The sequence below is a fragment of the Callorhinus ursinus genome, unplaced genomic scaffold (genome assembly GCF_003265705.2).
Source record: "Callorhinus ursinus isolate GAN/ISIS: 27379988/994484 unplaced genomic scaffold, GSC_fseal_2.0 scaffold76, whole genome shotgun sequence".
Lineage (NCBI taxonomy): Eukaryota > Metazoa > Chordata > Mammalia > Carnivora > Otariidae > Callorhinus > Callorhinus ursinus.
This window is the reverse complement of record NW_027397138.1, coordinates 2,284,310-2,345,257: the sequence shown is the minus strand read 5'-3', so window position 1 is coordinate 2,345,257 and position 60,948 is coordinate 2,284,310. Positions and strand designations below refer to the sequence as shown.

Genomic DNA, 60,948 nt, shown 5'->3' with positions numbered 1-60,948 from the left:
GAGTTTAGGAATAGGTAGAGACATGAAATAATGCCCAAGAAACATGAAGTGAAAACACGCAAATTGTAGGACATGTATAACAGCATCCCATTTGCCTAAAAGGAAAATGGATGGACCATTGTGATGTGTGACTATTGTGTATGCAGAGACCGAGGAGGACAGGTTCATATATGCCTAGGTCTAGAAGGATACTATTGAAGGGAGGAAGAACTTTACTTTTGACTTTATATACAGACTCCAGTGTCATTTTGATTTTAATGTTTTTTAAAATGAATTATTCATTTGAGATAGAGAAAGAGCAAGCAGGGGGACAAAGAGGGACAAGCAGACTGCACTGAGCACAGAGCCCGCGGTGGGGCTCCATCACACAACCCTGAGATCATGACCTGAGCCAAAATCAAGAGTGATGCTTAACCGACCGGGCCACCCAGGCGTCCCAGTATCATTTTAATTTTAAAGAAGGATTTCTAGGGGGCGCTGGGTGGTTCTGGCAGTTAAGTGTCTGACTTTGGCTCAGGTCATGATCTCAGGGTCCTGGGATTGAGTCCCACGTGGGGCTCCCTGCTCAGTGGGGAGTCTGCACCCCCACACCCCTTTGTGCTCGCACATGCATGCTCTCTCAAATAAAATCTTTAAAAAATAATAAAGGACGATTTCTCACCTTTGCAATTAAACCAAGCTAAAACGCCCACCCAATTTTTAAAGGGCCATGGAAGTCGAGCATGGAACAGCATGTCGCAGGGTCTGGAAAGGCACCAGGGCCAAGGGAAGTTGTGTTCGTGGACAGATGCATCGACAGTAGCCACAGGGCTGGCTCCGCTCCCTAAACCAGAGGTGTCTCCTGCTTCCTGGCCAGTGGCCACCTGGGCTGGGATAGGAAACCGATGAGAGAGAGGAGGTTCCCCTGCCCCCAGGCCCTGGGGTTTCACAGCAGCCTCCCGCCCTAGCCACACACCCGATCGCCTGGTTCTCCCACGCTGCCTCGCTCCCGAGTGAGCCCAGCGAGCTGTGAGGGCCACCCTCCCCGGGGCCTTCCACCCTCCTTCCATGGCCAAGACACCAGGAAATGAGAAAGTACAGTATATACCTTTTTAATTTCTTAGATCGCAATCTGACAGGATGTTCTGTTGACAGAGCATGAACGTTCTGTCCTGCATCTTACCTGCTGTTGAACGAGATGGTAACACGGGCCACATCTTTATTTCAGCCCTTTCCAGAAGCAGAAAGGACTCTACTGAATTACAATTAATATTCTGGAAGTATGAAACTTCAAATTAGTCTTCTGGGAAGATGCAGGGCTGAACAATGGGCTGATTAAGGGTTGTTTTTCAGGACTGCTAAAGAATGTTTACAGTTAGAATCAATGTCATTATTCCCTGAACATTTAAAAAATGTGCCAGCCCCGTGGCCAAGGCCAAGGGGTTTGCTTATGCCCACATCCCCCAGGGCCTCTGAGTGCTCGGCAGGAGTGGGCTCACACACAAAGGACCCGGCCTTTATTTCCAGGCTTTATTTCATTCTTTAAAATAATATTTTTCCACAGCTTAAAACATAATGTATAGCTTAACATTTCCAGTGGCTACCCTCTAGAACGTAATATTTTCTTTTTTGGAAAACAGACCAAAAAAAAAAAAAGAAACAACTTCAGACTCTGGAATGAACACTTGAACAAGAATGTTCAGGATGGAGGGAGCTTTAAAAGTGCAAAATAAAGAAATGGAAAGCCAGAGGGGCTAACTTTTCATGAGTTTTTGGGGGGCAGTTTATTTTACATTTGGATTTGTCCATATAGGTCTCTCCCGGGTATGCTTTGCCATTCCCTTTTCAAGATTTTATTTTTAAGTAATCTCTACACCCAACATGGGGCTCGAACTTACAACCGCGAGATCAAGAGTCACGTGCTCTACCTCCTGAACCAGCCAGCTGCCCCTCCATTTCACCTTTAATTCTGAAGATGACCACCCCTGACTTCTGACAAGCTGAGAAGTTCAGTTCTGCAAAGTAGGGAGTATAAAGGAAGACACACAGACTCCAGCAGCCGTCCAGATCCAATCGGTTTCCTGCCAATGGGTCTTCTGTGTGAAAGAAAGAACTGATCAGATGGCCCTCGACCCTCTGCTTGTTCTGGTACTGCCACCCCGCTTCCTCGTGGCCCTGGGGCCTGGCTCCTCGGACTGCTGCCTGCGGAAAGGACCCGTGTGTGTACAGGAAATGGCCCGAGGCTGAGGATCTTCTCTGTGGCAGGCGCTCCAGCTACAAATCAGTTGTGTGGACCAACTGCTCTCTTGCCTTTTGAATCAAGCAGTGCCTTTAGAGTCCTTCTGGAAGGTCACAGAGCTCCTGTCTGACTGCTCCAGATCTCTTCTTGTAACCTTGGATTATTTAGAGAAATGCCTCTTACCAACTTCTCCAGGCAACTTCTCGTTTGCCACATGGCAAGTAGAACAGATGCAGACATTGAGGACTTAAGGAAAAGAGGGAATGTTCTAGCTCTCCTTCATGTCTGCAGGGGTGACTTTGCAGGTGGAGGCTGGGGACTTAGCTCCTGACCTCGGCCTCCACCGTAACTGGGGTGGTGCCTTTGGTCTGTAGCTAAGAATGCTGGAGAGAGAAAGGAGAATGGAAAATAAATTCATGCCTACTTTAGAGCTTACCAAACGGAAGGTGGGATGGAGACACTTTCAGGTAAAAATGGTGACTCACAAGCTGAGAGAATGAGAGCCGAGGCCAGCTGTGATCCAGTCAGTCCCTCATTTCACCTGAAGCCCCAAGACCCCAGAGCGTTTTCTTACTTGGTAGCGCTCTGTAGAGGGCTTATTGCTTTCCAGATCCTTGAAGAATCCTCACGCTTGGGGAGCTCTATGCATTCGTGGGCTTCACGTGATACCCTGACTGTGAGGTAGGTGAGGGCCAAGCGTTCCTAAGCCCACTTGAGAGAGCACGAGGGCCTGACTTGAGACAAACCCTTGACGGGGGGAGGGAGTGCAGAGATCCGAAGCCCCAGCTAACGTCCTGGTCATACCACCCCCCATGCAGGCTCACTTTCACACAGGTACCATTACCCACCCTGTCCGGGAGCCATCTGGACACCAGCTGCTGCCCCCAGTGGCGATGAACATGTGGGTTCCTCACACTGGCCTAAGTTGGGGCCATGGAGGGAAAATCCGGTTAATGTTGGAATAAGAGAGGAGGAGAAAGGTAATCTTCTGCCTATTCCTGTTTCCAGTGCTGGTCCCACAGGCACGAGTGAAGCTCCCCTCCCTAAAGCTTCCGACCCAGGCCCTGGGCCTGCTCCGAGCACTTCACTAGGGCCCCGCAGCAGGCTCACAGCCTCCTCCTCTGCTCGGCAGGCGGCCTGTCGAACGTCTCACAGCAGCTCCCACAGCAGAGGGAAAGAACACGGAGAGCCTGTCCAGTGCTGGCTGCATGCTCAGTCTGGACATGCTCTGGCCTCGGCCCCGGGGACTCTTCTAGCAGCCGCCCCAGAGCGTAGGGAGCAAGAGTCCTCAGCTCCAGTCGATTTTGTTCACATCCACATTGCCTTCAGGAATGGCTGGCCGAGGCCGGGCAACAGGAGGCTGTGAGGGTGGATCGGCCAGGTTTGCTCCTTTTGTTGGAAAAATAACATTTTCCTCTTGAGGTAGGAATGTAACTGGGTGCAGCCTTGGCTAACACTCAACACCTTGCAGTTCCATCTCCTCAGTGGTGCTCTCTGCAAAGCAAAAGACAAGCCCGTCAGGTGCTGATCAGCCACGGGTGGTTTCTTGGGGATACCAGGCTAACAGGCACCACCTCCAGCCATGAGAGCGTGATGGATGATCACAGGGCCCAGAGAATTACCTTTGAGTTTGTGTCTCCTCCTCTGGAATTTATATGCACACTTATTACACACCCACATGAGGCTGATTAACAGTGCGGCCACCGCAGCGAGAAAAGCAAGGAAGACAGCAACAAAGTGGAGGTCTTCATAGAGGATCTCTACGGGGCAGGTAGGGGAAGGGGAAGACAAGGTCTCTTTTAGTATCATGAAGACACGCCCCCACATGCTGGCAGTTCAGCGGGGTGCCCGGGCCCCCGTCTTACCTGACACATGCAGCACGATGGTGCCAAACTGGCTTCTCCCCAGGCGCTCCGTCACTGTGATGACATAGTAGCCAGAATCCCTCACGCTCACACTGAAGAGCTGGATGGAGCCATTGTCGAAGGTGCAGAGTCTGTCCTTGTGGCTTTGGGAGATGTTGGCCTGGGTCCCTGGCTGCCACTCCACGATCTTCTGCGCTCCCCAGTTGGACGTATACTTCCACTCGATGGTGGGGATGCCGTGGCAGGAGTACTCAACCGAGAGCAGGATGTCTTCTTCCACCGTGGCATTGATGGTGGGCTGGGGGATGTACAGTGACACACCCTGACCTGCAGGACGGAGTGCCAGATGGGGGGCAACTTACATATGAACTTACAGGCCAGTGAGCTGCCATGATTCGTTAATTTATTTAGCAGATACTTACTGAGGACCCGTTACATGCCAGGCTGTCTTCCAGATTCTGGTACTGGCACCACAGTGGTGAAGGTTATAGACTGAATATTTGTGCCCCCCCAACCCTGAAATTCCTATGTTGAAGGCCCAACCTCCAGCATCACTATATTTGAAGATGCAGCCTCCAAGGAGGTAATGGAGGTTAAATGAAGTCATAAGGATGGGGCCCTGATCCAAAAGGATTAGTGTCTTTATAAGAGACACCAGAGAGCCCTCACTCTCTCTCTCATCTCTCCACAGGGATGCAAGGGGGAAATGAGAGAAAATACTCAGAGGTTGCAGAGAGAAGGTGGCTGTCTACAAGCCAGGAAGAAAGCACTCACCAGAAACTGAACTGTGCTAGGACTTTGATATAGGACTTTCCAGCCTCTGGAACTCGAGAAAATAAATTTCTGGTGCTTAAGCCCCTTGGTGTGTGGTATTTTGTTATGGTCTAAGACCGTGAATAAGACACAAGGTTCTTGTATCCTGGATGAACAGTGCACCTCCCTGGAGGCTCCATTCTATAAGGGAGACATACCATGGTGAAATAAAGGAGATCAATTTAGACAACGACGAGTGCTTTAAAGACCATACAACAGGGCACTAGTGAGCGGTGGGGGCGGAGATGGCACGTGGCATTAGAGAGAATGGTCAGGGAAGACTCCATGGAGGAAAGGACATTTGAATGGAGACCTGAAGGACAGGCAGGCAGCATGTGGAGACTCGTGGGAGGAGCATCTCGGGCAGAGGGAGCAGCACAAAGACTGAGGTGAGGGCAAGTGCGGGTGTGTCTGGGGGACAGAAAGAAGGCCAGCATGCTCGAGTGCAGTGAGCGATGGGGGGCGGGGGTGAGGCCGCAGAGCTGGCAGGAGGTGGGCCGTGAGGGTTAGGGATGCGGTTTCACTCGAGGCTGATGGGAGCCATTGGAGGGCTTAGGCAGGAGGTGACATTCTCCGTTAAGCTTGAGAATGTGTGCTGTGGAGAACATTCTGGGGGTGAGGGGACAAGAGCCGAAGCAGGACGAGCAGTCAGGTGGCTGCTACAGGGCACAGATAAGAGATGGACGCCTTGCAGAGCGTGAATGGTGGTCTGATTTAGGCTATGTCTTCGGCAGCAGGGAGGACAAAACACGCTGACGGACTAGATGCGGGTGTGGGTGAGGCAGAGGCACGGAGCAGAGGTTTCTGCACGTGTGCAGATGTGTAGCAGCACCGTCGACTGAGGTTATGTGTATATGCCCTTGTACAGGTATTACGTAGGTACCACGCCCAGGCCCCGCGCCAACCACTTTACACACATCGTCTCATTAAGGAAGGTCTCACATACAACCTCCTGCAATTCTATCAAGCACAGAGCAAGCCTCATTGTCGACAGGACTGACTAGCTTGTCAAAGTTCATTCTGCAAGGCAGAGAGTCACACAGGGCTGCCGGCTCCACAGCTCACATAATCAACCTCTAAGCTTGAATCAATAGTCAATGGTTCGCGGTGGAGAGCACAGAATGTGACAAATGCCCCCACACCCTGAGAGGACTGGTCAGACTTGGCTGGAGACTGGATAATGAACAGGGCAGGACTGAAGCTTGGAGCCCAGCCCTTGGTTTCCACCTCCACTTCCTGTTTGGTCCCCCTCAATCTTTGAGGGCCCAGTTGCCCCAAGCCCCTGCCATGTGGCTCCAGGTAACCACACCTGCTACTTTTCCAGGCATTTCTCACTGTCCTCTCTCATCCCCAGCACGTTCCATTAGTGTTCCTCTCCCAAGGCTCTTGGCTAGGTGACTAGAAATCATCTGATAAACCTCATGCTGAAAAATTGGAATGTGGTAATGGTTTTCAAGAGTTACAATTGCCAAGTAACAGAAATACATTTTCTCCCAACTCTATTTTGAAACATGTTAAATTCAGAGAAAAGTTTTGAAAGGCAAGTACAATTAATATGTAACCTCTCCTTAAAAAAAAAAAAGTACCCTCTCCTTAATTTACTAGTTATGAACATTTTGCCACATTTACTCTTTTTCTCAGGAAGAAAACAGAGGTCAAATTCCAGGTCAGCCCTTAGAGGCAGGAGTTATGTATTTTCTTCAACTCCGTGTCCCCTAACACAATCCCTGACACATAGTGATTGGTCAATAGGTGTTTGTTGAGTGAATGAATAACTGAATGACAAAATATTTATAACAAGAAGGGTGAGATTTCCTGATAGAAAGGTTGCTGCTGAAGTGGTCTGAAAAATTAGCACATCTAAAAGGTAACACACATATAAGAAAGAACTATAATTTAGTCAAGACTTTATGTGCCAGTTATTAAAATATATACTTATTGTACTTACCAATCATTCCCTAATGTTTTACATAAGTCAGCAACATGCCCATGTAACTAGGAAATGGAAAAGATGGGACTTGAGTGCAGTTCTGATTCAAAGCCGTGTTTTTCCCTAAAGACACCACCAAAATATTAGGAATAATAAATGAATTCAGTAAAGTTTCAGGATACATAATATATAGAAATCGGTTGTATTTCTATGTACTATAACGAAGCAGCACAAACAGAAATCAAGAACACATTTCATTTACAATTGCACTAAAAAGAATACCTAGGAATAAATTTAATCAGGGAGATGAAAGACCCCAGTGAAGAAATCAAAGAGGAAATAAAAAAAGAGAGACCAATAAAAATGAAAACACAACAATCCAAAATTTGGGACACAGCCAAAGCAGTTCTAAGTGGGAAGTTTATAGCAATATAGGCCCACCTCAAAGAAACAAGAAAAATCTCAAATAAACAATCTAACCATATATATAAAAGGAATTAGAAAAAGAACAAGGCCCAAAGCTAGTAGAAGGAAAAAAAATAAGGACTAGAGCAGAAATAGAGACTGAAAAAAACAGTAGAAAATATAAATGAAACCAAGAGCTGATACTTTGAAACAATAAACCAAATTAATAAACCTTTAGCCAGACTCAAGGAAAAAAAAGCAAAACAAAAAACCAAAACCAAAAACAAACAAAAAAAAAAAAAGAAAAAAAGAGAGGACTCTATCAAATCAGAAATGAAGTAGCAATAACAACCAACACCACAGAAATACAAAGAATTATAAGAGATTATGAAAATTTACATGCCAACCAATTGGACAACCTAGAAGAAATGGATAAATTTCTGGGAACCTATACTCTTCCACAAATAAATCAAGAAGAAATGGAAAATCTGAACTGACCAATTACTAGTAATAAAATTGAGTTGGCGATCAAAAAACTCCCAACAAACAAAAAGTCCAGAACCAGATGGCTTCACAGGTGAATTCTCCAACACATTTAAAGAAGATTTAATACCTATTCTTCTCAAACTATTCCAAAAATAAAAGAGGAAGGAAAACTTCTAAATTCATTCTATGAGGCCGGTATTACCCTGATACCAAAACCAAAGACACTACAAAAAAGAAATAAGAGAGAGAGAGAGGGAGAACTACAGGCCAGTATCTCTGATGAACATAGATGTAAAAATCCTCAACAAAATATTAGCAAACAGAATTCAACTATACAGCAAAAAAGTCATTCACCACAATCAAATTGGATTAATCCAAGGATGCAAGCCTGGTTTAATATCTGCAAATCATTCAAGGTGATACATCACATTAACAAGAGGAAGGATAAAAACCACATGATTATCTCAATAGCTGCAGGAAAAGCATTAGACAAAGTACAACATCTGTTCATGATGAAAACCTCAACAAAGTGGGGCTAGAGGGAACATATCTCAACATAATAAAGGCTACACATAAAATCCACAGCCTATATCATAATGGTGAAAAACCGAAAGTGTTTCCTCTAAGATCAGGAATAAGCTAAGAATGTCCACTCTCACCACTCTGATTCAACACAGTACTAGAAATCCTAGTTACAGCAAGCACACAAGACAAAATTAAAAGGATCCATAGCGGTAAGGAAGAAGTAAAATGGTCACTCTTTGCAGATGACATGATACTATATATAGAAAATCCTAAAGACTCCACCAAAAAACTATTTGAACTAACAAATGAATTCAGTAAACTTGCAGAATATGAAATTAATATACAAAAATCTGTTGCATTTCTATACACTAATAACAAAGTAGCAGAAAGAGAAATTATGAAAACAATTCCATTTACAGCAGCACCGACAAAAATAAAATACCTACGAATAAATTTAACCAAGGAGGTGAAAGGGCTATATTGTGAAAACTATCAGACATTGATGAAAGAAACCAAGGATGACAAATGGAAAGATATACCATGGATGGGAAGACTTAATAGCATTAAAATGTTCATATTACCCAAGCAACCTACAGATTCAATGCAATCCCTATCAAAATGCCAACAGCATTTTTCATAGAACTAGAACATAAATAATCCTAAGATTATATGGAACTACAAAAGACCCTGAATAGCCAAAGCACTCTAGAAAGAAGAACAAAGTGGAAGGTATCACAACCCCAGATTTCAAGATATACTACAAAACTACAGTAATTAGAACAGTATGATATTGGGGCACCTGGGTAATTCAGTTGGCTAAGCAACTGCATTCAGCTCGGGTCATGTTCCCAGGATCCTGAGATCAAGTCCCCTGACAGGCTCTTTGCTCAGTGGGGAGCCTGCTTCTCCCTCTGCTTGTGTGTGATCTTGCTCGCTCTCTGACAAATAAATAAATCTTAAAAAAACAAACAAAAACCACAGTATGACATGGACACAAAAGCAAACACAGATCAATGGAACAGAATATAAAGACCAGAAATAAACCCACAGTTATATGGTCAATTAACCTATGACAAAGGAGGTAACATTATACACTGGGGAAAAGACAGTCTCTTCAATAAATGGTGTTGGGAAAACTGGACAGCCTCATGCAAAAGAATGAAACTGGACCACTTTCTTACACCATACACAAAATTTAGCTGAAATGGATTAAAAACCTGTGAGACCTGAAACCATAATACTCCTAAAAGAAAACAGGCAGTAATCTCTTTGACATTAGCCTTAGCAACATTTTTCTAGATACGTCTCCTCAGGCAAGGGAAACAAAAGCAGAAATAAAGAATAGGGATTACACCAAAATACAAAGGAAACCATTAACAAGAGAAAAAGGCAACCTGTTGAAAATATTTTTAAATGACATATCCAATAAGATGTTAATATCCAAAATATATAAGGAACTTACAGAACTCACTACCAAAACCATTAAAAAAGATGGATAGCAGATATCTGAATCACCATTTTTCCAAAGAAGACATATAGATGGCCAACAGACACATGAGAAGATGCTCAACGTCACTAATCATCAGGGAAATGCATATCAAAACCATGAGGGATCACCTCACACCTGTCAGAGTGGTTAAAATAAAAAAGATAAGAAATAACAAGTGCTGGTGAGGATGTGGTGAAAAAGGAACCCTCATGCACTGTTGGTGGGAATGTAAATGGGTGTTACCACTGTGGAAAACAGTATGGAGGTGCTCAAAACAAAACAAAAACACGTGAAAATAGAAATACCATATGTTCCAGTAATTCCATTGCTGAGTAGTTACGTAAAGAAAACAAAAACACTAACTCGAAAAGATAGTTTCACTTCTATGTTTATTGCAGCAGTTTTTACAACAGCCAAGATATGGAAGCAACCCACGTGTTCTTCAATAAATGAATGGAAAAAGGAGTGGCAGAGTGTACACACACACTGGAATATATTAGTCATAAAAAAGAATGACATCTTGCCATTTGCAACAATATGGATGGATCTAGAGAGTATGATGCGAAGTGAAATAAGTCAGAGATATTCAAATACCATATGATTTCACCTATATGTCAAATTTGAAAAACAAAACAAATGAACAAACAAAAAGCAGAAACAAACCCATAAATACAGAGAAGAAACTGATGGCTGCCAGAGGGGTAGGAGTAGGGAGATGGGCCAAATGGGTGAAGGGGAGTGGGAGGTACAAGCTTGTAGTTATGGAAGAAGTCATGGGACGAAAGGGAAGGCACAGGGAATACAGTCAATGGTACTGCAGTAGTGTTGTATGGTGACAGATGGGAGCTACACTTGTGATGAGCACAGCATAACAAAGACCTGTCAAATCACTACATTGTATACCTGAAACTAATGTAACATTGTATGTCAGTTATACTCCCATAAAACAAACAAACATACAAAAAACTTTTTTCCACTTCACTTTGTGGCATCCATCTATTTATGTTTTCGGATTTCTCTGACCCCAAAGAGGAGCAGTTGGAATAGTGATTACGGTAAGATTCAGAGAACCACATTTAGAGCTCATGACAAATCTGTATCAGAACATATGTGTATTTCATATACACTGTGTTAAACATGTTGGTCAACGGTACTGGTAGACTAGTTTCCTAGGATACTATCAGCACTTTCAATACCCTTAGGGACCTTCATTTTAAGCCTTTTAAGTACCCTGGACCAACAAACACAACCGAAAAGCAAATAAACAAAAATAACAACCCCAAGTTTCTGAGGTGCTGATACACCTGGAAACTGGCCAACTAGACTGTTGGTTTCTTTATTTTCTCTTGACCCTAAAAACCTCCTCCTAATCAGGGGCGCCTGGGTGGCTCAGTCAGTTAAGCATCAGACTCTAGGTTTCAGCTCAGGTCATGATCTCAGAGTTCTGGGATTGAGCCCCACAGCGGGTATCCTGCTCAGCGGGGAGTCTGCTTGTCTCCCTCCCTTTCTGCCCCCCTCCCCTGCTCTCTCAAATAAATAAATAAATCTCAAAAAAAACAAAAACAAAAACAAAACAAAACCCTCCTACTAACCAGGCATTTAACTAGGTTTCTGGAGCGAAGAGTTCCTTCTATGTATCTACCACATATAATTAGTAATAAATTGTCTATAGCAAAGATGGAAAATTAATAGTTCCAAGAACTTAAAGGCAAACTACTTGTCACCTGCTTAAGAAGTTGAATTAATGAGTAACCACCTCTGCGCCTCATGCTAAAATCATTCAGAACAAGTTAGAGAAAGCTAGTACCTACACCAATACTCAGACCTGGCTCAAATGTTCTATTCAAGGAGGTTGGTTCAATAAATGAGATTTTACTTGTAAAATGGAGGCCAGGCAGCCGTTAAGCAGCATGAGTTTTGTATAGACAAGGAAGAATACCTACAACATGCTACTAAGTTAAAAAATAAATTTCTAAAGCAGCATACATTTATATTTGTATAAATATGTACATATGAACAACAGAAAAATCTAAGGGATTGCCCCTTAGAGACTGGATGGCAATGGAATTTTTTCTAAATTATACATTTATATAATTTTGAATTTCAGTTATTGAAATAAAAAATAAAATGTATTTTTTTTAAGATGTTATTCGACAGAGAGTGACACAGCAAGAGAGGGAACACAAGCAGGGGGAGTGGGGGTCATACCCTCCAGTTCCATCCACATCGATGTAAATGGTAAGTAGTAATCCTTTCTGATGGCTGAGTAATATTCCATTGTGTGTATATATATATATATATAACACATCTTCTTCTTGCTGTGTCTCTCTCTGTCGAATAAATAAATAAAATCTTTAAAAAAAAAAAAAGTTCTCCTGATCAGACCAAGCAAGCTGGTGGGCAAAGTTTAAAAAAAGTTTCAAAGTTGACCTTGCTTTACATCTTCACTTGCATTCTACGTGAAAAACAGAGAAGTACTAAATTCTACCCATTTCCCAAATAGATGCAGATGCCTCCTTTAAGGAAGGAGTCACAGAACTAAAGATTTTAGCGGGGAAGTCACTGGAACACGAACCCAGGGGCTTCCTGAAAGCCTGACTTACCTGGCCCTGGGGAGACCCACTTAGAACTAATTGGAGGGAAAGTACCAGCAGGTGAAGTCAGCTACAGAGCAATGGGCTGGAACAGAATACTCAGAACGAATGGTTCCTTATGCCTTTTCTGACACATAAATTACCAAGGTTGTATTTGGCGGCTTCAAAAAATTGATGATTTAAGATGGATAGATTTCTGAAATCGCAAGAAAGGTCAATACTATTCAGAGCACAATTTCGATGAACAAGGGTATCAAGTAATGGTGAGAAAGGTGGCTGACGCAGCCTCTGGGTTTCAGGGGTCATGGAGGGGACGCCTTAATTAGGACAACTGGCGTGAGCAGGATCCATGTGGTTCAACCCCAGCGCCTCCTTGCTGTGAGGCGTGGAGAAATACCCTCACCTTCCAGAACAGAGAATGGGAAGGCCTCCGGAGGAAGGCTGCGAGGCCCACGGGACAGGGCATGTGTGAGGCCCAGCAGGGCACAGCACGTAGGCCCCCATGCTTGCCTTCCTCAGCTCAGGTCTGTGCCACTGGCCTCGAGGGTGACCAACCCTCCCGGTGTGCCAAGCTCTGAGACTTTTCCCAGGATTGGGGAGTTTCAGGGCTAAAAGCAAACCAGGACAGCTGGTCACCCTGAGACTTAGAAATGTCAAAGAGGAAAGAGAAAACTCCAAGGGATACAAGAGCAGATTTCTGAGGCCCCCAGGGGTGGAGCGCAGGGGCAGAGCTGGGGGAGGACCAAACCTACCCTTCCCTGACCCCTCTGGCTTCCTAGCTCATCTCCACAGTCAGCAATCCCACCGCACCCGCTCCCCCAGTCACTGAATGCTGCCCCCACCCACCATCGCTTGCTCCACCCCAGGGCACTGGCTTGGGGTGCTGGCTTGGGGAACAGTATCATTATTATTATCCCCATTTTACAGAGGAGCAAATGCAAGTTCACTGAGGTTAGGGAATGTGCGCCACGTCACAGTAAGTGGATGAGCCAAGAATGAAATCCTGTGTACTCTTCACTGTCCGGGTAATGAGCCAGGAAGCTTGCGGGAGCTGGGTAAGGGAGAAGACACGCGTTGAAACGGAAGCTTGCAGAATACAATTTTATTAAAGCATGGGAAAGAGAGAAAGTGCAAGCTGGGCTGGGAGAACCGTAAGCCCACCCAGGGCGACAGGACTCAGGATCCTCAGCTCCCCAACCTGCTGAGTAAGAAGCACAGGTAATAGCCTGAGGGATCTGCGACAAGCTGGAGACTGTGTGTGGGAGTTAGCCCTCGGGCAGGGCGGACCCAGGCAGGGCTGGTATTCAAATAGAGGCTCAGCAGGATCTGAACTGGGCTTCTGGAAGGGCCATCTGGCAGCAGATTTATCCTTTACAGACATCACTTGCAAGGCCCGGAGCCCACCACCTGGGCCAGTCCTATGAACCTTCTGGAGAACCCACGTCTGGAGCCCAAACAGTGGGGGGCAGCCTGAGGCCCTGCACTGGGGTGGTGGTGGGAGCAGCAGGAAGGGCACGTGTGCTTGGTGGGTCTGCCCTGGAACTGTTTGCCGTCATCCAGCTCAGAAGCCCCAGAGCCCAGCACAGTGCCTGGCACTTTGTGGGCGCGCACAATATCCTGGTACCAACCAACAAATAAAGACATGCGTGCTCTGCCTGTCCAACCGCTGCCCCTTTGGAGAGATCAGGGACAGGGGAATCTGTTGTGGAACTGACGGAGGTGCTGGTGAGACCCCCTATCCAGCCCCAGATCTGTTTAGGGTCAAAAAGCTCAGAGGAGAAACAGCAGCTTCAAGCTACAACTGAAACATCCACGTCGCTAACTTCTGTCACTCTTGAAATGAGCAAGCCTGGAATTTTGGAAACAGAGTTCCATGTAGGAGGCCCTCGGAGCCAACTCCAAACATCGGGGCTTTTGGGTTTAGACGCCATGGACAGTGTTGAAGACCGACCTCTGTACACAGTTTACAGGCTATCTATCCTCCTGTTAAGTCAGGTAGTAATTCCCTCTCTCAGTGCCTGATTACTCAGAGACCAAAGCTCAGCTCGTCCCCGATGGAGCTCCCTGGTGATCCTGCTGGATAATGGCCTTGGGGAGTCCCAGATGTCAGCCAAACCCAAACAACACGGACAGAGGCGGGTTTAGGCGAGGCTCGCAGACTGCTCCCCTTCATCAGCTTCCTGTCGTTGTACCCCAACCAGAAAATAGATATATTTATTCCTGCAAAATAGCACTAGCCACCATTGCTGTCGGCAACCGCCCGTGCGGTACTAGCTGTCCTAGGCAATTACCACTGCCCAGCAAAACCCAGGCTGGGAAAGTTGAGTGACCGGGCCGCTATCAGCTGGGAAAGATGAAGAATTTTGATAACGTTATGTTGTCAGAAGTATGCAGAAGTCACACTCAAACATTACTGTGGGGATTGTAAATGGGTGTAATCTTCTTGGAGGGCAATACGGTAAAATCTATAAAAATTATTAGCCCAACCCTCGATCTAGAAACTCCACTTTTATGAACTGATCCTACAAGTGATAAAGGGCACATAGAGGTAGGTTTTGTCACTGACGCAGTTTGGGTGACTGTAGCAGCAAAAGACGGGAGACATCCTATGTGCTCACTGGTAAGGGACCAGTAAAGGAAAACGGGCCCTTACGCTACTCATGACATTTCTGACACCAGCTACCTGGAGTTAGTGCCCACGCCACAGGTTAAGTCTTACAAGACAGCCCTGCTCCAGACACCGACCACAAGTCCACACCCCCTGTACTCTGACCAACTGGCTATAAATCCGAGGTTTCCACCACCCCCTCCTCAGGTTCAGAATTTAAGAAGCACTTTACTCACTATTATCTGTTTACTATAAAGGACACACCTGGGGCGCCTGGGTGGCTCAGTCGGGTAAGCGTCTGCCTTGGGTTCAGGTCATGATCCTGGGGTCCTGGGATCCGAGTTCCACATTGGGCTCCCTGCTTCTCCTCCGCCCCACCCCCCCATACTTGAATACGTGCATGTATGCACGTGTTCCCTCTCTCTGAAATAAAAATCTTTTAAAGAATATATGAAGGACACAACTCAGGGACAGTGACATGGAAGAGATGCATAGGCAGGTATATGGGACTGGGTGTGGAGCCTCCATGCTCTTTCGGGGCGTACCACCCTCCTAGCACCTTGCTGTGTTCACCAATCCAGAAGCTCTCCAAACTTCCTCAGTTCAGGTTTGGGGGGAAGTTCCCTGACTTGGGAAGAACTGATGACATCATTGGCCATTGGTGACTGACTCAATCCGAGCCTCTCTCCTATCCCCAGAGGCTGAGGGTGGGGAGGGAGGTTAGGGCTGACAGTTAACCCTCTAATCACACAGTTAGTTCCTCTGCCAACCAGCCTTCCTCTTCAAGAGTCACCTTGTTGGCAAACAAAAAGATTTCGCACTCTGGAGATTCCAAGGGTCTTAGGAAGTTTTTGTATCAGGAACCAGGGAGTAAGACCAAATATTATAACAGGAGAGGCCCCCATCACTCCTATCACCCAGGAAATTACTAGGATTTTAGGGGCTTTGCTTCAGGAACCAGGCAGAGGAGACCAAATATGAATGTTCACATTCTAATACTACAAAGCCATTTAAAAAATGTGATACATCTATATGCACTGATATTGTTATGTCAAAAATCATGAAAAAGCACAAGGCAGAACAGTACATAGAGAATACTTCCATTTAAGTAATGATATGTACACACACACACACACACTGGCTCCTCCGTATATGCACAGAAAATCTCCTGGACAATTCTCTAAAGACCAGGGCTGTGGTGATCTTTGGGGAAGGAGTGGGTGTCTGGGTGGAAGAAAGTCTTACATCTCACCTTATACCCTTCTGAAAAGTTGGGACTATTTTAGCAAGTTTGTGAATTACCTAAAAAATAAAATATAGCGTGATCCTAAAAATAAATAAAATGCATGCCAAGATTGGGTCTGAGCCGCAGGTTTTTTGCATTTGAAATTGTAATTCACGTGTGCACAGTTAAAGCGCTTCACAGGAACTGTCCCCACCTGGGAGGCCGGCAGGAGGCTTGAGTAAAAGAACTATGTTTTTGCCTCACTTGCTTATTTGATAATTACTTTGGAATGAGGGCATGGAGGCCCGGAGGCATAACACAGAGGCCAAGATCTCGCCAAGTAGAAAATCAGAGCTCACTCTGGAACCCAAGGCGCTTTCAGTGTCCCCACAGCTGCCTCTGATAAAATAAAACGCTGAGCATAGAGGTGGAGATTTACACCTCTTTTATGTTTCCCAAAATAGCACAAGGCTCAGTGCTGGTAGAGACTTTAAGACCCATGTTACTAGAAGCAACAAACAGTCCCCCTTACCTGGGCTTGCCAGATCCGGAGCTGCTAGCCACATGTCATTTTTTAAGATTTTATTTGAGAGAGAGTGAGAGATCACAAAGGGAGAGGAAGCGGGAGAAGCACACTCCCTGCCGACTGATGTGGGGCTGAATCCCAGGGCCCTGAGGTGGTGACCTGAGCCCCAAAGGTAGCCACTTAACAGACTGAGCCACCCAGGGGCCCCCCACCCCAGCCTTTCTTCTTCATTCTTCAAACATGTTAGCAACTCTACTGGGGGGTATGGCACCTTTGGAAGTACTTCCAGGACCCCCCTGGACAACCCATCCAGCACCCTTGCCTACCAGAACATTCTCCCTCAGCTTCCAGTGAAGCAGCCTCTCTGACCACAGCCTTCTCATTCCTCTTTACTGTTCAACTGCTCCCACCGGCCTCGTCAGTCCTCCCCCTCCGACTCCCGCCACTTCTCTCCATCCACAATCCTCACCCTCCCCAGCCAGCCTGGCTTCCATGGCCCGTCCATGGTCCAATCACTCTTGCCAATTCTTTAAACTCCATTGGCCTCTGTGTTTTCATCATATCTGCCCAGACCTGGGTCAACAACGCTCTACTTCCTCTCTGCTCAAACCTGAGCAGTCAACACCGAGGGAGACCATCCCACAGCAGACACTCCCACAACAAAGCACAGGGCTTCCAGCGTACGTACATTCATGAACATCACATTCAAGAGGGCCCTCCGTACTGCCAGTCTCTCAATGGTTTTTTTCATGTAAATTATACTCCCTTTTCCACGATTACTCTGACCAGGTCCCTCCAGTCTCTTTAGACCTCCAAATTCCTCTTCATTCTCAGCTAATGAACGCCTCCTCCTGGACACTGCGGCCCACCCCTCCTACTTGAAACACACTTGCGCCTTCTGGGCCGTCACACTCACCAGGTATCCTGGTGTCCCTCCTGCTCCTTCTCGGACCACAGGATGGAAGCTCCACAGGCTTTCTAAGAGGGTAGCTCTGCCTTTTTCCTCAGATGCCGGGAGGCGCACCTGGCCGCTGGAGCTGAGGGTGGCAGGGTGCGGGCCAGGGTACGCTCTGTGTAACCAAGAGACCCCGGTGCTGTGTGGACAGCACCACACCCCGGCTGGGCCACTCTGCACCGCTCTTTACCTCTCTGACCTGCCATTTCCTCATTTGTAATTAGAGACCATTACCATTCAGCTGTCAATGATCCAATTTGAAATCTGAAATAAAAATCTTTTAAAGAATATATAAAGGACACAACTCAGGAACAGTGACATGGAAGAGATGCATAGGCAGGTATATGGGACTGGGTGTGGAGCCTCCATGCTCTTTCGGGGCGTACCACCCTCCTAGCACCTTGCTGTGTTCTCACACCACCATGTGGGTGTGAGAATTTGACAGCCAGGAACAATTCCAAAGGTCATAGGAGGAGCTCCCTTGCCTGATTTCTCACCCAGACAAAGCTGGGATTCCAGGCCACGAGAATTCAATCCAGTCTCTTTCATTCTGAGCACTTAGGCAGGAGAGCAAAGGGACTAACATTTACAGAGCACCAGTTCGGGTCACTCGCTCTGTGTGCAAGGCCATTGTCCATTTGGTGCTTGAGGCACTGCAGGCAATCTTTCTCAGAGCCCCCCACCCACCCCAACCCCAGAGGGCCTTTCAGTCTCCCCGGCCACAGTGGGCTGGACCAAGGTGGGTCACTTGAGCTCATCTACCCATTCCCACCATAGCTGAGACTCCTACTTGAATCCTGACATTCTTGTTTGAACATTAGATCATCTGGGGAAGCTTTTAAACCTCCTAACCCAGGGGCCTCCTGGGTGGCTCAGTCAGTTAAGCATCTGCCTTCAGGTCCAGTCATGATCTCAGGGTCTTCAGAGTGGGGCTCCCTGCTCGGTGGGGAGCCTGCTTCTCCCTCTCCCTCTGCCTGCCGCTCCCCCTGCTTGTGCGTTCTCTCTCCCTCTCTCTTGCTCTCTCTCAAATAAGTTAAGAAAATCTTAAAAAAAAATCCTACCCCAGACTAATGAATTCAGAATCTTTGGGGGGCAGTAGGGGCAGAGGGAGGAGGGTTCAAGACCTCTGTGATTTTTAAGTCCCCAGTGTGCAGCCAAGATTGGTAACTACTGAGTGAATCACACGAAGGGGTCAGCAGCTGAAGCTCGTAGCCCTTCAAAGGGGGGCACTTAACAAAGCCTAAAGCCAAAGCAGTGAAGGGCTGCCAGGTGAGAGAGGAGTGTTTGAGGCACCTGTGATAGCCCTGTCAATGCGCTATTAGGGGGAAAAGAATTTTTCTGGCATCCCTCAAACTTTCTCATTTCTAGCGGTGCTTTGGGGTTGGGGAGGAATTCCAGTGCCCTCCACCTCGTCCAGCATATAATGCGGTCATTCTCAACATGGGGCTGCGTTAGAGTCACTGGAGAGCTCCTTGAAATGAAGTGGCTGGGCCCCCTCCCATTTCTACTTCAGTAGGTTCAGGGTGAGGCCTCAGAGTTGGCATTTCTGACACGTTTTTAGGTAATGCTGCTGCTGGTCCCAGGGCCACACGGTTAGAACTTTGGCAGTTCCAGTTCTGCAAGCCCTTGGGGCACAGGGGGCATTGAGGACGCTCCCAGCATCCCTGGAGGCCAGCCCCTCCTCTCCTCCAACACCACTAACACCACTTACACCACGCAGGGGACCCACCTCAGCTGCCGAAATTCTCATCCCGGAGAAGGGAAGATGTGGGCCACCTGGCCATGGAATGACGATCAGTGGCAGGTTCTGGTAAACAGAATTGAGGCTGTGTTGGTATAATGGATGCATTCATGGACTCTGGAGTCAAAATTTCGATCTGCCAGTAACAGTCGTGTGATCTGGGAGTTAAATTCCTTAGTTTCTGTCACCTTCAGTTACCGTACTTATGAAATAAATATACTGTAATAGTGCTGTGCTCACCTCCTGCAGCAGAATGAGGTTTCAGTGAGACCATACATGTAGGGAGCTTAGCACAGTTTCTAACACTTGGTGATCGCTCAAGAAATATCAGCTAAAATTAATAAAAATTCTTTGAAGATCCACTGAGCTGCTCACGAAGGTAGTGAGCTCCCCATCCCCAGGGGTGTGTAAGCAGAAGCTGGAGTCGGACCGGGGATTGAAGCAGTATATTTGAGACTGGGAGCTGACATGTTGGTGGAGGAGCCTGGTCCTTCCAGCCCAAATCACATAGCAGGTATAGACTGGAATGGGCATTTGTAAATCTGTGATTTCCTTGTGGAAGTGTGCAGAGACTGGATAACCTGAAATTCCTCCTTGTGGAATTCCTTCTGGAATCTTCCTACCATAAGCAAGAGCCGCCCTTGCTGGAAAGCTGAACTCTTCTGAATGGCCATGGGCTGCATTTCTACTCAGATGCCAAGGAAGCGAGGCACAGTGGAGGCGGCTGGCTGGTCCTGCACAGCCTGGGAGTGGGGCACTGCTGGGTTTCTGCAGGACTCATGGTCGGGCCTGGGCCAGTGCCCAGCCTGGGGAACTGGAAAGTGGAGTTCTCAGGTACCTCTGCAGGTAACAAGAGGACTAAGGAAGAAATGAGGCGCAACATTCTTCTTTGGGAGTTTATAGGATGCCTGAAGGCCCTTGGCAGACGGGTGTAGAGCAATCACAGGATTCAGGCAGACTCATGACAGGGTAGTGCGGTTAGGGTACGAAGCTGCTCCTTCAGAGAGACAAAAGGGCCAATTCCTCTTCCTCCTGCAGATTTTAGTTTAAACATCACTTCTTCCAGGAAGCCTTCCCTAATCTCTCAACAGCAGGTTAGGTTCCCAGCCCTGTGTTACCATAGCAACATGTTCCTAGCAACACACTTATCCCAGTCCGTTGTAATTCCTCTTGATTGATGGCTCATCCTCCTAGATCAGCTGTCAGCTCTGAACCCAGGGGATCTGTCTTGTTCGCTGTTGAATCCCTAGGGCCCAGGGCAGTGCCTGGCCCTGTGGGCTTTCCAGAAGCACCTAATGGAATGAATATCTCTAGGCAAGTTCCTCAACCTCCCTGAACCTCAGTTTTGTTACCTGTAAAATGGGGGCTAATTGCACCTACTTGCAGGATTGTGTGCCAGTGAATGGAAAGCAGCTATTGCAGTACCTGGCACAAAGCGCAGGCTCAATACACAGCCACACACATTGCTGTCTTTTAACTGTTATTAACAATTATAAAAACTCAGGAGAGACTGGTTTTTCTCCTCTTCAGTCGGCTGGAGGCTATTATAAGTGATCTTTCCAGACCACACACCTGGCTGTGTCTCCACTGGTTTGGAAAGACCTCGATGATCTGCTCTCAACTCTCTCTTCCACCCCCATCGCTCAAGACTCTTCCCCACCCAATTCCAGTTCACCAGACTGTGGACCACTCTGGGCCTTTTGTTCCTCTTTCCCAGGGGAGACCCCCCACCTTTCCCAGGTGTGTGCTCACTCAGGGCGCCTCCTCTGCCAGCCCCCCCCCCCCAGGCTCCGGGGGCACAGTCTCCAGCCTGCCTTGCGTTCACGTTAGAGGAGTGACAGCCCATCTCCCTGCTGGAAGGAGCAGGCAAGCGCTCGCCAGCACCCAGCAGTGTGTGATATGATGGATGGATGCTCATTCAGGCTGGGGCTATCAAACTGAATCGACAGTCTCCTTGACAGAGAGGAATAAGCTCTGGTTCAAGAACCCCTGAAATCCCATCTCAAAGTACATACAAAAGGAATGTGATCCATTCCCCTGGTGAGACTGGGGCAGGGATATTACCCTCGTGGAGAAGGGCAAATCATCAGGGGAGCCTCATGGGAGGTGCCCTAGTCACTGCTTGCTGCCAAAGGACCCACATCTCCCTCCTGAGTCTCTGGTATTAGTGTAAGGGTCTATCCGAGGAACTATTCCAGCACCTTCCACCTAAGATCCAAAGTCTTCCCAAGCTCTATTCCTTTACCTGCTACAGAACGTGTAAGATGAAATAGGAAGAAACTGGCAAGTGTTGGAAGAGCCGGTTTAACTAAAGAGCAGGCCCCCTGCTACTGGAGCAAAGGAAGGAAAGATTGCAATGCTCTGTCTGTGATTTCCTGTTACTCAGAACTTTCTCCCTCCTTGTGCACCTGGCTACCTCCTACGTAGCCTTCCAGGCCTGCTGTTCGAGAAGCCTCTTCCCAACTCCAACCAAGTGAAGTAAATCCCTTTCTCTGTGCTCCCAGGGCAGCTAACATCAAATCATCAGGTTGGGATCTGACATCCCCCTGGGCCATGCCATCCCCTATTGTTGAGTATCCTTAGCTCCTGGCACAGGGCCTCTCACACAGTAGGTACTCAGGAAATATTTATTGGGCAAAACCAATTCCCAAGCAAAGCAGCCTTGTCTCCTGCCCTAAGCCTGGTGGGAAAGCATCTATTGGTTTGTCAGGATAAAACCATAAATAAGACATAAGTGAGGGGTGCCTGGGTGGCTCAGTCGTTAAGCGTCTGCCTTCGGCTCAGGTCATGATCCCAGGGTCCTGGGATTGAGTCCCACATTGGGCTCCCTGCTCGGCGGGAAGCCTGCTTCTCCCTCTCCCACTCCCCCTGCTTGTGTTCCTGCTCTCACTATCTCTCTCTCTCTGTCAAATAAACAAATAAAATCTTAAAAAAAAAAAAAGACATAAGTGAGGGGCGCCTGGGTGGCACAGTTAAGTGTCTGACTCTTGGTTTCAGCTCAGGTCATGATCTCAGGGTCATGAGATGGAGCCCCGTATCAGGCTCCACGCTCAGTGCAGAGTCTGCTTGAGATTCTCCCTCCTTCTCCCTTTCCCCTTCCTGCTCATGCTCTCTCTCTCTCTAAAAAGTAAATAAATAAGTCTTAAAAGAAAAAAAGACAAGTGACACTCAGCTACACAATGGTGGGTGTTCTGAGAACAGAAGGTATGAGAAACATGCACACTTCCTGACAAGCTGTTTCCCTAGGACAAGACTATGGAAGGGACCTAGAAATGGCCTAGTCCAGGAGCACTGCCTGGTCACACATTAGAATCAACCACGGAACTTAAAATCAAAACAAAGCAGTACTGGGTCCTGCCCTTGGAGACACCCACTTAACTCTCTAAAGTAGGGTGTGAGCATCCGTAGGTCTAACGTGCAGACCTTGGTTCTAACGTGCAGCCTTGGCTGAGAACCACCAAACCAGCCCACCCTCCTTGCCCTGTGCGCTCGGAGGAGGTAGGTGACTTGTCTTTGTACAGGGTTTACAGCCAGCACTGGGATCTGTCATCCAGGCTCTTCCTCTTTTGCCAGCTGAGGATTTCCAGGGAAGTCTCAGAGCCACCAGGTGCCTGTGGGGTCAGCATGGCACAGGCCTGAGCTCCCCCGGGTGCACCTAAGCACGGGGAAAGGCCAATGTGCTTTCTGCCCCACACGTGAGGGAGGAACATTCTGTGCTCCCTTTACGGTCCAGTGTGTCATTTCCCCTTTGGCCCCAGGCCTGACTGTTGCTTCCCCAGCCCAGCAAAGCCGTTACAGGAGAAAACCATTTTCCAACTCTGAACTTGCCAGTCTAGCCTCTCTCCTACTCTCATTTCTTCTGGATAAGTAAATACATTCCTACCCCAAGCCCATTTTCCAGGGAAAACAGGTGCAGGCAGGCCAGGGTCCTGAACGCAATGGACCAGGGAGGTACAGTGTCAGCAGGGTCTGGGAGTGGGGTTTCTGCCAAGATCCTGGTAGATGCTTGCTAAGAAGCTTCCTCTTCTGTTTCTTAGCATGTCCAGATCCTGTCAGGCCCCAAAAGGAATAGTGCGCCTATATTTTGAGTGCCTGCTGTTTACTTAGAATTCTCTTCTCCATCTTGCCCTTTTGTATACACTTTCTCATATTTCAAGACTCGGCCTCACCTCCTCCATGAAGTCTTTCTTACTCCCCAGATAAGCTGCCTCCCAGTGACTGACAGAAGCAACACACATCCTCTCAGGAAGGGCTCAACTTCGGTCCAGGCCAACAGAGATTATAGCAAAGCTATTGATTAGATATTAAAGCATCCTGACTTTAGACAACATAAAATACATTTTTAAAAAGTCCTACAGCAGGGACACCTGGGTGGCTCAGTCGGTTAAGCGTCTACCTTTGGCTCAGGTCATGATCCCAGGGTTCTGGGATCGAGCCCCACATCAGGCTCCCTGCTCAGCGGGGAGCCTGCTTCTCCCTCTGCCTGCTGCTCCCCCTGCTTGTGTTCCCTCTCTAGCTGTCTCTCTCTCTCTCTGTGAAATAAATAAATAAAATCTTTAAAAAAAATAAGAAAGTCCTACAGCAGACAGGGCAATGAAAAACAACCAAGCTGAACAGCAAAAAGGTAAAAAATAGTAAGAAATGAGAATAGGTTAAGGAAACTCTGAAATCATCAAGTGTAATAACATTTGCATTATAGGGATCCCAGAAGGAGAAGAGAGAGAAGGGGGTAGAAGACTTATTTGAAGAAATAACAGCTAATCTGGGGAAGGAAACAGACGTCCTGATCCAGGAAGCAAAGACAGCCCCTAACAAGATTAAGCCCAGGCAGTTCACACTAAGACATATAATAATTAAAATGACAAAAAGTAGGGGCGCCCGGATGGCTCAGTCAGTTGAGTGTCCAACTCTTGGTTTCGGCTTGGATCATGGTCTCGGGGTTGTGGGATCAAGCCCCGTGCAGGGCTCTGCACTCTGTGGAGTCTGCTTGGGATTCTTTCCCTCTTCTTCTCCCTCTCCTTCTGCCCCTCCCCGCCTCTTTCTGAAATAAATAAGTAAAATCTTAAAATAAAATGATAAAGAATTGAACTTTTAATTTTAAAAGCAGCAAGAAAAAAAAATAGTTACAAACAAGGGTGACTCCATACAGCTACCAGCTGATTACTCAGCAGAAATTCTGCAGGCCAGAGAGAGTGGCATGATATATTCAAAGTGCTAAAAGGCAAAAACCTACAACCCAAAATACCCTACCTGGCAAGGTAATCATTCAGAATAGAAGGAGAGAGTTTCCCACACAAACAAAAGTTAAAGGAGTTCATCGCCACTAAACCAGCCTTACAAGAAATGTTAAAGGGAATTCTTTGAGTGGAAAGAAAAGGCCATCACTAGAAGTAAAAAAATTATGAAAAGTAAAAAATTTCAGGCATAAAAGCAAACATATAGTATAGTAGTAGATTAATAGTTACAAAGTCACATAAAAGTAGTAAAATCAATTATATCTACAAAAATTAGTTAAGGGATATGCAAAATAAGAATATGTAAAATATGACAATGTATACATAAAATGTGGAGGGGGGAATAAAATTTAGTGCTTTTAGAATGTGCTCAAACTTAAGCAACTGTCAACTTAATATACACTTCTTTACACATAAGATGTTATATATGAACCCAACGATAACCACGAGTCAAAAACCTATAATGGGGGCACCTGGGTGTCTCAGTCGTTAAGCGTCTGCCTTCGGCTCAGGTCATGATGTCAGGGTCCTGGGACTGAGCCCCCACATCAGGCTCCCGGCTCCGCGGGAAGCCTGCTTCTCCTTCTCCCACTCCCCCTGCTTGTGCTCCCTCTCTCGCTGTCTCTCTCTGTCAAATAAATAAATAAAATCTTTAAAAAAAAACACAACCTAAAAAACACAAAACACAAAGAGAAAGGAATCCAAGCATAACACTAAAGAAAACTATCAAACCACAAGGGAAGAAAGCAAGAGAAGAAACAGAGAAGAACTACAAAACAACCAGAAAACAATTAACAAAATGGTGTAAGTACACACCTGTCAATAATTACTTTAAATGTAAATGAACGAAGTGCTCCAATCAAAGGACATAGGGTGGCTGAATGGATTAAAAAAAAAAAAGACCCATTCATGCTGCTTACATGAGACTCATTTCAGACCTAAAGACACGTACAGACTGAAGTGAAGAGCTGGATAAACACATACCCTGCGGGGGCACCTGAGTGGCCTCAGCTGAGGGTCCGACTCTTGATTTTGGCTCAGGTCATGGTCTCAGGATCTTGAGATCAGCCCCACAACACTGGGCACTGTGCTGAGCGTGGAGCCTGCCTAGGATTCTCTCCTTCCCTCTCTCTCTGCCTGCACCACCCCCCCACCATTGGCTCACACTCTCTCTCTAAAAAAAACCAAAACATGCAAATGGGAGGGGGAAAAAAAGCAAGGGTAGCAATACTCCTATCAGACATTAATAGGCTTTAAAATGAAGACTACAGCAAGAGATAAAAGGCTACAACATAATGATAAAGATATCAATCCAACAAGAGACTATAACAACTGTAAATATCTATGCACTGAACAAAGTGTTCCTAAACACATAAAGCAACTATTAAGAGACATAAAAGAAGAAATTAACATAATACAGTAATAGTAGGGGACTTTAACACACCATATACATCAATGGGTAGATCAACCAGACAGAAAATCAACAAGGAAATAGTGGCTTTGAACAACACATTAGACCAGATAGACTAACAAATATGTACAGAACATTCCATCCAAAACCAACAGACTGTATATTCTTTCAAGTGCACATGGAACATCCTCCAGGATAGATCACATGGTAGGTCACAAAACAAGTCTTAATAAATTTAAGAAGACTGAAATTATATCAAGCATCTTTTCCACCACAATCATATGAAACTAGGAATCAATTACAAGAAAAACAATGGGAAAAACACAAATGCCTGGAGGTTAAACACCATGCCACTAACCAACTAAATAAAGAAATCAAAGAGGAAATAAAAAATCCACGGAAACAAACGAAAATGAAAATACACCAGTCCAAAATCTTTGGGACAGGGCAAAGCAGTTCCAAGAGGGAAGTTTATGGCAACAGGTCTACCTCAAGAAACAAGAAAAATCTCAAATAAAAAATCTAACCATACACATCAAGGAGTTAAGAAGAACAAAGCCCAAAGCCAGTGGAAAGAAGGAAAATCATAAAGATTACAGCAGAAACAAATGAAGGAGACTGAAAAAACAGTAGAAAAAACCATGAACGAAACCAAGAGCTGGTTCTTTGAAAAGAGAAAACTGATCAACCTTCAGCCAGACTCATCAAGAAAAAAAGAGATAGGACTCTATTAATCCAATCAGAAATGAAGGAAGAGAAGAACAACCAACACAACAGAAATACACAAGATTATAACAGAGTATGATGAAAATGTATATGCTAACAAACTGTACAACCTAGAATGGATAAATTCCTAGGAACATAGATGCTTCCACAACTGAATCAGGAAGAAATAGAAAATCTGAGCTGACCAATTACTAGTAATAAAATTGAATCAGTAATCAAAAAAATCCCAACATGATGATTCATAACCCCTTCGGTGGAAATGGTATTAGAAGATAGCGAACTCTACAACTCGGTACTCTTTTGAGATTTGAGGGTTTCATCCCCGCAGCCACCACCCTCCCTTAAGAGGAAGTAAAGAAAAAGGGAGACACAAAAATGAAAGTGGAAAACTTACTCCAGCTAATCAAAGAATATCAAGTAGCCTCTGACTTGTGATTATGCTAAAGGACATGTCAACATTGTGATGATCTTCTTATTTACTTCTCTGGGTAGGGAAAACAGTGTGGGTTTGTTCGTTTGTTTGTTTAAGTAATGTGCTGCAGGGGGGAGGGATGTTTGTTCTTACTGCAGAATGTTTTGAAATAAAACTTTAGCCTAGGGGGAAAAAAAACTCCCAACAAAGAAAATTTCAGGACCAGATGGCTTCACAGGTGAATTCTACAACACATTTAAAGAAGATTTAATACCTATTCTTCTCAAACTATTCCAAAAATAAAAGAGGAAGGAAAACTTCTAAATCCACTCTATGAGGCCAGCATTACCCTGATACCAAAACCAGACAAAGACACTACCAAAAAAAAAAAAAAAAGGAAGAAAGAAAGAGAAAAAAGAAAACTGCAGGCCAGTATCTCTGATGAACATAGATGCAAAAATCCTCAACAAAATATTAGCAAACAGAATTCAACTATACAACAAAAAAGTCATTCACCACAATCAAGTGGGATTAATCCAAGTATGCAAGGGTGGTTCAATATCTGCAAATCATTCAAGGTGATACATCACATTAACAAGACAATGGATAAAAACTATATAATTATCTCAATAGATGCAGAAAAAGCATTAGACAAAGTACAACATCCGTTCATGATGAAAACCTTAACAAAGCAGGGTTAGAGGGAATATACCTGAACATAATAAAGGCCATACATAAAACACACAGTTTACATCGTACTCAACGGTGAAAACCTGAGTGTTTCCTCTAAGATCAGAAACAAGCCAAGGATGTCCACTCTCACCACTCTGATTCAACACAGTACTGGATGTTCTAGCTTGGGTACGCAGACCAAACAAAGAATTAAAAGGGGCACCTGGGTGACTCAGTCGGTTAAGTGACTGCCTTCAGCTCGGGTCATGATCTCAGGGCCCTGGGATAGAGCCCCGCACCGGGCTCTGTGCTCAACTGTGAGTCTGCTTCTCTCTCCCTTTGTGATCTCTCTCACTTTAGCTCTCTCTCAAATAAATAAAATCTTAAAATAAATAAATAAATACAAACAAATAAAAGGATCCATACTGGTAAGGAAGAAGTAAAATGGTCCCTCTTTGCAGATGACATGATGCTATATATAGAAAATCCTAAAGACTCCACCAAAAAACTATTTGAACTGATAAATGAATTCAGTAAAGTTGCAGAATATGAAATTAACATACAAAAATCTGTTGCATTTCTTTATACACTAATAATGAAGTAGCAGAAAGAGAAATTATGAAAACAATTCCATTTATAGTAGCACCAATAAGAATAAAATACCTATGAATAAACTTAACAAAGGCGGTGAAAGACCTATACTCTGAAAACTATACTGATGAGAGAACATTGATGATAGAAATTGAGGACAACACAAACAAATGGAAAGATATACCATAGATTGGAAGAATTAATAGCATTAAAATGTCCATATTACCCAAAGCAATCTACAGATTCAGTGCAATCCCTATCAAAATGCCAATAGGGGCGCCTGGGTGGCTCAATCGTCAACCATCTGCCTTCAGTTCAGGTCATGATCCCAGGGTCCTGGGATCGAGTCCCACATTGGGCTCCCTCCTCGGCAGGAAGCCTGCTTCTCCCTCTCCCACTCCCCCTGCTTGTGTTCCCTCTCTCCCTGTGTCTCTCTCTGTCAAATAAATAAATAAAATCTTTTAAAACAAATGCCAATAGCATTTTTCACAGAATTAGAACAATTAATCCTAAAATTTGTATGGAACCACAAAGGTCCCAAATAGCCACTCAATCTCGAGAAAGAAGAACAAAGCCGAAGGTATCAAAATCCCAGATTTCAAGATATAGTACAAAACGATAATAATCAAAAGAGTATGGTACTAGCCCAGAAACACACAGAGATCAATAGAACAGAATACAAAGACCAGAAATAAACCTATGATTATATGGTCAATTAACTTACAACAAATGAGGCAAGAATATACAATGGGAAAAAAGACAGTCTCTTCAATAAATGGTGTTGGGAAAACTGGACAGCTACATGCAAAAGAATAAAACTGGGACCACTTGCTTACATCGTACACAAAAATTAACTGAAATGGATTAAAGACCTAACTGTGAAAACTGAAACCATAAAACTAAAGAAAACAGAGGCAGGGGGCACCTGGGTGGCTCAGTTGGTTAAGGGTCTGCCTTCGGCTCAGGTCATGATCCCAGAGTCCTGAGATCGAGTCCCATGTCAGGATCCTTGTGTCTCCCTCTGCCTGCCACTCCCCCTGCTTGTGCTCTCTCTCTCTGACAAATGAATAAATAAAATCTTAAAAGAAAACAGAGGCACTAATCTCTTTTTGACATTAGCCTTAGCAACATTTTTCTAGATATGTCGTCCCAGACAAGAGAAACAAAAGCAAAAATAAAGAATCAGGACTACACAAAAATAAAAAGCTTTTGCACGTCAAAGGAAACCATCAAAACAAAAAGGCAACCTATTGAAGATATTTGCAAATGATATATCCGATAAGGGGTTAATATCCAAAATATATAAAGAACTTATATAATTCAACACCAAAAAACAAACAAACAAACACACAAAACACCAAACAACCTGATTTAAAATGGGCAGAAGACCTGAATAGCCATTTTTCCAAAGAAGACATACAGATGGCCAACAGACACGTGAAAAGATGCTCAACATCACTAATCATTAGAGAAATGCAAATCAAAACCACAATGAGCTATCATTTTGCACAGGTCAGAATAACTAGTATCAGAAAGACAAAAAATAACAAGTGTTGGTGAGAATATGGAGAAGAGGGAAGCTCAGACACTGTTGGTGGGAATGTAAATTGGTACAGCCACGGTGGAAAACAGTATGGAGGGTCCTTAAAAAATTAAAAATAGAAATACCATGTGATCCAGTAATTCCACTGCTGGATACCCAAAGAAAACAAAGACACTAATTTGAAAAGATATATGTACCCCTATGTTTATTGCAGCATTATTTACAACAGCAAAGATACGGAGGCTACCCAAGTAACCACTGACTGAAAAATGGATAAAGGAGACACACACACACACACACACACACACACACACACACACACACACACAATGGAATATTACTCAGCCATAAAAAAGAATGAGATCGTGCCATTTCTGACAACATGGATGGACCTAGAGGGAATTATGCTAAGTGAAATAAGTCAGACATGGATAACACAAATACCGTTATTATTTCACTTAAATGTGGAATCTAAAAAACAAAACAAATGAACAAACAAACAAACACAAACAGACCCTCACATACAGAGAACTGGTGGTTGCCAGAGGGGAGGTGGGTTGGGAGGATGGGTAAACAGAATGCAGAGGTACAAACTTTCAGTTATAAAATAAATACATCATGGAGATGAAAAGTACAGCATAGGAAATACAGTCAGACGTTTTTTATTTTTTTAAAGATTTTATTTATTTATCTACGTATTTATTTAGAGCACGTGTGTGAGCAGGGGTGGGGGATGGGGAGTGGGGAGGGGCAGAGGAAGAGGGAGAGAATCTCAAGCAGACTCACTGAGCATGGAGCCTCACACAGGGCTCAATCTCATGACCCTGAGATCATGACCTGAGTGGAAATCAAGAGTTGGACACTTAACTGATGGAGCTACCCAGGCGCCCCCCAGTTAATAATTTTTTAATAACGTTGTTGGTGACAGAGGATGACTACCCTTACCGTGATGAGCACTGAGTAATATATAGAATTATCAGATCAATATGGTGTACACCTTAAGGTACTGTAACATTGGATGCCAATTATATGTAGATAAATAAATAAATGTTAAAGGAAAAAGTCTTACAGGGAATGAAATATATAGGTGTCCTCAGGTCCTGGTGATAATGGAGAAAGGAGGGTCTCCTGACTGCAGCCCTCTTCCAGACCAGCACGGACTATATCAGATCTCCCTTGGAGATCAGAAATGAAGAAATCTGGATGACTTTCTGTTTGAAAGTCCTTACCCCTCCCTCAATCGCTTCATTTAATCTTCCAAGCATTTTTTTTAGCACTATCCCTGTGGAAAGGAAGTGTGTGTCCTGGGGCTACCTGTCAGCCTGGAGGTGGCCCAGCCTTCTGTGTCATCCAGATGATGCGCCGATCCCTAGCACTATACTTGTTATCCTGCAGTAGGGGGCTGCTCTCACCTGTGTGGGGGCTAAACACTGAAAGTGTAAATGTCCTTCGGGACAGGGCTGGTTAAGTACAAACCAGAATTTTCATATGATGATGTAGGTACAGCAGTCAAGAGGAATGAACAAGATCTCTGCTTCTCAATGTGGATGGAGCTGAAAAGAAAATGGTGTAGGGCGCCTGGGTGGCTCAGCCTTCGGCTCAGGTCCTGATCCCAGGGTCCTGGGATCGAGTCCCGCATGAGGCTCCCTGCTCCTTGGGAGACTGCTTCTCCCTCTGCTTCTCTCTCTCTTTCTCTCTGTCTCTCATGAATAAATAAAAAAATCTTAAAAAAAAAGAAAGAAAATGGTGTAAACAGTAGGTTTCTGAATACCAAGTACAGCATATGGCATGCAGTGAGATTCCTCCTACCCTGACTCGCCCTCCCCTCCCCACCTGTCCCAACCCCAGCTGAGCCCAGAACCCATGGCTCCATTCTAGCTAGGGTCGCTCCTGGCCTATCCATCCCTCCCCTGACCCAGGCTCAGCCCGCCAGCCCGCTCTCTGTTCCCCTGTTCTCCTGGGAACTGGGTCATGAATGACTCAGTAGGGCCAGTTCTGCAGTTGGGGTTCCCAGAACGTTAGCACCTCCTGCCTCTCCCAGCTCACCACTGCAAGCCCCAACTCGTTTGCCCGCCTGGGGGCATGACTGTGAACTAGGTTTCCCCACTGTGGCCTGCTTCCTACAGGTAGAGGGTGTCATGAGCGAGAGTGTGGCAAATGGCTGGCCCCTGAGTGTCGTGAGCATCTGTACAGATGTTGTGTAAGAATGGTGGTTGGAAGCGGATGGAGGGTTGAAAAACAATTGAAAAGGTCACTGCCACGCCAAACACACCCACCTACCTGAAGGACTAACAACCGGTTATTTCTCACTCGACAGGCAGCGAGAAGTACATGCCCTATCGTAGTCCTTCAGGGTTTGACATCTGCAGTCTCCCAAGCTGAGCTCTGGGCAGAGCGGTGGAAGGCTCCAGTGCTAGATCGCCTGGGTTTGGGCCCTAGGACCACCACGGACTAGCGGGTGACTTTGTGCAAGCAACAACCTCCATATGCCTCAGGTTCCTCACTTGTGAAACAGGGATAGAGTAGCACTTAGAGGGTTGCCTTGTGGATTCATAGAAGTCTTGTAAAGTCCGAGGGATGGTGAATGCACACGTGCTTAATAAGTTCTGGCTCTTACTATATAGGTCCTCCCACCTCCAATGGCCCTGCACTGGTTACTCAAAATCTCAGTCGACTAATCTGTAACATGCGAATGACAATAATGTTAACGATTAGATGAGAAAGTAAAACCGTATCACAATCTGTGGTTTGTGTCGGCGGGAGCTTGTGCCGCTGTGCGTTACATGAAGACTCATCAAACTCGGGAGGTTCTAGGGCCGACCCACCCAACGCCCGCCACTCGGTGCACAGTGGTGAGGACCACCTCCAGCCCCCACACCCAACCCAAAGCCCCAGAACCCCTTTTCTTCAAGAGAGTCGGCTGCGGGTTCGCCTGCGTGAAGGGATAGGCCTACAGAATGTCGTGGGGACTAGGGAAGCCCGAGAGAAGGCGAGGGGTCCCCACCGTAGGGGACGGGGCCCGCGTGCCCTTGGGGTCGGGGACACCTCAGCTGCAAGTGTGGTTATTCCAGGAAAAAGAAATAGAAAATATTGCAGAGGAGGCGGCCACCGGGCCGGCAGCCGATTATCTCCGCGTCGGCTTCCGGCTCTGATAACGCCCGGCCGCGCGGGGCCGGGGCGGGCACCCCGAAGTGGCCCAGGGTGCCGGGCCGGGAAAGCCTCCACTTGGCCGGGTCCCTCCGGCCGCGGTCGGCGCGCTAGAGGACGCGCCCAGCCCCGGTGGGAAGCAGCGCGCCCCCTGCCAGCCGGGCCGCCCCTAATCCCCCAAGGTGGTTTAGGGTCTGTGGCTGGGCAGCCGCGACACCCAGGACCCGCCCGCCGCTCCGCACCGCCCCGTCACCGCCCCCCGCTGAGCCCCGCGCAGCCCCGTGGTCCCCTGCCGCCCCCCCAGCTCCGCCGCCCCCCGCGCCGCCCCGCCGGCCCCCGCTGAGCCCCGAGCCTCCCCGCCGCCACTCCCCGCCCGAGCTCCGCCGCCCCCCGGCGCCGCCCCGCCGGCCCCCGCTGCGCGGAGTCTCCCGGCAGCCACCCCCCGCCCGAGTTCCGCCGCCCCCCACGCAGCCCCGCCGGCCCCCGCTGTGCCCCGAGCCTCCCCGCCGCCACCCCCTGCCCGAGCTCCGCTGCCGCCCCCAGGGTCGACACGCCGTCCCCCGCTGCGCCCCGAGCCTCCCCGCCGCCACCCCCCGCCCGAGCTCCGCCGCCCCCCGCGCAGCCCCGCCGGCCCCCTCTGCGCCCCGAGCCTCCCCGCCGCCCCCAGCGCCGCCCCACCGTCCCCCGCTGCGCCCCGAGCCTCCCCGCCGCCACCCCCTTCCCGAGCTCCGCAGCCTCCCGCGCAGCTCCGCCGGCCCCCACTGCGCCCCGAGCCTCCCCGCCGCCCCGCGCCGCCCGGCGCTTACTTTGCAGACACCGCGCGGCAGCCAGGCAGAGGGCGAGCAACCCCAGGGATATGCCGCGGTTCTTCCTACTCCCGCTCGGCAGCGGCCTCATGAGCAACCCCCCGGCGGCTCGGGCCGGGCATGGGCTTCCAGCGGCGCGGCGCGGCCGGGCTGTGCGCTGTCACCGCCGCCGTGCTGCTCCCGCCCGCTGCCTCCGCCCTCCTCCCCGGAGTCCGCAGGTCCTCTAGGGCCAAATGCAGATGAGCTGGTTGTACAGCCAGTTCCCAAGAAGTGGGAAGGAAAGAGGAGAGACAGAGAATGGGAAGCGGTGAGAATGCACACACTCAGAAGTAAATAATGGCAAATAATGAGCCGTCTCCTTCCGTTCACACCCAGTTTACTGGTATCGATTCCTGATTCAGCTGGATGCTGGATGGCAGGAGGGAGGGAAAGTACTAGCTGTTGCCTGAGGACCAAGAGAGACCATCTAATGGCTCCATGGGCAAGGAGAAGGCTTTTAGGAAAGTGAGGTGACAGCCTAGGGTGAAGGGGTGAGAACAGGGGACAACAAGGGAGCCCCAGGCTGCTCTGGGTGGAGCCACTGGATACTAGTGATATCCATCCACCATCCATCATCTGCGCATCCACCCACCCACCCATCTATCTACCGTTCACGCATCCATCAACCAACCTTCCATCCATCCATCCACCATCCATCCATCCATCCACCCATCCATCCACCATCCATCCATCCATCCATCCACCCATCCATCCATCCACCATCCATCCATCCATCCATCCACCCATCCATCCCTCCACCATCCATCCATCCATCCACCCACCCATCCATCCATCCACCCATCCATCCCTCCACCATCCATCCATCCATCCATCCCTCCATCTATCCAAGTGTTCCCTCATAGCCTACTTGTTTGCACGGGGCCTGGCACATGGTAGATACTCAGAGAGCACTGTTTGTTTGAGCCAGATAGCGTTTGGTTCAGGGATGCCCACATGGGGCCCTCAGAGTCTGTGCTGGGATTGCTAAAATCAGAGGATACAAACATGGGAGTCCTGGAGGACCATCTTGGGCTGGAAGTGCCTGGAGGCACACCGTGTCACGTGGAGAGGCCCTGAATTAAGAATGACACCAAGATGACACAAACTGAGCCAGCTGGGAGCCGCCAAGAGAGACTGATCCCTAATGACATGGTTTGAGCTCCGGGATTCTATACACTTGCCTTTGCCACTTATGAGCAAGTAAATACCCTCTCTTGACTGGGAAAATTTAAGCTAGATTTCTACGACATAGAATTGAGAAAGTCCTGACCCAATAAAAGTGATCTTCTTGAAACTTTCTCTTTATTCCATGTATGAGGATTTAGGAATCCTTTGTCTTTGTTCATTCATCAAACTTTTATCAAATCCGCCTTCATACCAGGCAGTGTGCTAGGCTCTGCAGCTCCAAAGATGGCTCCTGGGCCCAAGAAATTCACAAACTAGTGGAGACCAACTGGTCCAAATTGGGAAAGGGTCCAGGCATGAAGGCTCTTCCTGCTGAGGCCAAGGTGAGAGGAAAACTGTTTTGCTCACAGCTGTATACCTGGCATCTGGCACATGGCAGGTGCTTAATAACCATTTGTTAAATGAGAAAAACTGGTCTGAGAAATTTAAGGGAGAAAGAAGGATTTCGTGAGATCAAGGGCTGATAAAGGTTAGAGTGACCCAGCGATGCTGTGAGTTTATCTCCTGCCTCTGTCACCTACCAGCTCTCCGGCCATGGAGACGTGACATCAACTCTCTGGACCTCTGAGGGGACTGGACTGGGCCAGAAATGGGCCACTCTGTCTGTACGTTAGGAATAAAGCACCACGGCCTGGGTGTCCCTCCAGTTCAATTGAATCAAATGCTCTGGGGGTGGGGCCTGGGCATTTGTGTTTTTCAAAAGCTCTCTGAATGATTCTGATGTGCAGCCAGGGTGGAAAAGCACTGTTCTACATTAGTTAGAAGCTTCTTCTGGTCACATTCGATGACACTTAAATCTTAGTTTGTCAGAGTCTTTCTTTAGAGTAGGATTGCCTAGAAGAGGGAGAGAACATGAGTCCATTTAAGCCTTGATTACATTGACCATTTCATTTCCCCTCTCTTTGTTCCTTTCTCCCTCTCTCTCTTTCTTTCAACAAATACCAGTTTTTTGTTTGTTTTAAAGATTTTATTTATTTATTTGAGAGAGAGAGAGAGAGCGAGAGACAGAGCACAAGCAGGGCGAGAGGGAGAAGCAGGCTCCCCGCTGAGCAGGGAGCCGCACATGGGGCTCGATCCCAGGACCCTGGGATCCTGACCTGAGTGGAAGGCAAACGATTAACCGATTAACTGACTGAGCCATCTAGGCCCCCCATGATTTAACATTTCTTTACGGCAGTTTTCTTAGCTGTAAAATGGGATTCCGATATTACTACTTACTGGTGCTGCTGGGAAGGTTAGTAAGAAACAGGTGTGAAGGCGATGACCCCACGAAAAACCCCAGGTCCATTATCACAATGTCCAGCTCATAATAGGTGCATAATAGGTACTCAGTAATTGAATAAATTTTCCTGTGGCATTCATGCTTTTTAGTCTTGGGCTCAAAGAGGATACTTCTAAAGGTCAGAGACCATTTCTTCTATATCTGCTATGGGTTGTCTCTTCGTGCACAGTGCTGGGCATGTTAAAGGTATTCAGTAAATATGCAGTGGGGGCAGTATAGTGGATGGCAAAAAGTCTAACTTGAATTCTGGTCTTAGCTGTTCCATTGCGGAAATAATTTCATATCACTGGGTCTCAGTTTCTTCATTGGTAAAAATGAGGTGTGAGGTCTTGAGTACATGGTCTGGAGCAGATGCCTGTGCTTAATCTCAGAATATGGTCTTCAGTCCAACATAACAAAACAAACATAAAAGTGAGAACGACAAAAGGGTTTCCCTGAACTACCTGGCGTTTGTGGGCTAGATGGCCCACAGGGTCTGACATTACCATTACGCGCCCGGATGGGCCGGGTATCCCACCCACAAAGAAGGGCACTGAGCTATTCAAGTCCAATTTCAACAAAAATCAATGAAAAAGTCACAAAGTCAGGGCACAATGAAGGAGTCCTGCCAAAGTAAAATAGGTCTGATCAAAGCTTACGAATCATATTCTTACAATTTACCACTGTATTCAACAAAAATTACTGTGAACCATATGCCACACAGTATTTTCTGATCCCGTGGACCATTACGGAAAACACTGGTGTAGGAGCAGTCTGCTCCAGCACGGAAGAGCATTTTCTCACTGATGTTGTTTAGAATTGCCAGTGGCTGGGGATAATAAAAACTTTTAGGTGGGTCTTATTCTTATTTTTAAATTCTCTTTAGACACTGAACCACCTCCTTGCATCAGGGCTCAGCGGCTCCCTGCCCCTGGTTTGCCAGGGATTGAATATTCAGGTGCTCTTGGGCTTGATGTCTTGGATTTCTTACAACCTGAACATCCTTCTCATCTCAGCACAAGCATCATTCTCTTTAGAGGCTTCCAGGAGCCCTGTCCAAATGACCTGTACAGTCACTGTCCCATTTTTTAAAACCAACCTGAATGAGGTCTCATTAATGTGCAGGAAAAGGCATCTGTTGAAAGTGTGCGATTTGAGGAGTTTTATTATATGGATACACCGATGAAACAATGACCACAATCAAGATGCAGAACATTTCCATCACTCCAGAAGTTCCCCTGTGCAGCCCGTTCATCTTTCTCTCTGCCCTTAGCCCCACGCAACCAATGGTTTGTCAAGACAGATTCATTTGCATTCTCTAGAATCTTACATAAGTAGTATCATACAGCATGTTTTTTTTCACCCAGCATCGTTTTGAGATGCATCTGTGTTGTATGTGTCGCTGTTTCACTTCTTGTCATTCCACTGAATGGTTAATCTGCAGTTGTGTATTCATTCACCCGCTGATGAACATTTGGGTTATTTTCCATTTTTGCCTTTTGACATCAGTCTTATTGTCTTCATTGCATGATGATTATCTGATATCATCTTGGGGTTTTTTAATTTATTTTATTTTTTATTTTTTTAACTGAAGAGTGCTGTCTGCCAAGGTCAAGGAATGAGGCAAATATGGAATAGGCCATCCCTGGTCTAGACTCTGCCAAGCCAAACATAGACTTTTGGAGCATATTAGAAACCCTCTCCAGTCTCCCCCAGTCCTCCAACAACAATCATTTCTTTCTCATTTGTTTACAACATCAATTGTTCTAAGCCTAATTGTAGATCTTTCCTCAAACAATACTGTAAGTAATAGCTAACACTTTTTGAGGGCTTACTAAATGCCAGGCATTGTTCTAAGTGCTTTATATTTATGGCCCCATTTAACTCACAACAATGTAATGAAGGGAGTTACTATTAATATCGACACTTCCAATGAGGAAATTTAAGCAGAGAAATGTTTTTATTTATTTTTTAGAAAGGGAGAGAGGCGTGGGAAGGGGCAGAGGGAGAAGGGGAGAGAGAGAATCTTAAACAGTCTCCACACCAGCACGGAGCCCACCATAGGCCTCCATCTCATGACCCTGAGATCGTGACCTGAGCTGAAATCAAGAGTCAGATGCTTAACCAACTGAGCCACCCAGGTGCCCTGAAGCAGAGAAAGATTAATTAACTTGCCCAGGTCACAAAAAAGTAAGTGGTGGGACTGAGATTCAAACTTATGGATGGTCTGGGCTCCAGAGTCCCTGCTGTTAAACTACTTATTTAATGTAAATAATCTTCAATATCTACACTTTTCCATTTATGTTTGTCAAGACATTGCTATTTATAAAGTGAAAAATTGGAAACAACATACCTGTCCAGCAACAGGAAAATGGTGAGGTACATCATGATGCATCTTTATGGTGACCTATGACACCCATTCAAAGGTAAGCTTTTCAAAGAATTTTAAAGACATGGGAAAATGCACAAAATAATGTTAAGAGAAAAAGAACTGTATATGGCATTTAACCACAATTAGGAAAATAGATCTGTATATAGATACAAAAAGTGAAAATATAGCAGTATCTTTCTGCATGTTATGTAATTACAGGTGATTTTTAAAAACGAACATAATTCATACACAGGAGAATGCTCAGATCTTAAGTGTCTAGGTCAATGAAGTTTGAGAACTATATATATCTGTGTCACTGCCATCCAAAATGATAGAACATTTCTCTCAGCTGATGAAGTTTCTTCATGCCCTTGTCTCCCTGCCAATCCCACACCCCACCCCTATTCTCGTTTTCATCACAATAGGTTAGTTTTGTTTTTTTGAGAAAGAGAAAGAGTGTGAGTGGGGGGCAGAAAGGGCAGAGAGAAAGGGAGCGAGCGCATCTCCAGCAGACTCTGTGCTCAGTACCGAGCCCAATGTGGGGCTCAATCTCATGACCCTGAGATCATGAACTGAGCCAAAATCAAGAGTCAGATGCTTAACCAACCACCACCAGGTGCCCCCACAGTAGATTAGTTTTAATGACATGGAAAAATGGCTCTCTGTTTCAGAGTCTCACAAACCTGCAGTCAAGGTCAACTGCAACAGTTTGTCTGTTTTTGAATTTCATGTAAATTGAATCATATTCTTTTGTGTTTGGCTTCTTTCACTCAACATAACATTTCAGAGGTTAATTATTATGTTGCATGTTCCTTTTTATTGCTGAGTAATATTCCATTGTATGAGTATACCATGATTATTTTCTTATTGATGGAAATTTGGGTATTTTCTAGATTTTGGCTATTATGAATAAAAGTGCTGTGGATAGTCATGTTTTGTTTTTATGTGATAACAGGTTTTCACTTCTCTCAGGTATATACCAAGGAGTGGAATTGCTGGGTCAGGGAGCAGATGTATGTTGAATTTATGAGAAAAGAAAAGGACAGTTTTCCAAAGTGGTTGTAACATTTTACACTCCCATGAGCAATATACGGAAGTTCCAGTTGCTTCTACATCCTTGCCAAATTTGGTCAAGTCAAATTTTTAGCAGTCTTGTGGGTATAAAATGATATCTTGTTGTGTTTTATTTTGGGGGGGTTGGAAGGACTCTTTTTTTTTTTTTTAAGATTTTATTTATTTGAGAGAGAGAGAGAGCAGGAGTGGGAAGAGGAGCAGAGGGAGAAGCAGATTTCCTGCTGGGCAGGGAGCCCAACTCGAGGCTTGATCCCAGGACCTTGAGATCATGACCTGAGCCAAAGGCAGATGCTTAACCAACTGAGCCACCCAGGCGCCCCAAAACAGACATGTGTTCGTAGAGTTATCAATACTGAATGTAATACAGACATAAAGCTTTGATTCTACCTGGGTTTATTAGTCAAATAAGTTCATTATCTGTTACAAAATTTTCAATAATAATACAAACTTGATATGATGCAATTTTCATCTGTAACGTCCACATAATTGTTGAGAACAAGTGAATTAAATAGATGTGAGTAGTGTTACAGGATTTTTTCCTTTGGTGCCCGTGGTTCTTGGTCACGCCACTTCGAAGAATGAAGAGGTAGACCAGGCAGAGTAGTGGGCAACAAAGCAAGTCTACTGAGTGATAGTACCAAGCTCCCAAAGAGGGAGGGGCCCTGAGAAGGTTGCCGGGAGGACTCCTTTTTATCCTGGTTTCAAGCTTGTCTGATAGATACTTCAAATACTTTCCCAGATTCCTCCGATTAGCCCACTCTGTGTGTCCCATGTTCCTTTAGACCTGGACTTCTCTTGAACCATCCATGCTTTCCTAACCCGTAATGGCTGCAGACTGAAGGTGAGGACTTAGGGGTGGGAAAGGTGGGGGTCAAGAGGATACCCCAGAAAGGGAGACAGAGACAGATACATACAAAAGGACAGAGAGAGGCAAACTGGCAGCGAGCTGGAAATTAACAAAGATGAGAAAGCTACAGTGACAGGAGAGGAAGGGAGGTAGGCACAGGATAAAGAAGGACAGGGACAATGAGAAAGCAGGGAAAGTGCTAAAGAGTAAGAAGGGGTATGTGTGGGGGGAGGGGACAAAAATAAAGTGAGAGGGGGCAAGGGAGGGAAGGGAGGATGGAGACAGGAGATGGAGGAAGGGAGGAGACCAATAGGAGGGAGAGAAGCCAAATCCTTCCCATGCCACCCAACCAGCAGGCAGCCTGGGAGCAGCCCAGGACTGGAGGCAAGTACACTTGCCAGTGAGATCTGTCTCCTCCTGATGGGCTGATGCCCTGGAAACAGAGCTGAGCTGTGCTGAGAGCGTCCCTCATTAATATCAGAGGCCCCAGACAGCCCTAATGACTCCTGAGCCTGCAGGCTGCAAAGGGACTGGCGTGCTAACATTGAGGGTTGGGCACATGCCAGGCTGTGCTCATCCTAGAGATGGCATTGCCGAGGGCCATCCTGGGGGCCGATGCCAGGCCAGGGACTAGAGACTGCTGAGGGCAGTCTCTGGAGGGCAAGGAGTAGTTTGGTTGGGGTGATGGAAACATGATGAGTCCAGTTCTTTCCCCTGGGCCAGACCAGGGTGATAAGGAGCCCCCGTGAGTATAGCTCATGGTCAGAGAAGCAGCTTATGGCAGCTGTGTTATTTAGGAAACAGTCAGTCCTTTGGGTTCATTTGGTCAGTCAACAGACACTGAACTTTGCCTGGATCCCACCTGTCCTCAAAAAACTCACAGTCTACTCACTAGGAGATGACAGTCAGTGAAATTACTACTAAGACTGAAATATGTCCCATAAGAGATAAATCCTATAGCTCCTTTTAAATGTCAGGGCTCGAGAGAGATTTATTAAATCAATGAAGGAATGAAGGAATGAATGAATGTTCAACCCATGTATCTAGTATCACGGAGGAAGAAGGGTTATTTATAAACTAATTATTTGCACAGGAATCGAACACATGGTAGACTAGATGTCCAATTCAGTTTTATTAAATGAATGGCTGATTACGTTTCACTGCAAAGGAAAATGCAATATTCTCCAGAAAAGTAGCACTCTGAACTATTGTTCTCACTGGCATTTTAATGCAAACTTATTCATGTTCTTTTTTGCTAATATCTGTAAATCACATTACCTCCATTCTGTGAGGTGGGCAGGGCTAGAACCGAGGGCCTGGCAGGCTGAGTGTTGTGCCCAGCTGAACTACTAAAGCCACATCTGGAATGTGGGCTCTTTCGGTTCTCATTCCAGTCCTCATTCGGTTGCTAATCCAGTTCTCATTCGGTTGCTCCATGTGGCCATCCTCACGCCCAGTAATGGCTAATGGAGGGGGCCTCTGAGGCAGTTGGGGTTTGGGGGGAAGGACTGATGGTGGTGGAGGTGGGAACTCTGTGCTGGGACTAATGTAGTAGCTTGATATAAATTATTTCATTTAACTCTGACAACGACCTTATGAGGTGGGAATTATTATCCTCATTTTAGAAAGAAGGAAATCGAGGCTCAGAAAAATTGAGTAACTTGTCCAAGGTCAGAGCTGGGATTCAAATCAGATCTGCTGCACTTCAATGCTCACATTTTTTTCCCCAGTGCCTCATGGTTACTTGAGGTAATTTTGGAGAGAGAAGAACAAAGTGGAAACATGAAGTTTCTGAGACTCTTCCAGCAAGCCATGATTGCTCTGGGGCAGGATGGGAGTGGAAGGGTGGAAACTGCATCTCCAGGCCTCCGGGGCACTTCAAGATTTCTTCCCTATTGGGTGAACACACTGGATTTTATCTGGCTTCTTTTCCAGAGATAGAAAGAGTAAAAAGTTTCCATTAGTCGGGTGGTTAGCCTCCCAAGCAAATTCAGGGACAAACCAACCGGTCAAGGTTAGGTGGGACAGAGTAGGGGAGAGGTTCTGAGGGGAAAGAAAACAATTAGCCCGTAATTCTCTGAGGTAGATTTCTACCTCATGCCTGCCCCCAGCTTGGGTCATTTCAGGGTGTGTAGGATGGCCCAGCCTCTCAGCTCAATCTTCTCCCTTTCATTCCATCTGCTTCAGCAACCATTCCCATGACCCACCCCATGACACTGCTGCTCCCAGGAACAACTCGACTTCTGACATCTTATAGCCTCCTTCCTGCTGCCATTTGAAAGCTTACAGAAGCCTCCAGAGACTGGAGACTAGGCCTGATCTCTCTGCGCATTACTAGTTGGTGCTTTTCCAGGGGCAAGTGATAGGACCCCATGTTCAACTGGCTTAAAGAAAAAAGGAGTTCTGGGGCGCCTGGGTGGCTCAGTCGGTTAAGTGACTGCCTTCAGCTCAAGTCATGATCCTGGAGTCCCGGGATCGAGTCCCGCATCAGGCTCCCTGCTCAGTGGGGAGTCTGCTTCTCCCTCTGACCCTTCCCCCTCTCATGTGCTCTCTCTCTCATTCTCTCTCTCTCTCTCATTCAAGCTCTCTCGAATAAATAAATAAAATCTTTAAAAAAAAAAAAGAAAAAAGAGGTCTGTTGGTGTTCGTTTTTTTGTTTTTGACTGTCCTAAATTGTTTACTAGGTAAGAATTTTACAAACATCTCTCTGACAACCTTCACTCTCTGGTCTGATATGGCAAAACTCTGACTCTGTATCCATCTCATATACTGTTTTTTTTTTTTTTTGCTCCTATACCTGGCCTGTTGCTGGAGAAAATGATGCAACAATGCAGATTGGCATGTCTGCAAATTCGTGATTTCTCATCTCTGCTGGAGCCTCAGTGGAACCAGATAATCTTTCTATTTGTCCCTGAATAACTCCTTCCCTCATTCATTCATTCACGCAATAACATTGGATTACACATTAGAAGGCTTGCTCTGAAACCTGATAGTTTGAAGGTGGGCAGACAGAAATCAGTGATACCTACTCTGATTTGGAACCAATAAATACGTCATGTTCTCAGAAAGGCCCTTGGGCCTCCTTGGGTTATGTGATACAATCTAACACATTGATTAGTTTGGCATACAGACCCTGTCCCCTCCCCTACTATCAGCCTTAGCTTCTTGCCCGCCTGTCTTCCTACTTTCTGATCCATGAAGTCTCAGCTCATTTCCCAACTGGCCCATCATCTTCATGCTTCCGAGGCTTTGCTTACACTGTTGTCCCTGCCTGAATGCTCTTCTCACTTTCCTCCACTAGCAAATTCTTGTTCTTATTTAAAGGCTCAGCCCAAGTGTCATTTCCTTCAGGAAGCCTAACCTCTTTGCAAGATGGGGTGCCCCTCCATCATGCTTCTGTGACATTCTGTGTGTGTCTCTATCACAGCACTGAACTCTATCTTGCTGACGTTATCTGTTTTTCCCCTGCCAGTTGGTCTGTTCTGGGAAGGCAAGGGCTAGGTCTAGTTCATTTGTGCTCGTCTGGGTCTGGCACGTGGAAGTGAATTGAATTGATCTGAACTGACCTCTGATCCATTAAGCTTTTCTAGCCACCTCTCTCTGGAAGCTTACTAGGCATCATTTTTCTTGCATGCCCTTAAGAGCTGCAGCCTTCACTCCAAGAGAGTAAAGTGCATAAGCCACAGAGCAGATGTCCTATAGAGCTATTAGGCAAACTGCTCATTGGTTTCCTGGTACACCCTCCTCAATACAGCTCCTACAGTCTGAGAGGTAAACCTCTCCCAGCATTCAGATTCACGCCTCCCCTCCATCATCACTGACTCCCCAAATTTGAGGGACTCTTCTATTAGGATGAATGATTTCCCAAGATGGTACTTGTTCCCGATATAAAATTGGCCCCTGGCCAACAGTTGCCCAAAAATGCTTGGCTAGGTCTAAGCCCACAAGTAGGTGTGACTTAGCTTTTCAAAGCAGGGGACTCACTTTCACAAGAAGTTGGTTTGAGCATAATTTCAGAAAATCGAAAACGTGTTTTCCTTGGAGAGCCTTGGTTGATGAGTACTATGCCCCACCAGGTAGGTGGTCCAGGGAGAGTCTCTGACCTGATGGAATTGTTCTGGAAACCTGGGCCACCAGGTTGTGTGAAAAGAGAGAGAGAGAGAAGGCTTCTCTCTGTAGACCTTTGAGTCACTGGTTTCTTGTGTCCAAAGAGGAGAGGGGCCATCGCTCACAGGAATTCGCATTATTTAGCATTAAGTATCCCTCACGTAGTTCTGTTGAACAGTCTAGGAAAAAAAAAAGTGAGTTTCCAAGAACAGTTCAGTGTTCTCATTAGGAGGGGATAAAAGGGTAACGCTGTATTTATTATTTATTTATTTGAGAGAGAGAGCACTCACATGCAAGAGCAGGGGGAGGGGCAGAGGGAGAGGGAGAAGCAGGCTTCCCGCGGAGCCGGGAGCCCCATACAGGGCTCGGGGCTCGATCCCAAGACCCTGGGACCATGACCTGAGCCGGAGGCAGCTACTTAACTGACAGAGTCACCCAGGCGCCCCTGGAAGGTTATTTAATACAAATTTCCTCATTCCACAATGGGGACACTATTGTGTGGTCCACGCTTCCTAACTGAACCACTTACCTACGTTTAGGTAATCACTGCACGTGAGGCTAGAATCAGTCGATACTGGGTGCTCATGTCCAACTGTGATGGTTAATTTTCTGTGTCAACTTGACTAGACTATGGTGCCCACTTATTGGGTCAGACACTAGTCTAAATGCTGCTGGGGAAGTATTTGTGAATGTGCTACTTACCATTTATAATCAGTTGACTTTAAGTAAAATCAACTTAAGTAAAGATCGCTCTCCAAGATGTGTGTGGGTGGGCCTCATCTAATGAGCTGAGGGCCTTAAGAGCAAAGACTGAGGTTTTCTGGAAAAAAAAGCAGGTTTGCCTCCAGATGTGAACCTAGAAATCCTGCTTGAGTTTCCAGCCGATAGCCTGCTCCACAGAGTTCATACCTGCCAGTCTCTACGTCGTATGAGCCTCTCTCATATACTCAATCACACATGTTCTCTCTATAGAGGTCCTCTTTGTTGTTTTTCTGGAGAACGCTGATGAACACATTGACCAACCTGGGTCCCAATCTCATCTGCACTGTGTACTAATCTGTGACCTTAGACACATCTCGACCTCCCTGATTCGCAATATCTTGTTCTGTAAAATAGAGATTAAAAAAAAATGTACGTAAAAAAGTCTCCTTTTCTTTCCTTTGTACATAGCTCCCCTGATGGCTTCCCAGTGCCCACGAGGGAGGATCTGAAGGGTAAAGCGTCAGAGAGGGTGCAGACTGGTTGTCATCTCCCACTGTGAGGCCTGCCTGTCCTGTCTTGTCCTGACCTGTCCTTCTGCCTGTGGCCCCCCCAGCCTGTACACTGTGCTCCAGTGGACGCCGGGACAGTGACTCTTCAGGACCAGCCCTCAACAGAACCAGAAGCATCTGGTAGCCTTCTTTCCACTGCCCAAGGCAGCTTCCGACCAGGGCAGCCCTTTATGGTTCAGGAGCCCTTCTGTCTTTGAAGTCCACATATTTGGACCTTACCAGCCTCCCCCATTCTTAGGGGCACTGTCTCCTTCCCTTAGATCCTCTCCCATGCTATCTGAGCCTCTTGAACCCTTTTCTTTACCATCGTCTTTGTCGACTTCAGCTGATGATCCATCTAAACACAATACCCACAGAAAAGGACATAAAACATAAACACACAACTTGTCAAATAATAAACACAAATGGGCAAGTTCACATATAATCATAGGCAACCACCTGTATTACCATTATCCAGGTCAAGAAATAGAACGTTGCCAGAGCCCCAGGAGTCCCTCTGGGGCCACAACCCCCTCCCTCACCCAGAACCATCCATGATCTTGACTTCTATGTAACTGTTTTCTTGCATTTTTGTGTGTGTGTTTTTAAAAAATATTTTATTTATTTATTTGAGAGAGATGGGGGCAGGTGGGGCAGAAGGAGAGGGAGAAACAGACTCCCCACTGAGTGGGGAGCCAGATGCAGGGCTTGATCCCAGGACCCTGGGATCATGACCTGAGCTGAAAGCAGATGCTTAAATGACTGAATCACCCAGGTGCCCTTCTTTGTGGTTTTAAGGACTATTTATGCATTCCTGAACCCCCTAGGTTCATTGTGCTTGTATATAAATGGAATTATATTTCTGTGAACTTTACCTGTCATGTCTGTATATGTGATTTGTATTATGTGCATGTATTTGTGTCACTTCTTTAGCTCAGTGTTGTTTGTAAGATTCATCCAGGGGGTCACAAAGAGTGATCCATTCATTTCCAATGCTGCATCATTTTCTTCTATATCAGGGATTGGCAAACTATGGCCTCCAGGCCAAATCCAGCCAGTGGCAGGTTCTGTAGGGCCCATGAGCTAAGAATGCTTTTTACATTTATAAAGTTGTAAAATAAAAAAATACAACAAAACTAAAATTAGAGAGCCTAAACTATTTGCTCTCTGGCCCTTCATGGGAAAAGTTTTCTGACCTGGCTTTCTTTGAATATACTGTAATTTACTTTTCTGTTACATTCTTGATGGGTATTTGAATGGTCTGCAGGTTTTTGGCTCCTGAAAATGCTACTATGGACATTCTTGTACATATTTTCATGTGCACATATGTGTGTGTTTCTCTAGGGTGTGTAACTAGTAATAAAAATATACATATAGTCAAATTAAGCAGATCACCCCAAACAGTTTTCCAAATTGGTTGTACCACTTATATTCCCAAAAGCAGTGTATGAGAATTCTACTTGTTCTATATCCTTAACAACACTTAATAATATCAACTTTTAAAATTTTTGCCTGTACATGAGTGTATAGTGTTATATCATTGTTGTAACTAGTATTTCCCTGTAATGAAGTTTATTAGATATTTATATTTTTCTTTTGGCAAAGTGTTGGTTCAGTTCATATATATATGTGTGTGTGTGTGTGTGTATATATATATATATATATATATTCTTTTTTTGCCTTTTACATTAAAAACTTGAATATACCTGGAATTGATTTCTGTTTAACTTATATGGGTAGCTTATTGTACCAGCAGCACTTATTAAAAAACTGTCCTTTGCCCGCCTCTATCAAGTGCTTGTACAATACAGAGTTCTCTTCCTGGACTCTATTTTATTGGTCTATTTATTGATCTGGACCCATGTATTGTTCTAAATATTATAACTTCATAACAATTCTTGCTTTTTGGTAGTGCTAGTCCTCCGTTTTTATAATTTTTCTTCAAGCGTATCTTGGTAGTTCTTTGCCCTTTGTGTCTTCATGTAAACTTGAGAATGAACTTGTCAAATACTACTAAAAAATCTGTTGGGATTTTGACTGGAATCGCATTGACTCTATAACTGATCTGGAAGAACTGACTCTTTTACAATATTGAGTCTTCCAGTCCACAAAGGTGGTATGTATCTTAAGTTCCTTTTAATGTTTCTCAATAAGTTTTATAATTTTCCTCATTAAAATCTTAATGCAACTTGTGTCCTATTTATTCCTAGGCATTTCATTTTTTTTTCTTTTAGAGAGAGAGTGTGTGAGGGGAAGGGTAGATGGAGAGGTAGAGAGAGAATATCAAGCAGGCTCCACACCCAGCGTGGAGCCTGAAGCAGGGCTTGATCCCAGGACCCTGGGATCATGACTTGAGCTGAAATCAAGAGTCAGATGCTTAACCAACTGAGCCACGCCAGCACCCTGGCTCTTCCTATTTTTTTGATGTGATTATAAAAGGTAGAGTCTAGGGTTGCTTGGGTGGCTCAGTTGGTTAAGTGTCTGCCTTCAGCTCAGGTCATGCTCCCAGGGTCCTGGGATACAGGTCTGTGTTGGGCTCCTCCTCTGCCTGCCATTCTCCCTGCTTGTGCTCTCTCCCTCTGACAAACAAATAAATAAAATCTTAAAATAAAAGGTAGAGTCTGTTTTCCACAGATACAGAAAATTTTTCTATGTAGTTTTGATTATCTATAAAATGAAAAAGAGTCTTTTTTAAAAAAAGATTTTGTTTATTCATTTATAGAGAGAGAGGCAGAGGGCGAGACAGAGAGAGAATCTCAAGCAGACTCTGTGCTGAATGTGGAGCCCAATGTGGGGCCCGATCCCATGACCCCAAGATCATGGCCTGAACCAATATCAAGAGTCAGACACTTAACTGACTGAGCCACCCAGGTGCCCTTGCACTTCATATTTTTTGGATATGATTAGAAAAGGTAGATTCTGTCTCCCACAGATACAGAAAATTTTTCTATGTAGTTTTGATTATTTGTGAAGTGAAAAAGCATCTTTAAAAAAAAGATTTTATTTATTCATTTAGAAAGAGAGAGGCAGAGGCAGAGGCAGAGAGAGAATCTCAAGCAGACTCTGTGCTGAGCACAGAGCCTGATGTGGGACCCGATCCCAGGACCCTGAGATTATGACCTGAGCCAAAACCAAAACCAAGAGTTGGCTGCTTAACCAACTGAGCCACCCAGGCGCCCTGAAAAAGTGTCTTTGATAAGGCCTCTCTCTGCATTCACCTCACCCTTCCCTCGTGTACCTGGGTCAGTGATGGCTCACCAAGGACAGGGGATGCATTTTTCCTTTAAGGAAGGTACCCTTCTATGGACTAATAATAGCAATAACCCAAAACTTGACCAGTACTTTGAAAAACATTTCCCACTTTATTATCTTATTTAATTCTTATAACCATCCTGAAAAGTAGGCATTTTAATTTCCAGTTAACTAGTGAGGCAACAGAAGCCCAGGGACATAAAAAAGATTATGCTCAAGTTCAGTTGGCTTCCTTCAGCTCAAGTTCAGGACTGTTGACTTCAGTCTGGTTCTCTTTCCCCGCCCATAATTGCCTTCCCTGTTGGCACCTTTGAAGATACGGGTATGGTAGTGTCTTCTCAGAGCAAAATTGGCAGAGCTAGAGAAGATAGAGTAGGCCCAGGGGAAAAAGAGTCTACATGGATGGGCTGGATTTTGGATTTTCTATTAAACAGTGGATGCTATGTTCTCTTCTACGAAGAACCAGAATTCAACCAACAGATAGTAGTTCTCATTAAATTTGCTTTCATATAGGCTTTCAATTCAGTTCATTTCTTTCTAATACGAAAATAATAATAATAATAATATTGGAAGAAACTTGAGGGCACATATTCATACTCCTGGTGCCTGTTGCAATGTTTTGGGGCAATAAATACTGCTGAATGAATACATTTTCCTTCTGTTCTTACAGTCTAGAATGCTTTCCTTTGGAAGCTCAATGTTTAATACCTTGAAGACCCACCAGGTGGTGTTCTAAGACTGCCTAGTGTAGGTCATACTTGCTGAGACAAGAGGGCACAGAGACAAGAAGTTGTGATGTTTAGTTTGAAAGAAGGAGAAGGGAGAGAGAGAAGAGAAAACACCTTTGTCTTGTCATTCTTTGCATTTACAGTTGAGCCACAGTATAAGACCTCCTGTGCTTTACTTAGGCATTCATGACTGCCTCACATCTGATGCATCTTCTAGCTCCTCCAAATCAGGGGCTCTCCTATTTTTCTTTATACTCAATACAAAGGTCCAGAAAGTAGTAGGAACCTGGTAAATTCTTGTTGACCTGAGATGGCTAGCTCCATGTGCATGTCTGACACCCCATAACTCTTCCCCCATTAGGTTTCCTCCCTGTCCATTCCCTTTCTTGGTTGATGGCATCTGTTGCCCTTGTGCCAACCATGGCACCATGGTTGGATCCTTAGAGTCATCTGCTGCCAGCCATCCCTCCACGAGTCTCTGGTGGGCATTCAGTCTCATTCCCTACATAGGTTTCAAACCTATAGTTCTCTCCTCATCCCTCCTCCTTTTCTTGCCACCCTTCCCTTTCAGGAGATAATCCCTCACCCCCCCAACTCACAGAAAAAGTAAAAGACATCTTGTGGAGACTCCCTCAGCTTCCTACCTTGTGCCTTTGAACTTCCTCAGATTCCCATCTGTCCTCCTCTACTCTTCCCCACCATGAAGCTAGTCTTTGATTTAGATCAAGGTGAATTCTATCCACCTCAACTCTTTCATTCTTTCATTTCATTTATTTACCCATTCTTCAGAAATTTAATTATTAAATTAATATTTAATTATTATAATGTGTGAGGTTCTGGGAATACAGTGGCGAGTCAAACCAACAAGGTCTAGTAGGAGAGACAGCTGTTAATTGAATGACCAACCCTCTAGATGGAAGTGGGGTCAACATTTTCATGCTTCACTGAGATGTGCTAAGAAAATATGGCTTTTCAGCAATGTCCACAATAGCCAAACTATGGAAAGAGCCCAGATGTCCATGCACAGATGAATGGATGAAGATGTGGTATCTATATACAATGGAATACTACTCCGCCATCAAAAAAATGAAATCTTGCCATTTGCAATGACGTGGATGGAACTAGAGGAGATAATGCTAAGTGAAATAAGTCAATCAGAGAAAGACAATTATCATATGATCTCACTCATATGTGGAATTTAAGAATCAAAACAGAGGATCATAGGGGAAGAGAGGAAAAAATAAAACAGAACTAAATCAGAAGAGGGAGACAAACCATAAGAGACTCTTAATCATAGGAAACAAACTGGGGGTTGCTGGAGGGGAGAGGGGTAGGGGGATGGGGTAACTGGGTGATGGACATTAAGGAGGGCATGTGATGTAATGAGCACTGAGTGTTATATAAAACTGACAGATTACTGACCTCCAAAAAAAAAATTAGGGAAAAAAAAAAGAGAATATGGCTTTTCAGTTCCTATGACTGATATATCTTCCTCACAAGCCAGTTGTGGTACCTCAAGACTAAGGAATCAGATTGAACATACCCAAGCAGGCAACTTCCTTTGATAGGAGCACCTGCACTCCTAAGGGCGGCCCCTGCTTGACCCCAAAAGAAGGGCTTTGCTGGGTACAGGGGCAGGAAGGCCCACAAAAAAGCTGGTGGCTTTGTTTCTCATGTCACACCATCCTGTATCTGTGGTTCAGCTCTCCTCATGGGCTGTGTGTGTTGAGGGGAGCAGAGGGAGACTGGCTGGGGGTAGAGTAGGTGTGTGGTACCTATGTCTACAACCAGAGTGAAGGATTCTGGGAACAAGCAGGCAGGCCCAGTGGGTTTTCAGGCCAGGTCCATGCCCAGGGTTATTAAATCCCAGGTGTTACAACATGAGGATGACAGTCAAAATGGAGCTGAGCGAGTCAGTGACTGAACGGACTCAAGAGTGAGGAAGTTTTCAGCAGGTGGTGGCAAGGCAAAGCCTGGTTGAAGGGCTTGAGCCAAAGGGTCAGAATCTGCTTCATGGCTCCCTAGTAACTGTCACTCATATCTGCAACTTCACCATTAGCTACTTCTCCTCCTGTCTCAACATTTCATCAAATAGTTTATAGTGTGTAATTGAACTGTTGAGCTCTTTCTTGATAGTTATCTATTTTGTGTTTCTATGCAGGCTCCTTCCTTATGCCTCCCGCCATAACCTGAATGCCTAAATTAAAATCCCATTCCTGGTATTTACTAGTTATGAGAATGTGGGCAATATTCTTAAATTTTCTGAGTCTTAGTTTTCTTATCCATAAAACTAGACATTGGTGTGTCTACCTTGTCAGATTATTGTGGACGTGAAATGCACTGATGCATCTAGCAAGGTACCTGTTCCATAATAGGTGTGTAGATGTAAATTCTCTCTTTCTTCTGTTCATATTTCATCTCCATGGACTAGACAAGACAAACACCTGTGGAAGGGCAGGGTCTGATAGTCCCTGTACCCAGTGCCTAGCACAGTCTTTGCCTCAGAAGAAGGGATGCTTGGTGTCTGTGAAGCTAGGAACTAACAAAGGAGGGAGAAAGGAGACAAAACTGGGTGAATCAATTTTTCCCAGCTGTGGTAGCCCGCTTCCAAGATGGCTCCAATGATCCCTGCCTACTGGTCTGCACACACATTGGTCTATGTGACTAATAGCATATGGCAAAAGTGATTGTCACCACAAAGATTAAGTTAACAAAAGACTTCGGCTTCTATTTTGGGTGTCTTCCCCCTCTCTCTCTTTAATCTCTCTGGGCAAAGCTAGCTGACATGTTGTGAGCTACCATATGGAGAGGCCTGTGTGGCAAGGAACTGAAGTTGCCAGCCAATAGCTAGTAAAGACCTGAGGTGCGCCAACAACCATGAGACTGAGCTTGGAAGAGGAATCTTCAGCCCCAGCCAAACCGAGAGATGATAGCAGCCCTGGCTGTCAATTAATTTGACTGCCGTCTTAGAGAGAACCACCCAGAACCACCCAGAACCACCCAGCTCAACCGCTTTCCAGATTCCTGACAATGGGAAACTGTGAGATAATAAATGTTCGTTGTCTTGGGTTGCTAAATTCTGGAGTAATTCGTTCTAAAGTAGTAGATAACTAATACAGATTATGGTTCTTGGAGGTGGGGTGCTACTGTAACGAAAATCTCAATGTGGGAGTGTCTTTGGAAGCTGGTTATAGGGTTTTGAAGAGAATGTTAGTGAAAGCTTTAGGTGCCCACAGTTCACAGAATTTTGGACTTTGAGAAGGTCGTAAGTGAGGCCTTAAAGGAGAGTAAGGAAAATCTTACTGGAAACTTGAAGAAAGGCCATCCTTATGCAATGGCAGAAATGATAAGTAACACCATCGCCTGCAGCAATAGTAGATAGAAAGTAGAGAATATACTGAATGCAGTGGGGTATCTACTTGATGGGATTTCCAAGTGAAGAGTTGAAGATAACTCCTGATTTCTCCCCATGGCTTGTAAAATGTGAGAAGAGAGGGATAACCCAGTGGAAGGACCGTGAAGCAAAAGGAAGCCAGCACTTGATTGTTTTGAATATTCTCAGCCTCTCCAGATGGCAAATGGTGCTAAAATTAATAACTGGCTTTCGAGCAAAGATCAAATCTAGGACACTGCCAGGAAAACCTGAAAATGAAGTGTGACTGTCAAACCTTTTGTTGAGATCTTAGAAATATCAAAGACCGTGGCTCTGAGTACCCCGAATTGCCATCTCTAGCCCAGACTCTGACCTCTGGACCCCGGTTCTCAGACCCACTGGACATCCACAGGCACCTGGAAGTTCGCATGTCCCTGCTGAGCTCAGCATCATATCCACCCACACCTGGGACTCCTCTCAGGCTTCCAAAATACAAACCACTCCAAAAATACAGACTTGATTGGGTTTTTCCACAGCTCACCACTGTCTACTGATGCTCTTCTGTAAAATTCCTTATTTTGGCTCTTAATACTCACTCCTCCTTCACACATGCTGCATATCATCCATAAAGGATGCCTTGCATTCCTCACACTTATGCTTTCTGTCCCCTCTCAGCCCCATGCTGCTGTTACCTCTCACTAAAATTCTTCCCTTCCCAATCCCTCTGCTGGCATTCTTGCACCCTTCCTTTGGGCTCTCCCAAGTTCCCAAGACTAGGTGAGATATCCCTGCTATGTGTTCCTGTGGTGTGGGCAATGGAGAACGGAAGGTGAGGGGCAATGGGGGACACAATGCTTTGAGAAGACAGAGCCCTGGTCATTAGGAAGAGCCACTGTGCAGAACGTCTGTGGCTCAGATTTACCTTGAGACCCGACTCTGTGACTATTGAAAGGAACATCTTGGTCAGGGCCCAAGGCAGCTGAGTCAGGGCCCAAGGTGTGTCCTAAGCATCCCGTGGATCACCGACCATATCGATACTAAGGGACGATGACCAAAGCCTGAGACTACTCCGCCTTTATACTTTCCATAAATAGGCTGCTTTACTTTTTTTAAGAGCCTGCACTAAGAGGGGTTGATTCCATTGGCCCCTAAGGTGGCATCACAATAGCATCTTTGACTCTCTATCAGAGCTCAGTCCTTCAGGGAGAAGAGCCAACAAGAACAGGGCAGCCCTAACCCTGACCTGGAGGGCAGGAATTGCTTGCTCAGCCACTGGCTTATGTGAGGCCCCAGATAATTCACGCCTCCTCCCTTGGTAGTCCTTTATTCACCTGTAAAATGGGTATAATAGTTTTTACCTACCTCAGAGGTGTGTCAGGAGGTATAATTAATGGTGGTTAGAATACTTTGAGAGGCACAGATGAAAGGTCTTATATAAGTACACATGATTATTATGACTAATGATATTTTTCTTCTTGGAACACACTGGGAGACAGCCCTCTTAATTTGAGCTGCGTCTCAGCTCCCCATTCAGATAAGAGACAGTACAGCCTCCGGGCTGGCCACACAGCAAACCTTTAATCCTTTGGAAATCTACAGACATCCTAAAAGTGATTTGAATCTTTCTCTTATCCACCCTCTTTTGACACTCCTTAAACATGACCTCACTTGAAAAGTGGCAGTTTTATGTATCGTGAATACCTGTTTAATCCAAAGCATTTCACCAAGTGTAAAGGAAGGAGAGAAAAATGCTCATTGTTGTTAATATGCACTGATTAACCCAGCATGGGCTCAAGCTTTTCCCAGACTGCAGAGAAAACCCAGACATCTGTGTGCCAACAAGGGACCAATTCTCCAAGGTGGGAACCAAAGTGACTTATGAGGGTGCCAGCGCTAAGATCTTGTTGGGTCCTGGGGTTTCTGGGATTTGGGACCCCTGTGAGAAGGGACTTGCTTTGTGGCTCCCACCCAGCCCCTCCAGCCCCATCTTGCAGAGCACGATGTTTAGTGCAGCCTGCAATGAGAGTGATGGCCCAAAATGTACCAGCAGAAAGGAAAAATAGTCAATTGTCTTGGAGCAAACTAATAGTTGTAATCATAGGAGAAAAATAGCTTTAGATTGGGAATTGAATCAAGCTCAGTCCTCTGAGTTTATGGCCTTTTGCAGTAAGCACCATTTCTATGTATTATTGTTACTTGCCAGATGAATGTACGAGGATACAAATCTTCCTCCATGAAATTTATGGGCCTCGAGGCTGTCATCGCAGCCCTGGCACCCCTCTGCTTCTCTTGAAATGAAGAGACTGGTTTTAGGTGGCAGGTTTTATCTATCTTCCTGATGAGCTTTGAAGACAACTTCACGGTGGGTATAATATGGGTATTGACGACAGTTCTCCCCTCAACAGTCTGAGCTGATCTTGCCCCAGTTCCTGAAGAAAAAAATTCCAGATGGCTAAAGGATGTCCTGAGCTTGCCGTGCCCATGAGAAAATGGGCTCTCCCAAGCCTTCCCCAAGGGGTAGTGTGATGTGGGAAGTGGGGTGGGCCAAGTTGGAGTTTCAAATTCCCTGCTTCTTACTTGGTAGATTTACCTGAATTAGAGACTGAACTTCTGTTTTCTTCTCTGTAAGATTAAACTTGCCTCTGTGGGTTGTTGTCATGATTAAATGAATACATCCAGGGTATTTAGCAAGGAGATGGACACACAGGAGGTGCTCAGTAATGATTGATTTGCTTCCTTTTCTTCTTCAGTTGAAGCAGGGACATGTTCTGTATGTAGACCCAGAAAGAGCCAACTGTACAGGGTTGTCTATAGGGTTGTAGCCATGTCATGCAGCAAGTAAGAGCCAGAAAGCCTGGGTTTCAGTCCTTGCTCTGTTTCTTACTCATTATGTGGCTTTATGCAGGTCACCTAACCCCTCTGAGCCTCAACTTCCCCATTGTAATAAAAGTGTTGATAATAGTATCTCAGACCAAAGCATTTCTTTGCTTGCCGTTGCTTTGATACTTATATATGATAGTTTGAGCTTCATGTCTGGGCCACCCAAGTCTTCCAATCTTTTGCTTCCCTGTTTCTGCTCTGCCCTGAGTGATCCTTGCATTCTATCAGGATGACTGGAGCATGGCTAGGTTGGGATGGTGGCCATGAGCCCCATGGTTGTAGCACTGTGACCCATTCCATACATGATGGTGGTTACCAGCGTGGGATCTGGGTCAGTTACACCCCCACCGAGTCTGGGTTCTCTTACTTAGAGGTGGTGACCTTAGGAAATGACTTTATCTCTGAATCCTCATTTCCTCATCTATAAAAAGGGACTAATGATATCTAATATCTGCTTCAGGGAATTGCAGCAAACTTTAATATTGGCTAATAGTTATTGAGCATTTAACCTGTGCTGGGCATATGTTAAGTGCTTCAGGTGAGTTTCCTCATCTAGTTCCCACAACTCTGTGAGACTGATACTATTATCATTCCCATTTTACAGATGAGAAAACTGAGGCTTGGAGAATAATCAGTCTTGTTTAAGGTCACATAGCTATTATGTAACAAAAATGGATCAACACCCACATCTTTCTGATTCCAGAGGTAACCTCTTAGCCAGATAATGAGAAACTGAGAGTATAGTTGGTGCTCAAAATAAGCTACTTACTGTGATAAATATAATATATGGAGTTTGGTGAGACTGATAATTCTTTAGTTTTTGGGGATGACCAAATGCCCCGAGGATGGAAGCCAGAGACTCGCCTCAATGCCTGCCACTCTCTCCTGCTGTATCTGCTCTCCTGGTGATCGTCCTACTCTCTCTAGAAAGGGAGAAGGCCATCCTACAGCAACATAGCTGCTTCCTTGTCAAGATTGCACCTGGCTAGCTCACTGAAGGCTGAATAAAAGAAGTAAATGAGTAGAGCAAAATGGTTCATTGAGTAGGCGCTACCGGAGAGGTGATTGTGTGATGTTGGGCTGGAAGTGATAGAGGTAGAGTTCAGTCTATGGCTAATATTGGGTCTTCCACTCACTGCCTATGGAATGAGGTTGGGCCTAATGAATGTTTGTAAAGGGTCTTTGAAATTTCTGAGATAAAAGGCCATGCCCTATTTTTCAAGGAGCTTTGCTAGTTCTCATTGATCTATTTGTCTGCTATTGGGGATAGAGGGCAATTAAATCATCTGTGAACATCAAAGACATGTTACACCACCCTGCATCCTCACCACCTTCATGCCCTGTGTATAATGGGAGCCCTATAAATGTTTGTTTTCATTAATGAAAATGGGGCTCATCTGGCTTTCCTTACTGGTTCTGGTTTTCTTCCCCATTAATTGGGGATGTCATTGTGAGGTGCCGTGAATGTTTATGTGGGGAGTGCAGGAGGGTTGGGGGGTAGCAAAAGAGAGAGGAAGAGAGCATTCTTCTTTTCCTCTTTTGCATGCCAGGGTGAGGCTCTCCATTGCTCTTAGTTTGCCTCTGAGTTGTCAGGCCACCTGGCATTTTCACCTTGCAGGATTTCGGATAAGATGCTATCTGTGGTCAGTCAAGTGAGGTGGCCAGGCTGGTTGGGCATACTGATGTGGAACTATAGGGGATCTGGGCCTGCTTGGGGAGACTATATGAAATCATTTCTGAATCTTCCCCAGAAGGTCTATACCACCAGCCAACCTGATAAACTATTCATGCAAAGGACATCCTAGTGTGGTGGGCAGAGTCCCAGATTTAATTACTTACTTACTTAATTAATTTATTTCATCCAAAGGTGCATTTTTAGTTAGACTGGAAGAAATCACAACAGATTACAAATTTTGTAAAAACTGTCGAATTTCACACACATCACAAAATCCATGAAAAATAATGTATTCTTTATTAAAACCATGTACTAGCATAAATAAATCTGAAAACTTAGACGCAATGGGCCACTTCCTGGGAAAAACACAACTACCACAATGGACCCAACATCAAAGAGGGCTTAGTAGCCCCCTAACAATTAAGGGGATTGAATTTGTAACTTAAAAACTCCCAGAAAGGAAGCTCCAGGCCAGATGACTTCACAGGAGAAGTCCACCAAATTTTCAGAGAAAATTTAAAAAAACAATTTTACACACCTCTTCCAGGAAAAAGAAGAGGGAGGAGCATTCACCAGTTCATTTCATGAAGTTGGTGTTACCCTGATACCAAAACCAGAGACAGTACCAAAAAAATAAAAGAAAGAAAACTACAGACCGATAAACCTCACAAACATAGATGCAAAAATCTTTAACAAAGTGTTATCAAATAGAATTCAGCAATACATAAAAAAGGTTTATACACCACGACCAAGTGGAGTACTTCAGGGACACAAGGGTGGGTCAACATTTAAAAGTCAACCAATGAAATCAACCATCCAGAGTCCCGGATTTTAAAAAGTCAACCAATGAAATCAACCATCCAGAGCCCGGATTTTAAAAAGTCAACCAATGAAATCAACCATCCAGAGTCCCGGATTTTAAAAAGTCAACCGATGAAATCAACCATCCAGAGCCCGGATTTTAAATCCAAAGAGTGGGTGTAAATAATAGCTCAGCGAATTGCAAAGCTGTGACATGTAAACTGACCACCTTTCCAAATCTTGCTTTCTTCCCTCAGTGACGTGGGTATATTCATCTCTGTCTGTTTCCACATGTGGTTGGGGGATCAACGGGGTAATGAATGTGAATGGCAAGGGCATGTTGGGGAAGGGATTTGTGAATGGTGTCAGGAGAGGTTTAGAGGACTCACCAACATGCCAGTGCATGTCTACATTTCAATAACGTTTTCTGGAGAGAATACTCTTCGTTATCCAGCGCAAGGTAACTCCACTTTTGGTGACTCTCAAATCACATAGGTAAGAAGCCAGTGCCCACAAAAACAGGTGGTGTATGGCAGCCGCTCAGACACTGGTTGATGGTGTGTAATGGAATGGGAGATGTAGAGGCCTTCTGGGTGTCGTGGGAGTATTTATTTACTGGGCTCAAAAGCATACCTTGAAGTGTAGGAACTCAGATCCATTAAAAATAAACACAGGAAGCTCCAGGTTGCTCAACAGAGAATTTAAAGGATACTACATTATGTCTTACAGATTACAAACCCAGTATTGTTCGTAGTAATTTCAAAAGAAACGAGTGGGTCAGTAATTAAACTATTATCTCCCAGTTTCAAATGGGCTCTGCTATATCGGAGTCCCCCCCTTATCTGTGGTTTTGATCTCCCCAGTTTCAGTTACCCCAGGCCAACCATGTTCAGGAAGCTGATGGTCCCCCTCTGACATATCGTCAGGTCAGTAGATGTCTCAAGCTAGGTCACAAGGCCTACGTCATTCACTTCATTTCATCTCCTCACAGGGGCATTTTATCATCTCACATCATCCCAGGAAGAAAGGAGAGTACAATACACTAAGGTATTTTGAGAAAGAGAGTGAGAATATATTCACATTACCTTTGTTACAGTTATAATTGTTCTATTTTATTATGAGCTATTGTTAATCTCTTACTGTGCCTAATTTATAAATTAAACTTTATCATTAGTATGTATGTACAGGAAAAAACAGTAGATAGAGTTTGGTACTACTTGCCATTTCAGACATCCACTGGGTGTCTTGGAACGTATCCCCCATGGACAAGGGAGCACTGTGGGGCCTGGGGCTCTGCAAATCACCTTTCTCCTTTGCCGGCTGTTCCTGGGTAGCACCAGTAAGTAATGCTAGAAGAAGGCTGGAAGACGAAAACACAGACATGGACAGGGCCCTGTTCTTTTGCTTCTAGTGCCTCTCAGCGTGACCCCAGAAATACTTCTTCACCGTGGCGGGGCCAAGTTAGTCCAATAGCAGCAAGGTGAATCCAAGGATGAATTCACCTTCATCCAAGGTGAATGAATTGATAAAATTGAATGAATCCATCCATTGCTGCTGGATGTAGCAGCAATCTACATCCAACTTGATGTAGATTCATCAAGGTGAATCTACAAATCCCCAACATTTGTAGAATCAGCTTCGTGGCACCACTCTTCCCTGCCTGATGCAGGCCAACAGCTCTAGGAGGTTAGTTCCTCCTCCTCTGGGGTCTGGACCCCAGTCCCATCAGGCCTCTCCTCCCAGACTTCTAGGTATGACTCATTCCAACCACTTCCCTCTGCTTCCCCAGGCCTAGGGGTGGGAACTGCTTCCTGCACTTGTTTACCTCAGTGATAGCTTAGACTTTTCTTTCTGCCTTTTCAGTTCTTCCAAACCCAGCAAACCATTCTTTACATTAAATTCTCTATCACCAAATCTAAATTCTCTCTCACCAAATAACTGCTGTGGTAGTTGGTGTGGTATGGACTGCACTCTGACAGGGACCCTGAGTCTTGGAAACTCTTGAGAGATTTGATGAGAAGTCTCTCCCTTTGTAGGGGCTGGTGGGTCCTCTTTGGGTAGCCACCTTTCTGGAAGGTAGGCACGGGGAGCAGGAGCAGTTCGAGATATGAAGAGGCACTGCTTGTTCCAAAACATTCGGAGCGGTCTAGGAGGCATATCTTCAGTGGAGGATGGAATTATAA

At 45.5% G+C, this 60,948-nt stretch overlaps 1 protein-coding gene across 3 annotated transcripts; it reads right to left on the bottom strand.

Moving 5' to 3' along the window:
* Positions 1 to 1,104: 1,104 nt before the first annotated feature.
* VSTM5 (V-set and transmembrane domain containing 5) lies at positions 1,105 to 34,113 on the bottom strand. 3 transcript variants are annotated; one of them, XR_012376573.1, is made up of 5 exons: positions 33,923 to 34,113; positions 4,084 to 4,410; positions 3,841 to 3,978; positions 2,655 to 3,712; positions 1,105 to 2,372 (listed from the first exon to the last, which is right to left on the bottom strand). XR_012376573.1 is itself a non-coding variant. In XM_025893417.2 (4 exons), the coding sequence occupies exons 1-4, from the start codon at positions 34,011 to 34,013 to the stop codon at positions 3,669 to 3,671; spliced, it is 600 nt and encodes a 199-aa protein (XP_025749202.1). In that variant the 5' UTR covers positions 34,014 to 34,113; the 3' UTR covers positions 1,105 to 3,668. The 3 variants fall into 3 exon arrangements, 2 of the variants coding, with proteins under 2 accessions (XP_025749202.1, XP_073743235.1); XM_025893417.2 differs by having other exon boundaries at positions 1,105 to 3,712; XM_073887134.1 differs by lacking the exons at positions 1,105 to 2,372; positions 2,655 to 3,712 and having other exon boundaries at positions 3,779 to 3,978; positions 33,923 to 34,044.
* Positions 34,114 to 60,948: the final 26,835 nt, after the last annotated feature.

Bases quoted from the DNA above. Each gene is read 5' to 3' on its own strand.
- VSTM5 (XM_073887134.1), bottom strand. From the start codon at position 34,013: ATGAGGCCGCTGCCGAGCGGGAGTAGGAAGAACCGCGGCATATCCCTG. The intron at 4,411-33,922 runs GTAAGCGCCGGG...TCCGTCCTGCAG, and splicing joins TGCCGCGCGGTGTCTGCAAA to GTCAGGGTGTGTCACTGTAC. The intron at 3,979-4,083 runs GTAAGACGGGGG...CCTGCCCCGTAG, and splicing joins CATCGTGCTGCATGTGTCAG to AGATCCTCTATGAAGACCTC.